The sequence below is a fragment of the Arachis hypogaea genome, chromosome 12 (genome assembly GCF_003086295.3).
Source record: "Arachis hypogaea cultivar Tifrunner chromosome 12, arahy.Tifrunner.gnm2.J5K5, whole genome shotgun sequence".
Taxonomy (NCBI): domain Eukaryota; kingdom Viridiplantae; phylum Streptophyta; class Magnoliopsida; order Fabales; family Fabaceae; genus Arachis; species Arachis hypogaea.
Window position 1 is genome coordinate 30,408,293 of NC_092047.1, and position 72,089 is coordinate 30,480,381.

The following is a 72,089-nucleotide window of genomic DNA, read 5'->3' on the forward strand; positions in this document are numbered from 1 at the left end:
ATGTAAAAACAATGCCAAAAAACGTATAAATTATCCGCTCATCACAATACCAAACTTAAATTGTTGCTTGTCCCCAAGCAACTGAAAATCAAATAGGATAAAAAGAAGAGAATATACTATAAATTTCAAAATATCAATGAAACTTAGCTCCAATCAGATGAGCAGGACTTGTAGCTTTTTGCCTCTTGAATAGTTTTGGCATCTCGCTTTATCCATTGAGGTTCAGAATGATTGGCATCTATAGGAACTCAAAATTCAGATAGTGTTATTGATTCTCCTAGTTCAGTATGTTGATTTTTGAACACAGCTACTTTATGAGTCTTGGCCGTGGCCCTAAGCACTTTGTTTTCCAGTATTACCACCGGATACATAAATGCCACAGACACATAATTGGGTGAACCTTTTCAGATTGTGACTCAGCTTTGCTAAAGTCCCCAATTAGAGGTGTCCAGGGTTCTTAAGCACACTCTTTTTTTTTTTGCTTTGGACCTTGACTTTAACCGCTCAGTCTCAAGTTTTCACTTGACACCTTCACGCTACAAGCACATGGTTAGAGACAGCTTGGTTTAGCCGCTTAGGCCAGAATTTTATTCCTTTAGGCCCTCCTATCCACTGATGCTCAAAGCCTTGGATCCTTTTTATTACCCTTGCCTTTTGGTTTTAAGGGCTACTGGCTTTTTGCTCTTGCCTTTTGGTTTAAAGAGCTTTTGGCTTTTTCTGTTTGCTTTTCTTTTTTTTCTTTTCTCTTTTTTTTCGCTATTTTTCTTTCTCTCTTTTTTTTTCTGCAAGCTTTTGTGTTCACTCCTTTTTCTTGCTTCAAGAATCATTTTTATGATTTTTCAGATTATCAAATAACATGTCTCCTTTTTCCTTATTCTTCAAGAGCCAACATTTTTAACATTCATAAACATCAACTTAAAAAGACATATGCACTGTTCAAGCATTCATTCAGAAAATAAAAAGTGTTGCCACCACATCAAAATAATTAAACTAGTTTCAAGGATGAATTCGAAACCATGTACTTCTTGTTCTTTTGTAATTAAAATATTTTTCATTTAAGAGAGGTGATGGATTCATATTCATAACTTTAAGGCATAGACACTTAAATACTAATGATCATGTACTAAAGACACAAACATAAATAAAACATAAAGCTCAGAAATCAAAAAATAGGAAAATAAATAAACAAGGAGATTAAGGAGTGAGTCCACCTTAGTGAGGGTGGCGTCTTCCTCTTCTTGAAGAACCAATGGTGCTCTTGAGCTCCTCTATGTCTCTTCCTTGTCTTTCTTGCTCCTCCCTCATAGCTCTTTGATCTTCTCTAATTTCATGGAGGATGATGGAGTGCTCTTAGTGCTCCATCCTTAGTTGTCCCATGTTGGAACTTAATTCTCCTAGGGAAGTGTTGATTTGCTCCCAATAATTCTGTGGAGGAAAGTGCATCCCCTGAGGCATCTCAAGGATTTCATGGTGAGGAATCTCCTCATGCTCATGTTGAGGTCCATGATCTCTTGTTTGCTCCATATTTTTCTTAGTGGTGGGCTTATCCTCTTCAATGAGGATATCTCCCTCTATGTCAATTCCAGCTGAATTGTAGAGGTGGTAAATGAGGTGAGGAAAGGCTAACCTTGCCAAATTAGAGGACTTGTCAGCCACCTTATAGAGTTCTTGAGGTATGATCTCATTAACTTCCACCTCCTCCCCAATCATGATACTATGGATCATGATGGCCCGGTCTACAGTAACTTCAGACCGGTTACTAGTAGGAATGATTGAGCGTTGAATGAACTCCAACCATCCTCTAGCTACTGGTTTGAGGTCAAGCCTTCTTAATTGAACCGGCTTGCCTTTTGAGTCAATTTTCCATTGAGCTCCTTCCACACATATGTCCATGAGGACTTGGTCCAACCTTTGATCAAAGTTGACTCTTCTAGTGTAGGGGCATGCGTTTTCTTCCATTATTGATAAGTTAAACGCCAACCTTACATTTTTCGGACTGAAATCTAAGTAATTCCCCCGAACCATGGTGACCCAATTCTTTGGATTCGGGTTCACACTTTGATCATGGTTCCTTGTGATCCATGCATTTGCATAGAACTCTTGAACCATTAAGATCCCGACTTGTTGAATGGGGTTGGTGAGAACTTCCCAACCTCTTCTTTGAATCTTAAGTCGGATCTCTGGATACTCATTCTTTTTGAGTTTGAAAGGAACCTCAGGGATCACTTTCTTCTTGGCCACAACTTCATAGAAGTGGTCTTGATGGACTTTAGAGATGAATCTCTCCATCTCCCATGACTCAGAGGTGGAAGCAATTGCCTTCCCTTTCCTCTTTCTAGAGGTTTCTCTGGCCTTAGGTGCCATGAATGGTTATGGAAAAACAAAAATCTATGCTTTTACCACACCAAACTTAAAATGTTTGCTCGTCCCCGAGCAAAAGAAGAAAGAAAGAAGTAGAAGAAGAAGAGAATGGAGGAGATGGAGGGAGAAGTGGTTTCGGCCAAGGGGTGAAGAGAGGGTTGTGTTGTGTGAAAATGAAGAAGGAATGAGGGGTTTATATAGGAGTGGGGAGGGGTTTAGGGTTCGGCCATTTAGGGTTGGGTTTGGGAGGAAAATTATTTTGAATTTAAAGGTAGGTGGGGTTTTTGGGGAAGAGAGGATGGATGTGATTGGTGAAGAGGTGATGGGGAAGGGTGATTGAGTTGATTGGTGAGGGGTATTTGAGAAAGAGAGTTATGAAAAGTGTGAAGAAGAGAGAAGAAGTAGGTGGGGATCCTGTGGGGTCCACAGATCCTGAGGAAATCCTGTGGGGTCCACAGATCCAGTGGGGCCAAGGACTCAACATCTCTGCTCCAATTTAGGCATGTAAAATGCCCTTTGTAGGCAATCCTGGCGTTTAACGCCAGATTGCAATATGTTTCTGGCGTTAAACGCCACTTCCATGCTTGTTTTGGGCGTTCAACGCCAGTCTGCAGCATGTTTCTGGCGTTGAACGCCAGTATGGTGCATGTTTCTGGCATTAAACGCCAGTCTGATACTTGTTTCTGGCGTTTAACGCCAGTTTCATGCTCTGTTCTGGCGTTAAACGCCAGCCAGATGCTCCTTACTGGCGTTTAAACGCCAGTAAGCCCTTCCTCCAGGGTGTTCTATTTTCAATGCTGTTTTTCATTCTGTTTTCAATTTTTCAGTAGTTTTTGTGACTCCACATGATCATCAACCTAATAAAACATGAAATAACAAAGAGAAAATAAAATAGATATGATTAAATAACATTGGGTTGCCTCCCAACAAGCGCTTCTTTAATGTCAATAGCTTGACAATGGGCTCTCATGGAGCCTCACAGATAATCATAGCAAGGTTGGGACCTCCCAACACCAAACTTAGAGTTTGGTTGTGAGGGTTCAACACCAAACTTAGAGTTTGGTTGTGGCCTCCCAACACCAAACTTAGAGTTTGACTGTGGGGGCTTTGGTTCACTCTGCAGTGAGAGAAGCTTTTCATGCTTCCTCTCCATGGTTACAGAAGGAGATCCTTGAGTTTTAAACACAAGGTAGTCCTCATTCAGTTAAAGGACCAACTCTCCTCTGTCCACATCAATCACAGCTCTTGCTGTGGCTAGGAAGGGTCTTCCAAGGATGATGGATTCATCCTCATCCTTCCCAGTGTCTAGGATTATGAAATCAGCAGGGATGTAAAGGCCTTCAACCTTTACTAACACGTCCTCTACTAGTCCATAAGCCTGTTTTCTTGAGTTGTCTACCATCTCTAATGAGATTCTGGCAGCTTACACCTCAAAGATTCCCAGTTTCTCCATTACAGAGAGGGGCATGAGGTTTATCCCTGACCCAAGGTCACATAGAGCCTTCTCAAAGGTCATGGTGCCTATGGTACAAGGTATTAAGAACTTTCCAGGATCCTGTTTCTTCTGAGGCAATCTCAGTTGATCCAGATCATTCAGTTCATTGATGAGCAAGGGAGGTTCATCTTCCCAAGTCTCATTACCAAATAATTTGGCATTCAGCTTCATGATTGCACCAAGGTACTTGGCAACTTACTCTTCAGTAACATCTTCATTCTCTTCAGAAGAAGAATACTCATCAGAGCTCATGAATGGCATAAGGAGGTTCAATGGAATCTCTATGGTCTCTAGATGAATCTCAGATTCCTTTGGTTCCTCAGAGGGAAATGCCTTGTTGATCACTGGACGTCCCAGGAGGTCTTCCTCACTGGGATTCACGTCCTCTCCCTCCCTTGTAGGTTTGGCCATGATGGTCAATTCAATGGCCTTGCACTCTCTTTTTGGGTTTTCTTCTGTATTGCTTGGGAGAGTACTAGGAGGAGTTTCAGTGACCCTTTTACTCAGCTGGCCCACTTGTGCTTCCAAATTTCTAATGGAGGACCTTGTTTCATTCATGAAACTTAAAGTGGCCTTAGATAGATCAGAGACTATATTTGCTAAGTTAGATGGATTCTGCTCAGGGTTCTCTGTCTGTTGTTGAGTGGATGATGGAAAAGGCTTGCTATTGCTAAACCTGTTTCTTCCACCATTATTAAAGCCTTGTTGAGGCTTTTGTTGATCTTTCCATGAGACATTTGGGTGATTTCTCCATGAGGGATTATAGGTGTTTCCATAGGGTTCACCCATGTAATTTACCTCTGCTATTGCAGGGTTCTCAGGATCATAATCTTCTTCCTCAGAAAATGCCTCTTGAGTACTGTTGGATGCAGCTTGCATTCCATTCAGACTCTGAGAAATCATATTGACTTGCTGAGTCAATATTTTGTTCTGAGCCAATATGGCATTCAGAGTATCAATTTCAAGAACTCCATTCTTCTGAGGTGTCCCATTACTCACAGGATTCCTCTCAGAAGTGTACATGAACTGGTTATTAGCAACCATGTCAATGAGTTCTTGAGCTTCTGTAAGCGTTTTCTTTAGGTGAATGGATCCACCTGCAGAAGTATCCAACGACATCTTAGCTAATTCAGACAGACCATCATAGAATATATCCAGGATGGTCCATTCTGAAAGCATGTCAGAAGGACACTTTTTGGTCAGTTGCTTATATCTCTCCCGAGCTTCATAGAGGGATTCACCTTCCTTCTGTCTGAAGGTTTGGACATCCACTCTAAGCTTACTAAGCTTTTGAGGAGGAAAGAACTTGGCTAAGAAAGCCTTGACCAGCTTATCCCAAGAGTTCAGGCTATCCTTAGGTTGAGAGTCTAACCATATTCTAGCTCTGTCTCTTACAGCAAACGGGAAAAGCATAAGCCTGTAGACCTCGGGATCAACCCCATTGGTCTTAACAGTATCACAGATCTGCAAGAATTCAGTTAAGAACTGAAAAGGATCTTCAGATGGAAGTCCATGAAACTTGTAGTTCTGTTGCATCAGAGAAACTAATTAAGGTTTAAGCTCAAAATTTTTTGCCCCAATGGCAGGGATTGAGATGCTTCTTCCATGTAAATTGGAATTAGGTGCAGTGAAGTCACCAAGCATCCTTCTTGCATTGTTATTATTTTCGGCTGCCATCTCCTCTTCCTTTTCGAAATTTTCTGTAAGGTTGTCTCTGGATTGTTGTATTTTAGCTTCTCTTAGTTTCCTCTTCAGAGTCCTTTCAGGTTCTGGATCAGCTTCAACAAGAATGTTCTTGTCCTTGCTCCTGCTCATATGAAAAAGAAGGGAACAGAAAATAATAATAGGGATCCTTTTTACCACAGTATAGAGGTTTCCTTGTGTGAGTAGAAGAAAAGAAGAAAAAGAATGAAGAATTCGAACTCAGAGGAGAAGAAGGGGTTCAAATTTTTGGGTAAGGAGAAGTGTTAGTATATGAATAAATAAATAGAAGGAGATGAGAGATAAGAAAGGAATTCAAAAATTAAACAAAATAAAATAAAAATATTTTAAAATTAAATTTAAAATTTGAAAATTAATAATTAAATTAAATTAAAATTAAAACAATTAGTTAATTAAAATGAAATTTTGAAAAAGAGGGAAAGAAATTTTTGAAAATTGAATGTAGAGAGTTAGTTAGGCAGTTTTGAAAAAGATATGATTGAAACAAAAAGATATGATTGATTAAAAGAGATTTGAAATTTGTTTTTGAAAAAGATATGATTGAAACAAAAAGATAAGATTGATTGAAAAAGATTTGAAAATCAAATTTGAAAAGATAAGTTAGAAAAGATTTTGAAATTGATTTTGAAAAAGATGTGATTGAAATTTATTTTGAAAAAGATTTGAAAAAGAAATTTAAAAAGATTTGATTTTTGAAATCAAAGTTGATTACTTGACTAATAAGAAACTAAAAGATATGATTTTAAATTCTAAAGATTGAACCTTTCTTAATAGGCAAGTAACAACTTAAAAATTTTTTGAATCAATCACATTAATTGTTAGTAAAGATTTGAAATTATGAAACAAAATAAGAAAAAAATTTTTGAAAATCATTTTAGAATTTTCGAAAATTATGAGAGAAAAATTAAAAGATTTGATTTTTGAAAAAGATTTGAAAAAGATAAGATTTTTAAATTTAAAATTTGATTTGACTCATAAAAACAACTAGATTTTAAAAATTTTTGAAAAAGTCAACTCAAATTTTCGAATTTGATGAGAAGAAAAAGAGAAAGATATTTTTTTTTCATTTTTGAATTTTTAATGATGAAAGAGAAAAAAAAAGGAAAAAAAATATCTTTTTGATGTTTTTCTCTTTTTCTATTAAACAACAAAAATGAAACAACACATAAAAATTTGAGATCAAAATAAAAATGCATGCAAGAATACTTTGAAGGTAAAGATGAACACCAAGAACACTTTGAATGTCAAGATGAACACCAAGAACTTATTTTTGAAAAATTTTCAAGAAAAGAAAACATGCAAGACACCAAACTTAGAAATTTTTAATATTTAGACACTAACAAATTGAAAATGCATATGAAAAACAAGAAAAAACATAAAACAAGAAAATATGAAGATCAAACAAGAAGACTTACCAAGAACAACTTGAAGATCATGAAGAATGCAATGCATGAATTTTCGAAAATGCAAGGAAAATAACATCATGCAATTTGACACCAAACTTAAAAATTGACACTAAACTCAAACAAGAAACAAAAATTTTTGGTTTTTATGATTTTGTTAATTTTTTTTTTGGTTTTTTTCGAAAATTAATTGGAAAAAGAAAATAAGGATTTCTAAATTTTTAATAGGAATTCTAGGAATCTTGCATTGTTAGTCTAAAGCTCCAGTCCAGGAATTAGACATGGCTTACTAGCCAGCCAAGCTTTCAGTGAAAGCTTCGGTCCAAAACACTAGACATGGCCAATGGCCAGCCAAGCTTCAGTAGTATATTACATGCATTGAAGTGATTAGTTGAATCCTCAGTCCAGAAGAATTTAGACATGGTTTTACAGCCAGCCAGGATTCAACAAATCATCATGAAACACTAGAATTCACTCTTAAAAATTCTGAAGAAAAATATATTATTATTTTTTTTTTGGAAATTTTTTTCGAAAATTAAAAGAATAAAAATAAAAACTTAAAATTAAAATAAAGTTACCTAATCTGAGCAACAAGATGAACCGGTCAGTTGTCCAAACTCGAACAATCTCCGGCAACGGCGCCAAAAACTTCGTGTGCAAAATCGTGATCATTCCTTCCTTGGTAACGGCGCTAAAAACTCAATACGCACGTTCATGTTCTTAATTCTGTTTCACAACTTCGTACAACTAACCAGAAAGTGCACTGGGTCGTCCAAGTAATAAACCTTACGTGAGTAAGGGTCGATCCCACAGAGATTGTCGGCTTGAAGCAAGCTATGGTCACCTTGTAAATCTCAGTCAGGCGGATTAAATTAATTTTATGAATTGATGAGTAAAAGATAAATAAAATATAAAATAGGATAGTGGTACTTATGTAATTCATTGGTGAGAATTTCAGATAAGCGTATAGAGATGCTTTCGTCCCTCTGAACCTCTGCTTTCCTGCTGTCTTCATCCAATCTTTCCTACTCCTTTCCATGGCAAGCTGTATGTTGGGCATCACCGTTGTCAATGGCTACATCCTATCCTCTCAGTGAAAAAGGTCCAAATGCTCTGTCACGGCATGACTAATCATCTGTCGGTTCTCGATCATACTGGAATAGGATCCATTGATCCTTTTGCGTCTGTCACTACGCCCAGCACTCGCGAGTTTTAAGCTCGTCACAGCCATCCCTTCCCAGATCCTATTCGGAATACCACAGACAAGGTTTAGACTTTCTGGATCTCAGGAATGGCCATCCATGGGTTCTAACTTATACCACGAAGACTCTAATATCTCGGACTCGGTCCCCTGTATTAGATATCCAAGAGATATCCATTCAATCTAAGGTAGAACGGAGGTGGTTGTCAGGCACGCATTCATGAGTGAGAATGATGATGACTGTCACGATCATCACATCCATCATATTGAAGTGCGAATGAATATCTTAGAAGCGGAATAAGTTGAATTGAATAGAAAAACAGTAGTACTTTGCATTAATCTTTGAGGAACAGCAGAGCTCCACACCTTAATCTATGGTGTGTAGAAACTCTACCGTTGAAAGTACATAAGTGATGAAGGTTCAGGCATGGGTGAATGGCCAACCCCCATAAAGGTCTAAGATAGCATAAAACTGATCAAAGAGTCTCTAAATACAATAGTAAAAAGTCCTATTTATACTAAACTAGTTACTAGGGTTTGCAGAAATCCACTTCTGGAGCCCACTTGGTGTGTGCTTGGGTTGAGCATTGAGCTTTACACGTGTAGAGGTCTTTCTTGGAGTTGAACGCCAGTTTGTAACCTGTTTCTGGCATTTAACTCCACTTTGCAACCTGTTTCTGGCATTTGACTCCAGAATGCAGCATGGAACTGAGGTTTAACGCCAGTTTACGTCATCTATCCTTAATCAAAGTATGGACTATTATATATTTTTGGAAATCCCTGGATGTCTACTTTCCAAAGCAATTAAGAGCGCGCCATTTGGAGTTCTGTAACTCCAGAAAATCCACTTTGAGTGTAGGGAGGTCAGAATCCAACAGCATCTGCAGTCCTTCTTCAACCTCTGAATCTGATTTTTGCACAAATCCCTCAATTTCAGCCAGAAATTATCTGAAATCACAGAAAAACACACAAACTCATAGTAAAGTCCAGAAATGTGAATTTTAATTAAAAACTAATAAAAATATACTAAAAACTAACTAAATCATACTGAAAACTATGTAAAAACAATGCCGAAAAGCGTATAAATTATCTGCTCATCAGTGCTTGTTTTCCATACTTTGTGCATTTCTTTTAATTGAGCCAACAACCGTCATACCACTAATCTTTGAACCCGTTTTCTAACTTCTAACTTGATTAACCAACTAACTTCTCTTTTTTCTTTCGAACTAACCATTTAACCATTCTTTTGGGTATGGTGTTCCTTGGCTTTAACAAACAAGCATTGTGTAAATATGGTTTGAATTCTTGGTTTGTGACTTTGTTTGACTTCTGAATTATGTTTCTTGCATTCCAAGAATTCTTCTCTCTTAACTCACTTCATGATCACATGTCAATCCTCTTATTTTCTAAATATGTCATTCCTTGCTTTCTATTCCTCTACTTGGTTTAAGTGTTTATATCCTGTCATATCTATTTTTCAGGATGGCCGACAGAGGGAAAGCCAAGGTTACTTCAAGAAAGAAAAAGAAACCTCAATCCTCCACTCTTTCTCCCTACCACGACTATGCCAAAAAACCTCTTAATGAGAAGGACAAAGAGGCTCAGTAGCCCTCGAGGAGCCACAGCCTGAGGTCTAGCCAGATGCGACAATTGACCCTTACCCTGAGCCTGAGCAGTAGCATCGAGGATGATGCATCATTCTAAGTGTGGGGAGGTCACCGTCGTCACCGTCGGTGGATTGCTATTTTGGGTGATGAGTTCGGACATTTATCTTTTATTTTGTGTTATTTCTAGTATTTTGCACTTTGCTTTACCGCACTTCTTGGATTATTGTATATACTAGTATTTTGGATACTTTTATTTTAGTTTATTGCATTTTACACCATAGTTTAGATATACTATTTATTTTAGATTTTTAGTTGAATTTGCATTTGTAGTTGATAGCATATATATATATATATATATATATATATATATATATATATATATATATATATGTAGTTGCATTTGTGATTTGATAGTATATCTATAGGGCACCCCAATTGATTGAAAAAAAATTTTAGAACTTGCTTGAGCTACATATTGTGGAACATGATTTTTGAGCTAAGAACACAAGCATGTGAGTTTTGAGCCTTAATTGTGTGGTTACATCATATATAACCACTTATTTTCATTCTTGTGTGCATTATTCTCTTTCTATGATTGTAATCCTTGATTTGTTTGATTCTTTATATCCATTATTTTGTGTATACATGCATTTATATGATTGAGGCCATTGTTTCAATTAGCTCACTTACCCAAATAGCCTACCTTTTATCTTCCATTGTTAGCCAATTTTGAGCCTATGCTTAACCCATTTGTTCTTAATTGTAGCACATCACAAACCTAAGTGAAAAATAATAAATGTCCCTTATTTGGATCTTTGATTTGCTTAGGTTAGTGAGAGTATTCATTATTTGATTTTGGGAGAGTTGGGAACATTGGGTAGAGATAAAAGTATATTTTTGTATCTTTGTTGAAAATCATGGGAATTGGGTACATACTCACGTGTTAATCAAATGTAAAACCATATGCATTGGTACTTTTGTATATACTTTATTGCGAGAAAAAAAATAATATATACAAAATAAAAAAAGGGGGGGGGGGACAAAATGCCCCAAAGTTCAAAGTTCAATAAGAATCAACGCATATGTGTGGTGATAAAAAAAGAAAATGCATGAGCGTGTGAAAAAGAGAATCATGGGTAGCTAGGTTGTGTATTAGAATTGTATAGGTTGTTATATGTGTTAGGTGAGAGTTTAGGCTAATCAAAGATGCAAATTTTAAGCTCACTTAGCCATATATGCATCCCTACCTTTACCCTAGCCCCATTACAACCTATGAACAAGCTCTCATGATGAATGTATGCATGCATTGAATAATTGTTGATTGTTTGATGAAAAAAAATCTTGGAAAGCATGATTAGGGGAGAATTGAGTGAATCAACCCTATACACTTGAGTGCCTAGAGCGGATACACATCAAGTGAGGGTTCGATTGCTCGATTACATGTTTCCACCCATGATCATCTTTTCTTGCAAGTTTGTAAAATCTTTCAATGATTCAATTCAATTGTGGGTTGATTTGATTGTTAATGCTTTAGCCCTTGTACTTATATGTATTCTTGAAAATTGATTGTTTTGACCAAGTAGATGCATTCATGTAGATAGATTGCATTTAGATAGATTGCATATAGATAGGTTATATATAGTTAGTTTGCATTGAATAAATGTTGATACCCTTTGCTTCTTTCTTGATTTTAGCATGAGGACATGCCTAGTTTAAGTGTGGGGAGGTTTGATAAACCCCAATTTTGTGGTTTATTTTGTGCTTATCTTAGGGAATTTTATCACCTTTTTCAACATTTATTCAATGAAATAGCATGGTTTTGTAATTCTCCCTTAATTTGTGCTTAAGTGTAAAAATATGCTTTTTAGGCCCTTAAATTGATGATTTTAATTCACTTTAATTCCATTCGATGCCATGATGTGTTTGTTGAGTGATTTCGGGTTCATAAGGCAAGTATTGGATGAAAGAAATGAAGAGAAAAGCATGCAAGGAGGAGAATACATGAAGAAATGAGCATTTGAAGAATTGAGGGCCACGCGCACGTGTCAAGCACGCGTACGCGTGCATTGGAGATTTGCAAGTGACGCGCACGCGCCTTGCACGCTTACGCGTGGATAGGAGTTTCTGCCATCGACGCGCACGCATCACCCACGCGTACGCGTGACGCTCGGCACGTGACCCACTTAAAGTGAAATCGCTGGGGGCGATTTCTGAGCTGCCCAGGCCCAAATCCAACTCGTTTCTGAGGGTATTTGATGCAGAATTGAAGATTGAGCAAAGGGGGAGCACTTAGTTAGTCATGATGAGCCTTTAGTTAGTTCTCTAGAGAGAGAAGCTCCCTCTTCTCTCTAGAATTAGGTTAGGATTAGGTTAATTTCTTTTAGGTCTAGAATTGATTACTTGATTTCATCTTGTTTCCTTTACAATTTCTTATTTCTACATCTTGGTTCTCTTAGTTTGTAGTGTTAATTTCCCTTTTCATGCTCTCTTTTATGTTGATGAACCATTGTTGGATCTTGATTTCTTCTAATGCAATTTTATGCTTCCATGTCTTCTTTTACGTTTATCTTCATTGCTATTGTTGATTTCTTGCTCATGATGGTTATGGATCTTGTTAATTCTCGTATTTTGTGATGTTTACTTTTATTGCACACTAGGTATTTGATAGAATGTTTCCTCTAGTTTTTGAGTAGTTTTCTTACTCTTGGCCTAGGCTAAGGAAATTGAGTGACCTTGAGTCATTGGGTCTCATTGAATTGGTGATTTGAGAAGCTTTAGTGGTCAATTTGATAACCATTGACTCTAGCCTACTACTAAGTTAATTAGTAGCTAGGTTAGGACTTATGGATTGATGTTGATCAAGCCATTTGACGTACTTCAAGCCTAGGAGTAGATATTACGTACTTAAGGCTTTAGTAAGTAGACTTAATGAGCTTGGTTCCTCATAATTGTCAATACATAGTTTGTAGACAAGGATGGTGATCTTAATTACCTATGTCTAGCCAAGAGTTATTTACCTTGCCTTTATTAATTATTGATTTACTTTTCTTGTCATTTATTTCCTTGCCCTTTTATAAACCAAACCCCTTGTTCCTTCATAGCCAATAATTGACCACTTCATTGCAATTCCTTTTGAGACGACCCGAGGTGTAAATACTTCGGTTAATTCTTATTGGGGTTTGTACTTTTGACAACCAATATTTTTATGTGAGAATTGTTTGTTGGTTTGGAGCTATGCTTTCAACGAAGTTCTTTTTTCTATGAAAGAAATTCTAGACCGACACGACAAATTTCATTATCAAAATGACATTTTGATAATGAGAACTTATCGTGTCAGTCTAGAATTTCTCTTTTAGAAATAAGAACTTCGTTGTAAGCATAGCTCCAAACCAACAAACAATTCTCACATCAAAAATTTTGGTTGTCACATATACAAACCCCAATAAGAATTCGGAGAGTAGTCATGTTGGGGTGGCGCTTGAACGGCTTGGATGGAATACAATGCCTTTTGGTCCTTACGCATCTCCGTGAGGAGAGTAGTCATGTTCCCAAGCACTCTTGTCAAACTTGATTCGGAAGGAGGTTGTTGCCAACAAGGTTGTTCATAATCTTGAGGCTCCTCCCTCCTTTGATTTCCAAATCCTTGATGCATATCCTCATTAAAGCTTCCAATTCCTACAACATAGTTTGAACCAAACTCATAGCCAAAGGGGTGAGAATTCATACTGAAAGAGAAAATAAAAACGAAAGCTAACAAGAAATAAAGAAGATAAAGTCCAACAACTAGCAAAAACCAACAAACAAACCAAAAATCAAGCTATTCATAATATATACAATAGCCAATAACACAGCACCATTGCAATTTCCCGGTAATGATGCCATTTTGATAACGAGAACTTATCGTGTCGGTCTAGAATTTCTCTTATAGAAATAAGAACTTCGTTGTAAGCATAGCTCCAACCCAACAAACAATTCTCACATAAAAAATTTTGGTTGTCACATGTACAAACCCCAATAAGAATTAACCGAAGTATTGAAACTCCGGGTCGTCTCACAAGGAATTGCAATGAAGTGGTCAATTATTGGCTATGAAGAACAAGGTGTTTGATTGATAAAAGGGCAAGAAATTAAATGGACAAGAAAAGTAAATCAAGAATTAATAAAGACAAGGTAAAGAACTCTTGGCTAGACATAGGTAATTGAGATCACCATCCTTGTCTACAAACCATGTATTGAAAATTATGAGGAACCAAGCTCAATAAGTCTACTTACTAAAGCCTTAAGTACGTAATATCTACTCCTAGGCTTGAAGTACGTCAAATGGCTTGATCAACATCAATCCATAAGTCCTAACCTAGCTATTAATTAACTTAGTAGTAGGCTAGAGTCAATAGTTATCAAATTGACCACTAAGGGTTCTCAAATCACTAATTTAATGAGACCCAATGACTCAAGGTCACTCAATTCCCTTAGCCTAGGCCAAGAGTAAAGGAAACTACTCAGAAAATAGAGGAAACATTCTATCAAACACCTAGTGTACAATAAAAGTAAACATCATAAAATGCAAGAATTAACAAGATCCATAGCCATCATGAGCAAGAAATCAACAATAGCAATGAAGATAAATGTAAAAGAAGACATGGAAGCATAAAATTGCATTAGAAGAAATCAAGATCCAACAATGGTTCATCAACATAAAAGAGAGCATGAAAAGGGAGATTAACACTACAAACTAAGAGAACCAAGATGTAGAAACAAGAAATTGTAAAGGAAACAAGATGAAATCAAGTAATCAATTCTAGACCTAAAAGAAATTAACCTAATCCTAACCTAATTCTAGAGAGAAGAGGGAGCTTCTCTCTCTAGAAAACTAACTAAAGGCTCATCATGACTAACTAAGTGCTCCCCCTTTGCTCAATCTTCAATTCTGCATCAAATACCCTCAGAAACGAGTTGGATTTGGGCCTGGGCAGCTCAGAAATCGCCCCCAGCAATTTCACTTTAAGTGGATCACGTGCCGAGCGTCGATGGCAGAAACTCCTATCCACGCGTAAGCGTGCAGGGCCCTCAATTCTCCAAATGCTCATTTCTTCATGTATTCTCCTCCTTGCATGTTTTTCTCTTCATTTCTTCTATCCAATACTTGCCTTATGAACCTGAAATCACTCAACAAACACGTCAAGGCATCGAATGGGATTAAAGTGAATTAAAATCACCAATTTAAGGGCATAAAAAGTATATTTTTACACTTAATCACAATTTAAGGGAGAATTACAAAATCATGCTATTTCATTTAATAAATGTGGGAAAAGGTATAAAATCCCCTAAAATAAGCACAAGATAAACCACAAAATTGGGGTTTATCACAAGCATATAACAACAATAACAATAAGGATTTTAGTTAGGAACTCACTACAATTATGGAAAAACAGAACGATGGAGCGGCAACTGCATCAGTACCGGCGCAACTAGAAGTAGAAGCAGAACAGAAGACAACGGTGATCCGGGACAGGGACGAATTGCATCAGAACCAGAATAGCAACTCCAGTGTCCTTCTCAAGCATCAAGGATGACAGTTTGGCTTACCATCATCAACAGCAGCGAGCTATGATCCAGATTGACGACGGCGACGGTATTACTAAATAGGAACATACACTATTTTATCCAAAATAAAAATATAGAGAAATAAAATCAGGAAGCAAAGCACGAGCAAGAGTGTTACAGTTTCAAGAATGGAATTGGGAACGCAAGGGAAGCTGCTGTCGGGTGATATCAGTGGCGCTTCCCATCAAGCTCGATGGTGATTGAACTGTGACCGCGAGTTCCCTTCTCTCTCCTCGAAGCTTGACGGTGGCCGCAATCTGAGGCGACAGCGACAGCACACGGCGACGCAGCTCCGTGCAGTGGGTCGCGCTCCTCGCGTCACTAGCCGCGTCCTCCTCCCTTAGAGTCGCGCGGTCTCTCTCTCTCTCCTCTGGGCTTCCTCCTCCGCGACGGTTATGGCGGCGACGACGATGAGTTCTGGTCGGCGATGGCGACAGCTTGCGATGACAAGGATGTTCCTCTGCGATGACGCTGGCGCGGACTCCACGAACGGCGGCTGAACAGGTCCCGGTCCCCCCTTCCTCGCAGATCTCTCTCCTCTGCTTCACCCATGGACGAATGACGACGGTGGTGCGACGAGCGGCGGTGACTCCCGCCGGCGCACTCTCCCCTCTTCTCCTCTCTTCTGATTCGCACCCTCTCCTCTCTTTTCTTTGTTTCTGCTGATTTCTTCTTTTTTTTTTTTCTGTTGCTATGTGCTGTGTCTGTATTTGATTTTGGAAGAAAGGGAAAGTTGAAAGGGGTGTGGCGGCTGAAGGGAATGGTGAAATTACAGTTAGAGTTTTAGGAAGTATTTAGCAAATTAGGGTTTCATTTTAAGGACAATTAATAATATAATTAGGGTATAAAATAATATTAAAAACTAAGTTTAATCCAATAAAGTTATCTTCAAAGAATGTACCATTTGTTCATCAATATATAAATTATTTTCTAATAAATATTCTAATTAAAAAAAAATTAGACATAATATGATTAATTTTTTTTGTTTATAAATATTAAGGTATTAAATTCCGAAATCTCAATGATTTAAACCAAAACATATAAAATTCTAATTATTTTACATTTATTAAACTTTATAATTTAAATATAAAGAATAATTCAATAGTTATAAAATCAGATAAAATCTTAAGTTATTTTAAACTTAATTAATCAAAATTTACTTTAATTATCTTTAATAAAATAATTTCTAAGATTAAAGTACTTAATGAATAAATAAATTAAAATTAGCTTTTAATAAGATTTTTCTTTTAAAATTTTTGGATCTTACACACAAAATTGTCAAAATTAAGTTTTAGAGTCAAACACAACTCATAAATAGTGTCTTTCTCTATTAACAAAGTTTTAGACACAAAATTATCAAAATCATGTATTAGAATCAAACACAACTCACAAATAATATATTGTCAAGGGACAGATCCAGAAATTTTAACATGGAGGGGCCGAATTTTAGATAATTTTTTTCATTCTATAAAAATGATTAACATAAAATTATCAGAGTTAATTTTTTAAAAAATTTATCATATATATATATATATAATTATAAATTTTTTCATAATTTTATTTTAATATTATTATAAAATTATAAAATACCAATAAATTATAGCGTGTTTAGTTAAAAATTATCACATATCTTATTAATTAAAATTAATTCTTTCAAAAATTTTAAAAAATTAAAAATATATTATAAATTATTAATTGTTTAAAAGACACAGTATTTTTATAGAATATAAAATATAAGATATTTTTATATAATTTTTTCTTTTAACAATGTAAATTTAGAAGAAAAATGAGTATTTTTTATAAAAAAAAGAATATCTAAAGTACATAATGTGATTAGTAAAATATAACTATATAAGTCATTATTAATATAATAATATAAATATTAAATATGTTAATATAAAAAAATAAATGATTTTTTTTAAATAAATATAGAGATTATTATATAAAAACTAATTTAAAAAGTACAAAGACCTGAGGGTATAATATTAAATTAGTTAAATAAAAAATATTAGTGAATTAAACAATTAAGACATAAATCCATTACATAATAAAAAATAATACATATAAAATTATTAAATTACATAATATTTTTTTTATTTTTTAAACACATATCTCATATATAAGTATAGTTTTTTAAAATTTTAGAGGGATCAAGGCCACTACTCGCCTCCCTCTAGGTCCGTCCCTGTTGTCAAGCATGTCCAACTGAGAGTTATCCAACCTACACTTCATTACCAACTCATCAATTATTGTCAAGTGATATATTATTATTATTATTATTATTATTATTATTATTATTATTATAAAGTTAGTTATTAGTATAAATACATATTAAAATATAAATATATATTAAAATAAATAAAATTACACATTAATAGTTAATTTTAATGACTAATTTTAATATATAAATAATATTTTTGAATTAGTATATAGCAAGGTCAACATGAATAACTCAATTTTCTAAATTACAATTATGAGCAAGTTGCATTATTTAAAATCCTGAAATAGGAGCACGCTTCTATAAATTGGATTTCAATATATGGAAATTCCAGTACAGATCCAGACATGGCACATAACATGTTTATCTCTTTCGTGGTTATGCTGTTGCTGAGTCCCCCTTTTCTCTCTGGTATCCCTATATATATATATATATATACTGTTTATTTTACTTATATATTTCTGGGTAATATGGTGGTTGTTAATTATTTTTATATATATATTGCAGTAGCAGCATCTTCTGGAAACGAATTTAATGAATTAGCGTCACTGCTGGGAAGAAAACTGCTTCAGTGTGCGTGTCCGCTGACATTTTGCATTTGTGGCTCTAATTCCAGTCCATAAGATAGGTTCATCACTTCATTGTGACGTCCATATGAAATAAATACAACTAATTAAAGTTGTTGTGGCTTCGTTAATTAGTTTTATTAAACAATGAAGGGTGCTAGTATATATTTATATGAATATATAAGCAAGTAGTTATCATGTTTCATTTTATCTACAGCACTATTTATTTCTTAAATAAATAAAATTTGTACTTTATGATTGCTTCTATAAAATTCAAGTTATTCTACTTATAAATTTTTATGGAAAAGTCTAGGGGCAACAACTTTGTTAAATTCTAGCCAGTATGTAACCAACAAAGAAAAGTGAGCCATTTGATGAAATCTCATACCATAAAAATCATTATTGATGGTTATTTAATAACTACAAATCATAAAAGTTGCTGACCCTAGCATTCCTCAATTTTTATTATTTGCCATGTGAGATTGATTAATAAAGTTCTCAAAATTCTCACTCTTATTAGTAGTGGTAAAGTGGCAAACAATGTAGAATTATCACACAAAGTAAGAGATAGAAAAATCGTACAAGTCCTCGAAGTCTTTGTTATTCTTAAGGACCACATATGTTTGAATACACTTTATTAAGAACTTTAAAATGAGATATTGTGCTTGATTTAGACACAAGAAACATTATTATTAAATAAGGAGGATATGGACAATTTATGCACCACCAAATGATAAAGATATATAACCCCCTTCTAAGTGATTTTTGTAGAAAATAATCACTGTTTAGTTCTGAGAACGGAATAAAAAGAATACTAAAAATAAGATATAAAAAAATATAAAAATTATTATTTTTATATTTTATTTAGTGATAAATTAAATATAAAAATTCGAGTTAATTTTATTTTTTTTATATACGTGGTTGTATATTTTTTAAGGTTTAATTATTCTACAAGTTCTTATAATTTTACTGAATTTTCAATTAGGTCTTTATACTTTTTTTTCTTTTCAATTTGGTTTCTATACATTTTTTTTTTCAATTTAGTCCTTGTTAACGTTAAACGTTAAGAAAATGTTAGGAAATTATGAAATTACTTGTATACCCTTAGGGACCTAATTGAAAAGAAAAAAAGTATAAGGACCTAATTGAAAATTCAGAGAAATTATAAATATTCAATGAAAGATATTCCTATAATTCCTATTTAATGATTCTACGACATAAAAAATATTCCTATAATCCTTTTATTTTATCACTATCATTTTTTTCTTATTTATATACAAATTGTACCAAAAATACCGTCTCTTTATTTTTTTGACTTTCAAAATACCTTCTCTTAAGAATATACAAAAAAATAATAATAGATAAAATGAAACAGAAATAGTAGTAATAAGTATAATATAAAATTTAATTTCCATCACTCAAGTATTTATTATGACCAACATAATGAAAGAACTTGCATATGGCATATGGTAACAAGAATCATTGATAGAATAATAACTAAAATTGTTTACAAAAACTAAGTTCTATATAGTTCCTCAAACAAGAGAACTAATTTGGCCGACAAAAACTCAAAAGCAAGTATATTGAAGAAATGAATTTTTCTTGTGGTAACAAGAACCATCAGAAAGAAATCCCTAAAGGCTGCTTGCTCTAGCATAAATAGATATTCCATCTCCCTTGAATATTATCTTTGCCATTGCAACTGATGCCAAGTGATGCACAGGCTGTCGAGCACTAAAAGTGAGCAGGGAATACAATGCATTCTCACACCATCTTTGCCACGACAAAATATTTTCCTAAAAGATATGATAAATTGTAACATCAGAAAACACACTAAGATTTTTAATGAAAATCCAAATCAACAACAACAAATAATATCAAATGAATAGCACCAAACCTTAATTAAAAGCCAATTCTCAAAAGGTATGTTTTTCATTCCAATTTTAAGAGTGGTTGGTCCATTGAATGGACATAAAATCCACATTGCAATGTCTGTGAAAGTTTCACCTAAGTGCCGGCTTCACATGAACATAAAGCCTTGCACTTTGCAAGTCTCCACGTTTGAGAAAGCCCTTTCTAGGAACAAAACCCTTGTACAAAATTCTTGGTCCATTCAATCTGCAACAACTTAGTTTCAACTTGTATATACAAAATGATCTGGATGCACATAGTTAACGATGTTCACAACAAAACTAAATCATATATCAATTCCCTAATTAACAAAATTCTTATACATAAATATTCATATTGTAAACCCTAAACCATTATATAAAAAAAATTTCAAAAATCAATTCAAGAAATAGGTATTCAACCAATGCCATATTTTAAAAAAAAAAATTGACATGCATAACCATGTTACATCAAATTTTAAAAACTGAAGATCAAATCATGTCCTTTTAAATCTTTTTTTTTTCTTTTCGATAATGTCAGCATCAAAACATATCTCTATAAGGATAAGTATCATCTAAAATTAGCTAGGCAGATAGTAATATTTCATTAGTAATACCATATGATACATCACATGTAAGCAAATATAGTAAAAACAATATGCTGACCTTGCAGGGAACAGAACCAAATATCGAATTATAACTCCAAAGTACCACAGAGGAAATAAATAAACATTCCAGTTCCAAGGTTCTGATCGAATTAACTTAAAGCACCTTAAGAATGAATCTTACTCAACATAAAACTCAATATGTGAGCAGATGACCAGAATCTATCCATGGCGCCAAATAGGAGATGGCATATATTGCAATATCAATATGAAATGACATTATGTCTAATGGCTTTCGGCTTCCGTTAGACCTTAAAAAACTTCTAATTTATAGCAAAACCCTAAATCATCCATGAGAATTGAATAGAAAAATCAAGAGGTATTGAAGCCTGCAGAAGCAGGACACCATTTATTGTTGGAAAAAGCAAAATTTGCCCTACTTGACAGTAAAAATTCTCCTCTTTTAATAAAATTCCTATATATAAATACCTATATTGTAAACCCTAAATAAACCATTATATCAAAACAATTCAGAAATCAATACAACAAATAGATAATCAACCAATGCCATATTTAAAAAAAAAAATTAGCATAAACATCAAGTGTTAAAACTGAAAAAAGAGGCTTTTTTTGTCACCTGTTTGCAGACAGTTCGAGTACAGGGAGATGGAGCAGAGGCACAACGCGGGGACAAAAGGCCAGGCGCTACGAGGCTCGGCACGGTGCGGCGCGGCGATGTCAGGCAAGGGGCTTCACCGCGAGGGACGGCGATGGCTTGGACAAACAAACAACAGAGAAGACCTCCGAACAGAATAAAGCAGAGCAGACCAGCGCAGAGGGAAGGAGGCGACGAACAGCACACCACCAAGCGTCTGTTGCAGATGACGCCAAAGACGGACGCTGACAACGGACCGACGCAGGAGACGCAGGAGACGAGAGAACTTAGGGTTTTTTTTTCTTTTGGGATGAAATGCAAGGGGTGCTTTTGGTATTTTGGAAAAATACATGTTTGTTCAACTAGCCACTCCAATCAAATGACAAGAATATTCATTTTTTACCAAGAATATTCTATTATCTTAAACGTTATACTGACGGCAGGGACTTAATTAAAAAAAAAACTAATATATAGGGACCCAATTGAAAAGAAAAACGTATAGGGACCTAATTGAAAATTCAGTGAAACTATAGGGACCTGTAGAGTAATTAAACCATTTTTTAATGAAAAAATTTAGGGGACCACCACTTTTATTTAAATTTGGCCAGCATGTAACTAGCAAAAAAAAAGTGGATAACTTCACACCATTAGATATAATATCACACCATTAAAAATACTAATAATAACTGATTGATGGCTACAAATCACAAAATTTGCTAGCTCCTAGCACTCCTCTTTTTCAACTATGTGAAACGAATATATTCACAAATTAAAAGGTCAGGGAATAAGGAATAATATGTCATTTTTTGGCCACCTAACACAACCGCCTAATAGAAAGAAAAAATAATTAATAAATTAACTATTAATTTCACAAAAGTAACAGCTAAAATTTTCTACTCACGGACTCCCAAACCCAAAAGCCTTTCAAAGTACACCTAGTTTCCTGCACCGACTCACCCGAGTTCATCCTCCTCACTCGGTCCCTGACTCAGTCCTCACTCGTCGGGCTCGATGCCGAGTGGAAGCCCGTCAGAACACACCAGTCTTCATTCCCCGATGTGTCGCTGCTCCAAATTGCGTGCCCACTCTGTGGCAACTCAGAACTTGACTCGGCAGTGTTCCTCCTTGACCTTCTTTCCATCCCTTTCTCCTTGCTATGGAAGCCACTCAGAAATATGCTGGAATCCCTCGAGACCTTGAAACTTGGTTTCATATTCAAGCAAGATTTGATATATCTGTCTTCTACTTTCCGTTCCCATGGTTTCGATAAGGTTAGAGGATCACAATCGCGTTGTTTCTTTAATTTGGTTGAATTTATATTTTTTCAATCTAGTTCTGGAGATTCTGAAATGAACTGTTTAGATTCTCATTTTGTAAAACATTATTTGAGTTTACTTTCAATTCGTATAATATTTTATCAGTTAGGTTATTAGAATTTAATTTTGATTGAATTATTGCGTAAACATGGATCAAAATTAAACTTAATGCACTAGCCATATGTATTCGTTTTATAATTGAATAAATTGAATTATATTGTATAATTAATATTCAAATTGGTCCTTGAACTCACAGACACCTCAATTAATGTGAGTAAAAAATACCAAGGTGGGGGACCAATTGAGTAAATCAAAATTTTGGGGACCAAATTGAGGAGTAAGTGTAACTTCAGGAGTCAGGACCAATATGAGTATTAATTCTCACTTAGAAGACTTACTTGAATAATAGTTTACAACTTCAGGTAGTAAAATAACCAAAATGGGGCTTCACTTGAGTAAAAAATTATGTTAATTTTTTATTATGATAGGTTGTGTTAAACTATGGATAGGTGGAGCCATATTTGGATATCACGAATCTGTATAATCTTCTGTATCATAAGAAGCATGGACGGAATATATCGATGTAGACTAAAAGTTTGTCAAATATATGCATGGAAGTCCTGTGTTTTCCTCTCTCAAAGGTTTGTTTGAATATGCTATTCAAGTTTTATTGCATATAAATGTGTCAATTTAGAAGATTACCACTTATCGGTGGGGTTTTACCATTTGTTTGTGTGAACAGGATACTTAAAATAAAAGACATGAATCGTAGTGTGAAGTTCTTCATTGCATTGTATTTTCTACATGTATTTGGAAAGTCATATTTACGTTACTATTATAGTAGCTAACTCTTAGATTGTTGCTGTTATATCTTTCCCAATCTTCTTCTAGAAAGAAAGAGGAAGAAAAAGTAACATAAAAGAAAAAAAAATACAAAGTTGCATTGCCAAAAATTTTTACTATTCTGTCTGATTTTTATGTGTTGATTTGAAGAGAGAATAACATTATGAGGGCTCGTTCTTTGTCATTTTGTAAGATGTATATTTAAGTTTTTTTTTTAAGAATCTTCATCCTAAAAGGTTTTTGGATTGCATGAATAGCCGCTCAAAAAATGTAAGACTCCGAATTTTCGAAAATTAAATAATAAATTATTTAAGGATTTATTTCATTTATTCAAGAATATTTTTTCAGAAATTTTATATTAATTGAGTACTTTCTTATTATCGATTTAAAAGTTTTAATAATCGAAAAAAAATAATGAGGATGTTATATGCTTTAATTGGAATAATTATATTTTTAACTTTATCTTATGATTTTAACGAAAATTAATTTGGTTATTTCTAGTTATTCAATTAGAGTATTTATTTGAAAATAAGTTGTAAATTGATAATTAAATTTTATTTTTATAAATATTATTATTTGATTAAATTTGGTTTCAAATTATTACTCCACTTCCCCTAATTTTATTGAAATTACCAAATTACCCAAAACCCAACTACGCAAAACCCTAACCTAACCTAGCTACCGCCTCACCACTACTCACCTCTCTTACCCCCCACACCCTACATATAGAAACACACACTTTTGACACAAAACACATACACTGCGGAGAAGAGAAAGAAAAAGGGAAAGGGAAAGAGAGAATTGGGAGATCGGACAGAAGGGGAGAGCCGAGAAGAGAAGAGTGGAAGGAGAGGCGGCACCGGCGAGGAGGAATGCTGCTGTAACCGTCGAACTATCACTGAGGGAGAGATACGCACATGAGAGAGACGAGCTCGCGAAGAGAGAAAGAGCGACCGACGGAAGAAGGCGCGCCAGAGAAGAAGTTGCGTCCTGCGCTGTCGTGCCTCGTTGCCGAAGATCCGCCGCAGAACTGTCACCGTCATCGAGCCTGAGACGGAGAGGAAAGAGCGCTCGATGAGTGAGAAGGGATGAAGGCTGGGTTTTGTCATTCTTCTACTCCATTGCTACATCTGTCGTGCCTTGTCGAAGCTTCTGGAGCCGCTGCCGTCATTGCTGGAGCTGGCTGGAGCTCGTCCCGGAAAAAAAGAGACTAGTGCCAGCACTATTTTTCCTGGTAAAAACTCGCAACTGCTACTGCTCTTGCTCTGTGCTGCTCTCTTTTGCCCTCTGTTTTGTGGCAATTTCTGGTGCTTTTCTGTCTTCCAAAGCTGCTGTCATTGAAGTCTGAGCCAACCTCTCCCTGCTTGCAATCCGTTCTACCTAACATCCATGGCCACTGTTTTCACTTTGTCATTGAGTCCAATTCCTACTAATTACGTCAAAAGTAAGGTAATGAATTTATTTTAAAAAATTACAGTTTCTAATATATGAATGTTTGAAAATTGCATATGAATTGGTTGTGCCTGAGGTTTTGCAGCGTTATTTGACATAGGGTCGAGTATCGATGCTTGTATGTCGTGTTTGAGGCCACTGTTGTTGCCTCAGAAATGGTCCGAAGCTGTGGTTGTGGCGAGCCGCGAGGAAAAAGGGGCTTTGACACGTTTGGTTATAGGTTTGACTATTCGAGGTAGGGGAGTTTTTTTTAATTCATTTTACTTTCAAGAGTTGTTACAAGTCGATACTAATGCGAAAAGTATATTTTGATGATTGAAAAAAAATCTCATGCCCTAAATTGTTCAAGCTGTGATGTTGATAGTTTGATGAACCAGAAGGGATTAAGAGAGAGAAAAAAATAAGTTCTTCTCATTTTGAAAAAAATGAAAAATTTCTTAAAAAATATTTGTTGAGTTATTACACCTTATATACTATGTACTCCCACAAAAAAAAAACACAAGAAGTAAGCCTACATCTACTATTGATTAAAAAATAATCTAGGTAATACCCTCACACAAGCTAGAATTGTATAAATCTAACAATCCTAGCTTGGAAACATTAGTAAGAAAAGGGCCCGGTGGCAGAGCTTTAGTAAGAAAATCAGTAAGTTGATCTTCAGGCTGTATGTCTTTTTTAAGTCTACTCAAGTCCAAACCATTGGGACCTCTTAGAGGTTCTAACCAGGGAGCACGTAGATCCCAAAAATGCATAGTTTCTCCCGGAATGAACTGACATAAGATGAATGAGACTAGACAAATACTTTTCACGAGTAATGTGGCAATCCATTTCAATGTGTTTGGTTCTTTCATGAAAGATGGGATTATTGACAATGTGAATGGCTGACTAGTTGTCACAGAATAGACTGATAGACTTTTGAAGCCACAAACTAATAAAATTCATTAAGAAAGATAACTAACTAGCTTCATAAGTGGCAACAACAAAAGACCTATGTTCAGCTTCTACAAAGGACTTGGAAACAGTGGTTTTCTTCTTACTCTTCCAGCTAATGAGAGAGTTCCCAAGCATGAAGCAATAATCGAAAATGGAACGACGAGTATCGGCACAGGTAGCCCAATCATTGTCGACAAATCCCGTGAGATACAGATTAGAAGTAGAGGAGAAGAATATATCAGTTGCAGGCCTTCCTTTTAAATATCGGAGTACACAGAAAGCAGCCTGTAGGTGAGAAGTGGTTGCACAGTCTTAAAACTGGCTCAAACGTCCCACAACATAAGAGATATCGGGTCTAGTGTTTGTGAGGTAAAGGAGTCAGCCAATGAGCTGTCTATAAGTAATGTCCATTAAAATAGTACCTGATTCTTTCGAGAGTTTCTGACAATAATCAAATGGGGTGCAGAGAGACTTGCAATCTAGATAACTAAAATTCTTGAGAAGGTCCATGGCGTACTTCCGCTGATAAATGTGAATTTCAGAGTTAGAGCGTTCTACTTCCATTCCCAAGAAGTACTTGAGATCACCAAGATCCTTTATTTTGAATTTGTCATCCAAAAATTGCTTGATGGAATTGATTTTGCCAATGTCATTCCTGGTTAAAACCAAGTCATCAATATATATTAGAATGATAGTGAAGCTTTCGGATTGTTTCTTGATGAAGAGGGAATGATCATAAAAAAATTGCTTATAACCAGCATCAACAAGAGTCTGAGTGAGCTTTATGTTCTATTGTTTGCTTGCTTGCTTAAGCCCATATAGAGACTTTTGCAATTTACAAACCAAATCTGGTTGTGACACAGCCAAATTGGGTAGTATCTTCATATAAACTTCTTTGTCCAAATCTCCATGAAGGAAGGCAGTATTGACATCCAGCTGTTTGAAAATGTCATTTCTTTGCAGCTGCTGTTACTCATTATAAATCAATTTACATCATTAGAATCTTCATGAAGAGTGTTGAAGTCAAAATGGTCAAAGAGTTAAAGAAGCAAAGTTTGAGTTGAATACAATAATCATCAATTTGCTAGATTTTGCTAAAAGCTAATATATTGGAAGTTTGAAGATTTTTCAAGAATATTCAAGAGAGTAGTACAACTACAACATGCTAACATTGAAGAAATTCAAAATAAAATTGAATTGAAATTAGAAACCAAGCAATCTAAATTAGAAGATTATGGAAACTACATGAATGCAAGTTGTGTTTCTAACACAAGTTGAAGGAAGATTCATGAAGTCAACTCATGAAATGGTGGTCATTACAAAATTGATTTGTGGTTCATAAATTATTATTTTAGTAGGAAGCATTGCCTATATAAAGACATATATGCCTTGTGTATTGTGTGTATTCCATAAATGAAATGAATATGTTTCTTTGAAATATTAGAAATTCTCCCCTTATTATTATGAGTGTTGGTGAGTTTGATAGATTGAAAATATGATAGTGTTACTTATGAGAATGAGTGATCTTGGGGCCAATTAAGTGTGGGTATTATACTTATATTTGGTATCAGAGCTGGTTAATCCAGTGCCTGGTGTTTAAGAATTTGTGAGGTGTGGAAGAGTTCTCACATAGCTGTTGATTCATAGAGTCGGTATGGCAAACACTTTTAATATTGTGTGGTCTGGTCCTAAGTTAGATGGGAAATTGATTATAGTTATTGGGACACTTTGACATCTACCCATTTGAAGGCTCAGAACCTGTGGAATTTCATTGAACTGGGTTTGCAAGAAGGAGCAGATGCTGCCCAACAGAGGAGAGATCAATTGGCGCTATCTCAAATTCATCAAGGTGTAGATTATACTGTGTTTGGCAAAATAGCAAATGCCAAAAGTGCAAAAGAAGCATGGAACATGTTGAAGCTGTCATAGAAAGGCATAGATAAAGCTTAGAAAGCAAAGTTACAGTCTTTGAGAAGAGAATACGAAAGGTACGAGATGTCTAGCTCAGAAACTGTTGAGAAATATTTTACTCGTGTTATAGATCTTGTCAATAAGATGAGAGTCTGTGGAGAAGATATGCCCGATAGGAAAGTGGTAGAGAAAATTCTTCACACCATGTCGATGAAGTATGACCATGTGGTGACTACGATACTAGAGTCCCACGATATGGACACCATGAAGATTGCAGAGTTGCAGGAAACCATGGAAAGCCACATCAGCAGAATACTAGAGAAGTCAGAAAAATCAACCGAGGAAGCCCTGAAAAGTCGAGTGAATTTAAACAATGTTGTAGAATCAAGCCGTAAACAAGAAGGACGAGGTCGTGGTTTTAATTTTCAAAGTAGAGGCAGAGGAAGTTTCAGAGGAAGAGGTCGTGGCAATTACAACTAAGAAAGTTGCAATAATTTTACACCACCTAATCAAGGAAGAGGTGGAACGAATTTCAGGCCTGTCAACCGAGGAAGAGATCGAGGCAATTTTTATCAAGAAACAACCAATTTCAAATTCTTTCATTATGGAAAGTATGGACACAAAGCAGTAGATTGCATATTCAAAATGGTGAATAACAATCAAGCACACGTTGCAGAAAATTAGCATCAAAATACTAATGATAATTCGGGTACTAAGACTTTATTTTTTACAAGTAATTCATGTGCTGAAGATGAAAATATATGGTACTTGGATAATGCTTGCAGTAATCATATGTCTAGTAGAAATGAGCTATTTTCTTCATTAGATGATTCAGTCAAACTATTATTGAAGTTTGGTAATATTACAAAGATCCCTATTAAAGAAAAATGGCACATACCAATTAGATTGAAGGATGGTTCTCTGAGTTATATTTCTAATGTTTTCTATGCTCCTCAACTTGATTACAATTTATTAAGTATAAGGCAATTATCTGAGAAGGGATATAAGATGATAACTTATCGTGGATATTGCACTGTATTTGACAACAATGGAAGGTTCATAGATAAATCAAAGATGACTTCAAACAGAATGTTTCCGTTAAAAATTCAACATGTTAATCCCTCTTGCATGAGTTCTGTGATACTTGATGAAAACTGGCTGTGACATATGCGGTTTGAACATTTTCATTTTTCTGGCCTGAACTACCTGTCAAGAAAAGGACTTGTTTCTGGTCTACCATGGGTTCATATTCCCAATTGTGTTTGTGAGATTTGTCAAATGGAAAAGAAGCACAGAGATCCATTCCCTACAAGAAATTCATGGAGAGCTAGAAGATTACTTGAAATTGTGTATTCAGATCTCTGTTCTGTAGAAGTTTCAAGCAACGGTGGTAGTATGTACTTTATCACTTTTATTAATGATTTTAGTAGATATATATGGGTATACTTTCTGAAGAAAAAATCAGAAGCATGTGACGTCTTTAAGACATTCAAGGCGTTTGTCGAAAAATAAAGTGGTTGTAAAATCAAAATTCTCAAAACAGACAGAGGAACGGAATATCTTGCTTGTTTAAATTACTTTAAGCAACACACAATTCAGCACCAACTAACAACTAAATATACTCCTCAACAAAATGGAGTTGCAGAAAGAAAGAATAGAACCATCATGGATATGCCAGATGCATGCTCACGTCAAAACAAATGCCTAAAGAATTTTGGGCAGAAGCAATCGCAATAGCAGTTCATATTTAAACAGGTGTCCAACAAAGAGTGTTCAAGATAAAACTCCAAAGGAAGCTTGGAATGGAAAGCATCCTTCCATCCATCATTTCAGAGTCTTTGGGTGTATAGCTTATGCCCACATACCAGATCAATAAAGGAAAAAGTTAAATGACAAAGGCGAGAAGTGTATCTTTATCGGATATGGCACAGACTCAAAAGCATATAAGCTATATAATCCAAAAACAAAGAAAGTAATCATCAGCAGAGACGTGACGTTTGACGAGAAAGGCATGTGGGACTGGGATACAAAGACAGAAAAGCAGCCAATTGTAATTTCAAATACATGTGATGAAGAAGAAGAAAGACAACTGGACACAACTGAACAACCAGAATCATCCAGAAGACCTCAAAGATAGTGGAGACTACCTTATAGATTAGCAGATTATGAAGTTAGCAATGACAACGATCCGTCCGATGAATAAATCATAAATTTTGCTCTATTTTCAAATTGTGAGCCATTGAACTTTGAAGAAGCCTCTAAAGACAACAATTAGAAGAAAGCAATGAATGAGGAGATTCATGCCATTGAGAAGAATGACACATGGGAGCTGACAGATTTGCTAACAAATTTGGTGAAGTTGATCGTTTCAAAGCAAAATTAGTTGCTAAGGGATACAAACAAAAGCCAAGCATCGATTATTTTGAAGTATTTGCTTCTGTTGCTAGATTAGATAGTATTCGTATGATTATTTCACTCTCGGCTCAAAATAAGTGGAAGATACATCAAATGGATGTTAAGTTTGCATTTCTAAATGGCACTTTAGAAGAAGAAGTGTATGTTGAGAAACCTGCAGGATATGAAGTTCTTGGAGAAGAAGATAAAGTTTACAAGTTGAAGAAAGCTTTGTACGGGTTAAAGCAAGTACCAAGAGCATGGTACAAGAAGATTGATTCTTATTTCACACAGAATGTTTCAAAAGATGTCCATTTGAGCATACGCTTTATATCAAGCTCGTTGAACCTGGAGATATCTTGATCGTGTGTGTTTATGTTGATGATTTAATCTTTACTGGAAACAATTTGAAGATAATTGCAGAATTTAGGGAGGCTATGATAAAGCACTTTGAAATGACGGATATGGACTTGATGTCTTATTTTCTTGGCATCGAAGTTCTTCAAAAAGATGATGGAATTTTCATTTCTCAAAGAAAATATGAAAATGATATTTTGAAGAAATTTCAGATGGAACATTCAAAGCCAGTTCCTACTCCAGTCAAAGAGAAGTTCAAGTTGTTGAGAAAAGATAAAGGAAGAACAGTAAATTCTACATATTACAAAAGCTTGATTGGAAGTCTGAGGTACTTAACTGCAACCAGACAAGATATTGTGTTTAGAGTTGGTTTGCTTAGCAAATTCATAGAGGAACCTTGTACCAACCATTTGCAAGTAGCAAAACGGATTCTTCGATATATCAAAGGTACTTTAAATGATGGTATTTATTATAAAAATACTAATGAAGTGAATCTTGTTGGTTACACTAACAGTGATTGGGCTGGAGATATAGAAACAAGAAAAAGTACTTCGAAATTTGCATTTCATCTTGGTTCTAGTACAATTTCATGGTCATCAAAGAAACAACCAGTAGTAGCATTTTCTACAGCAAAAGCAGAATATAATACAGCAGTAAGTTGTGCAACAAAAGCAGTTTGACTAAGAAGAATTCTTGAGGAATTGAATGAGAAACAAAGTACTCCATCAACAATATTTTGCGATAACAAGTCTGCTATTGCATTTTGCAAAAATCCAGTATTCCATGGAAGATCAAAGCATATTGATATTCAGGTTCATAAAATCAGAGAGTTGGTAAATGAGAAAAAAGTTGACATCGACTATTGTCCTACAGAGGACCAAGTTGCAGATATCTTTACAAAACTGTTGAAGACAGAGTTATTTTACAAGTTAAAAAAGATGCTTGGAATAATTAATTCTGCAAGCTTGATTTAAGAGAGACAATGTTATTCATTATAAATCAATTTGCATCATTAGAATCTTCATGAAGAGTGTTGAAGTCAAAATGATCAAAGAGTTAAAAAAGCAAAGTTTGAGTTGAATACAATAATCATCAATTTGCTAGATTTTGCTAGAAGCTAACATATTGAAAAGTTTGAAGATTTTTCAAGAATATTCAAGAGAGTAGTACAACTACAACATGCTACAACATTGAAGAAATTCAAAATCAAATTGAATTGAAATTGAAAACCAAGCAACCTAAATTAGAAGATTATGGAAACTACATGAATGCAAGTTGTGTTTCTAGCACAAGATGAAGGAAGATTCATGAAGCCAACTCAAGAAATGGTGGTCATTACAAAATTGATTTGTGGTTCATAAATTATTATTTTAGTAGGAAGCGTTGCCTATATAAAGGCACATATGCCTTGTGTATTGTGTATGGTCTATAAATGAAATGAATAAGTTTCTTTGAAATATTAGAAATTCACTCCTTATTATTATGAGTGTTGGTGAGTTTGAGAGATTGAAAATATGATAGTATTACTTAGGGATAAGTATTGTTTTGGTCCCTCACGTTGAGGGTCGGAATCGAATCCGTCCCCGATCTAATTTTCGATTTAGAATCGTCCTTAACGTTTTTTTTTCGTATTAAAATTGTCCTTTTTAATTTTTATTCCTAAACTACCCTTCATTTTAATAAAATTAAAAAAATTAAAAAAATAAAACACAGTCTCCCCTTCCCCACCCTTCGGTCTCCCTCTCCCCCACCCCTCCGGTCTCCCCTTCCCCCCACCATCCACCCCCACCCCCCACCCCCCGTCTCCCCTTCCCCCCTCCCCCACCCTCCGGTTTCCCCTTTCCCCTTTCCCCTTCCCCCTCCCCCACCCCTCCGGTCTCCCCTTCCCCTCACCATCCACCCCTACCCCACCCCCACCCCACCCCACCCCGGTCTCCCCCTCCCCGTCTCCCCTTCCCGCCACCCCCACCCCCGGTCTCCCCTTCCCCCCTCCCCAACCCTCCAGTCTCCCCTTTCCCCTTTCCCCTTCCCCTCCCCCTCCCCTTCCCCCCACCCCCACCCCCACCCTCCCCTTCCCCCACCCAGCGTCCCCACCCGCCCCCTCCCCGTCTGCCCTTCCCCCCACCTCCACCTCCACACAGAGAAGCAAAAACAGAAAATCAACAAATCATAAACAGAAAGTAACAATTCAGAAATCAACAGCAACAATTCTTCCATCAACAGCAAATAATTCAGAAATCAAGAAATTCAGAAATCAAGAAAATCAACAACTCAAAACCAACAATGATTCAACAAATCAAGAAGCAGAAAAAGCAGAAGACGAAGCAGCGAAGCAAGAAGCAGAGGCGGCGAGCAGCAGCGGCGAGCAGCAGCGGCGAGGCGGCGACCAGCAGCGGAGCGGAAGCCAACGACGACGAGGAGGTCACGGCGGCGACCTCCCTGTTTCTCCCCCCTTCTTTCTCTCTTCACCCCCGGTAGCGTGGTGAGGACGACGGCGGCAGCGCGGCGAGGACGCGGTGGTGATGAAGACGCGGCGGCTCCAAGCCCGTGACCCCCTCACTCGCAATCCAGCAGCGAGCTGCTCCCTCCCCGGCTCCATCCCCCTCCCCCCTTCCCTTCCCTTCCCCTCCCCTCCCCTCCCCTGCACCTTCGTATACCCCCCCACCCACGCGTTTTCTTCCCCCTCCCCTCCCCAAACACGCGTTTTGTTTTTTTTTTTAATTTAATATATTTTATTATTAAAATAGGAATAGGGGTAGTTTAGGAATTAAATTAAAAATTTTAACAAAAAGGACGATTTTAATACCAAAAAAATACGTTAAGGATGATTTTAAATCCAAAATTAGAAGAGGGACGATTTCGATTCCGACCCTTAACGTAAGGGACCAAAACAATACTTATCCCTATTACTTATGAGAATGAGTGATCTTGGAGCCAATTAAGTGTGGATATTATACTTACAGCTGCTAATGCTAACATTACTCATAGAGTAGTCATTTTGACAACTGGACTAAAAGTATCACCGTAATCCACTCCTTGTACTTGAGTGAATCCTTTTGCAACTAGCCTTGCTTTGTGCCTTTCTATGGTGCCATCGAGATTGAATTTTACCCAAAAAATCCATTTACAACCCATAGCCTTCTTGCCTTTTGGAAGTTCAGTGAGACACCAAGTTCTGTTCTGATCTAGAGCTATCATTTCAGCTTGTATTGCTTTTCTTCCACCACTTCCTCATAAGTACTAGGTTCTATATTTAAGATGATGGCTAGAGAAAGGGACTTATATTTTGGGGTTAGTTTATCACATGACAAATGTTATGAGATAGGATATAAAGAGTTAGAGTTGACAAAGTTGCTAGAGTGAGCTGCATGGGTTATCATACAATGGTAGTCCTTCAAATAAGCAGGTGATTTTTTAACTCTTTCATATTTTCTAGTGATGCAGTCATGTGTGATGTCATAGTTTTGTGATGCAGGTGCATTTTTAATGTATGGTGTGGTAATTGGTACAATGGTGTGTGAAAAATTTGGTGAGTACATTGAACTTGAGAAATGTTCATTTAAATCTGTGAGTTTGGTATGTGTAGTTGATTGCAAATGATATGTGGATGGTATATCATATTGAAAAAGATCAATGCATTGTGGAGTACGAGTGGGTACCACAAGAATATTAGTGCTAGTGGAATGTGAAAATGGAACATGAGTTTCATAGAAAGTTACATTTCTAGATATGAAAATTTCTTTTGATTTTAAATCAATAAGTCGAAAAACCCTTTGCTCCTAATTTAAAACCAAGAAAAGTTATTTTCCTGGTTCTTGGGTCTAATTTTGTTCTTGAATTTGTTAATGTGGAGGCATATGCAAGAAAACCAAATACTCTTAAATATGAAAGGTCAGGTAAGTTAGCATACAAAAGCTTATAAGGACTAGCATTATCCAGTTTAGTGCTGGGCATCCTATTAATTTGGTGAATAGCGTGAGTAACTGCGTATTACTAAAAATAATGTGGCATTCCTTATTGAAATAACAGTGCTCTAGCAACACCTAAAATGTGCTAGTATTTTCGCTCTACAATTCCATTTTGCTCTGGTGTTTCTACACAAGGAGTTTGGTGTAAAATGTCAGTTGATGCAAAAAAAAGATTTTAGAGTGAATTCTGGCCCATTGTCAATCCTTATACACTTAACTTGTTTTTCAAATTATACTCTGATAAAATTCACAAAATTAATAACCAATTTGTGATGCCTCAGATTTGGTTTTCATAAATAAAAAATTTAAGTGAATCTGCTCTTGCCATCCACCACAGTCAAAAGATAATTTCTTTTATTTTGCAAAATGGCATGAGTCACAAGGAAGTTTTGAGGCAATATAATCTATGAAAAGATAATATTTCTTCAGTAAACTCAATTTATGCATGGGTATGTGTCCTAATCTAAGATGCCAAATGTTGTTGTGCTCGGTGTGTGAAGGTGTTATGGGATAAGTAGTAGTCGTAGTTGCCGCCAATGAAGCTTGCTTTGTTGGAGGAGGGGGAAAGTGAGAGAATTTTGGTTCTCTACTGATGAGTGGATATTTTATACACTTTTTGGCATCATTTTCATATTGTTTTAGTTGTTGTGTTTTTTGAAGATTTCAGGTAATTTCTGGCTGAAATTGAGGAGCTTTGGCAAAGTCTAATTCAGAGGCAAGAAAAGCGTAGCAGATGCTGTCAGATTCTGACCTTCATGCACTCAAATGAACATTTTTGGAGCTACCCCCTGCCTGGCGTTCAACGCTCTAAGGAGACAAGCCAGCATTGAACGCCCAAGAACCACCCCCTTTGGGGCATTCAACGCCGACCAAGAAAAAAAGGCAGCACCAATCACCCCCTAATGGGCGTTCAATGCCCATTCCTCAAAGTTGGATGCCAAACTCAATCCAAGAACTCAACCAAAGTGGGCCCAAGGATGGATTTTCGCACCTCTATTCTAGTCATACTTTTTGTACTTCTTAGTTATTAGATTAGTATTTAAAGGGAAAGATCACCCATGTTTAGGATGGATTTTCATACCTCTAGTCTAGTCATACTTCATGATTTACATAACTTCTGTAAAGCATGAGCAACTAAACCTCCTAAGTTAGGGTTAGGAGCTCTGCTGATTCTCATGGATTAATAATATTGCTGTTTCTATTTTAATGCATGTTTGATTCCATTCTCTTGTGCATTTTCGTTCTTCATCTCGTGAATTGAGGATGACCCATGACAATCATCCTTGTTTTACATGGGTTCCATGTGAGTCCTGACCCGGATAGCATTGAACCACAGTGAGAGAGTGCACTGCGGATTCCAAGAGCGTGCTTGGGCGACTTTGGATACGTGACATATAATCCTGTTGACCATGGGTTACTGAGGTTTCTGTGGTGTTAAGGCTAGAGTCTGAGAAGCAGCGTTCCCTGATCCAAAAGATCTGACATTGTCTGTGGTATTTTGAGTAGGATCGTGACGAGAGAACTTTTGCGTGGTCTAGAAAATTGCGGATAAATCCTCGTTGCAAGTATAGTTTCTAAACCTTCAAAAGTCCCTTCATACAAACGTTTTGGGTGTCACAAGTAACAAACCCCTTTAGAAATTGTTAACTGAGTATTCAAACCTCGGGTCGTCTTCTCAAGGAACTGCGAGGAAGTATGTTCTTATTATTGGTTATAAAGGTTGTAATCGGGGTTTAGAAGGTGAGAAGCAAGTAATTTAAATGACGAGTGAATTAAATGGCAATTAAAAATAAATAATAACTGTAAAACAACTTTTGGCAAGATAAGAGAAATTAGAGGTCCAACTTAGTTATCTCTCTCAACAATAATGAAAGTTGAATCTAAACTCCACTTGGTCAACCTTTACCAGGGCAAGGGAAAGTCAAGGGACTAATTAAATTGACCTTTGAATCCTATTTATCTCCTAAGAAAAGGTTGGGATTACTCAAGTTCAGCTCAATTAGCAAGATCACGATTATCAATTGTGTTGAGTTTAATAACTGTTGAGTTACTAAATTCTTAACCAGAACCAAAAGGGGAAAAAGTAAAATTGTTGGAATAATAAAGAGGTCCTTAGATGGGAAGCAATGGTAACTTAAATCAAAGAAAACAATCATAAACTGAAAATACCTCAATTATCATTAATTCAAATAATAGTCTGTAACATGGGAGAATTCATAAATCAAATTATAATAATCAATTCAAATGTTGGAATAAATAAATAGAAGTAATACTAAAAGAACATTAAACTTGGGATCCAGAGTTACTCTTAAAACAAGAAGAAATCCTAAATCCTAAAAGAGAGAGAGAAGATCTCCCTCTCAACTAAATCTAAATCATTGAAAGGTAAAAATATGCGAGCTCTGCTTTGAATGGAAGCATTCCCACACTTTATAACCTCTGGTCTATGCTATCTGTACTTGGATTTGAGCCAAAAAGGGCTTCAGAATTTGCTGGGGGCGTATTCTGTAATTTCTAGTGCGTGGCCTCTGTCATGCATCCGCGTGGGTCACGCGGTTGCGTCATTCGGAGCTTTTCCTTGCCACGCAGTCGCGTCAGTCATGCGGCCGCGTCGCTGCTGATTCGTGCTTGGCACGCGATCGCGTCATCCATGCGATCGCGTGGATACCAGTTCCTTTAAAGCTCGTTTTGCTTTCTCCTCCATTGTTGTATGTTTCCTTTTCCATCCTTTAAGTCATTCTGCCTTAGAAAATCTGAAACTATTCAACACACTAATCACGGCATCGAATGAAAATAAAGGTAATTAAATTAATTAATTTTAAAGCTTAGGAAACATGTTTTTAACAATATGACATAATAAGGAAGGGAAAGTAAAACCATGCAATTAATGTGAATAAGTAGGTGAAGAGTTGAATAAATCACTCTAATTAAGCACAAAAGAACTCATGAAATATGGGTTTATCAACCTCCCCACACTTAAACACTAGCATGTCCTCATGCTAAATCCAAGGTAAATAATTAAGGTTAAAGTGATGAAATGTTATGAAATGCAACCTATGCTAAATGCATCTACCTAATGGGTCATGCAATTCTAGTTCATCTACTCATATATAAAGCTTACATGTAGCTAAGTTAATTCACATTCTCAAGGATATATATATATATATATATATATATATATATATATATATATATATATATATATATAGCTAACCCTTAAATAATAAAGCATTTTAGCAAATGAGATGGGAAAGAAAACTTTGTACAAACTTGCAAAACAATTAGTAATTTAAGTACATATATATGTTGATGAGTTATTGAACCCTCACTGGATTTTGTGTTTACTCTCTAGTCACTCAGTGTTTATTGGGTTTATTCACTCTATTTTTTTCTTTTTATTCTTACTTTCTATAACTTTGTTCTTCATCTAACCAATCAACAATTATAGAATATAGTCATACCAAAACTCATGAGGTCTTTAATTAAGGTTGTAATGGGGTCAAGGCAAAGGGTAAGGATATATGTATAAGGCTAAGTGAGCTAATAAGTGAATCCTTAATTAGACTAAGATCTCACCTAACATACATATTTAGTAAAATAAAATTTCTTTACCTATTTTCCCATATTTCCCACTTATTGTTACATGCTCATGTTTCACTTTTTAATTTATTTTTTTATTCCATGTGCATTATTTTCATTGGGGAATTTCCTTTTTGTATTCCCTCTTATTTAGATGCTGAAAAATAACTTTTTTTTAATGCACATGATAATTAAATTACTTAGATTTTCTCATGAGCATGCTTCCCAAATTTTATTTTATTCCTTTTTACTTTTTCTACCTTTTTGGTTCTATCATCCATGTTCCCAAAAGGTTTCCCACATTTAACTCTATTCATGATTTTCTATCTTAAGCTAGCCAAGGATTCACTTGGGATTTTCTTTTGTTTTTCTGCTTAAGGCTAGTAATTTGGCTAAATAGAATAAAGGGGTTTTAATAGGCTCAAGGGGGCTAACAAAAGTGATGTAAAAGGCAGGCTAATTTGGGGGTGAGTGAGCTAAAATCAACTGATGGCCTCAATCATTCTCTTGGTATGTATCTATTCTATATTCTATAATTGGACATATAGATTAAAGCAAAGGAAAGAACATCAGAATAAAAAGAAATATAACACACAGAAATGAAATTATGGTTTGAATGCAACCATACAATTTAAGCTCAAGACTCACAGGCTGTGTGTTCTCTAACTCAAGCATCATATATCATTTATATATTGTATGCAGGTTTAGTTAAAAATTCCCATTATTCTCTTGAAAAAAATTATTTAGGGTAGCTTTTAAAGTTTTAATGTTCCTCCTTGATGAAATGTTGTCAACTAACATGTAATGCTATATATACAAGGTGTGGGTTGTTTTGATTCTGTTAAAGTTTCTAGTTTACTTCCTTTTTATATTTTTCTATTTAAACTATATTATCTTTATGCTAAAAAAAGGGTAAACTATACTAATTAATCCACTAATAAATCAGAATTGCAAACTAAACTAAATGACTAAAATGAGCTAAATAACTAAAATATGAACAAAAAAAATGCAAAATGCAAAAAATAGAGTAAAATACACAAGTAGCAATGTATAAGTACTCGGAAAATAACAATAAAAGAAAAAGAGAAAAATACAGAAAAATATCCAAAATAAAAGAAAAAGTATGTAGTAGTTCACCAAAATAAACGCCAGAGATGGCGACCTCCCCACACTTAAAATGAAGCATCGTCCTCGATGCTCAATCAAGCCGGGTGTGAAGGAGTGTCATCACTGGTAGGGATGGTAGCTGGGGTCTCTGTGGCGGTGGTGGGCTGAGAGTCTGGCTGCTGTAGAGGGGAGACTGACTGGATCGGGATCTCCGGATCTGCAGCCTCAAACTGGGGCATAACCTCCTGATGCGGGGCAGTCTGCTCTGTGGCTGCCTGCTGATGAGTCTCCGCCTGGGAATGAGTCTCCTCCTCGTGCTCATCCTCCTCCTCCTCTGATGGCTCTGAAGGGGTGTCGGGCTCGGAGGGGATGTCGGCGCCCTGTCTGATCATCAGCTTCAGATGGGAATAGCGTCGCCTGCTGCGGCGCTCCAATCTCTCATACCGGCGCCTGTTACGGTGCTCCATCTGATCAAGCTGGCGGAAAAGATGGTGCACGAGGCGATAAACTGGCTCAGAGGCGGGTGGAGGTGCAGTAGTGGCAGCAGGGGCAGCTGGGGCAGCTGTGGATGAAGAAGGTCCAGCAGACGGAGGGGCTGTCTCATCAGGAGCAGTGACAGGTGGTGGTCTGTAGCCCAAAGCAAGTTTCTACTATGAGGAATGATCCTCCTGCAGTCCGCTGCTGGTGGTCACTCATCGGCATCCTCCCACATCAGCCTGACGGCATAGCCGTGTAACCAGATAAGAAAAGGGGAGGGTGCCTCGGACGTGGGCCCTGGCCATATAATGCCGGATAAAACGAGGCAAGTACAGGTCCTTACCCTCCAGAACACACCAGAGGAGGGTGATCATGGCAACCGGGATCTCAGTCTCATGAGTACTCGGCATCACATAATTGCTCAAGATCTGATGCCATAGTCGAGCCTCATCATTCAAGTACACTCTCTTGATCCCTCGAGGCATAGTGGTGTTCTGACCCATCTCCCAAGGAACAGCAGGGTCGAGAGCAATCCGTGCCTTCACAGCATCCCAATCAAACTGCATCTGGCCCATGTCCTCCTCAGCCTGTGCATAACCATCTGGCTGATCGGATTTGGCTGGGAGCTGGAGAATGGTCTCTATGGCCTCCTCAGTGACCAGAATTTGCTTTCCCCTCAGGTTCACTGCATCAAGGGTAGTAAGGTAGTAGTTGCAATAGAATTCCCTGACCCAAGATGCATTGACCTCTGTCAGTTGTCTCTCCAGAAAGAACTAGCCCCTTTGCTTAATTTGCTCAGTAGTGTATTGCTGGAGGGCTTCTGGAATCTTCAAGGTACGTTCCAGGTATAGATTTCTGGAGTTTGCAAAAGTCGGGTACTTCAGCTCACAGTACCGGTTTGCAAATTTTATAAGATCAGTCGAAGGGAGCAGCTGGTCAGCTTTTTCTTGCTGTGTGAAGTTCTTCTCCCGCCATGATGAATCGTGCATTAGAGAAATGATGGACTGGGAGGAATCTCCTCTCTTGCGCTTGCCAGTGGCCTTGCCTTTGCCTTTCCTTTGTGAGGCAGACATCCTGAAAAACAGAAAACCAGGAATGGATAAAAAAAATAGGAAAGCAAATAGGCAATTAAACAAAGGAAACTCAAAGCGGTAAGGGAGAAATAAAATAAGGAAAATGAGTAATTGGAATGGGATTGAATTAATGTTAAATGGAAAGAAAATAAGCAATATGCCATGGTTAGAAAGTTAGAGGAAAGTGAAAATAATTAGAAAAGGGATCAAAAGGGTTAGAATGGTTAAGAGTTGAAAAAGAAATTAGTAAATTAAAATCAGTGAGTTAGGAAAGTAAGTGGCATAGAAAATTCCATATAACAAGGATTCACAAGTAAGAATAGAAGTACTCATAATCGAATAAAGAAAACAGGGTGATGCTGATTCGAATAGAAATAAAGAAATCAGAAATTGGAATCAGTGAATCACAAATGCATGTTATGAACCAGGAAATCAAAAGAGGATAAGAAAGTGGCCCTAGCATTCATGAAATGGTTTGGGGAAAGCAGAATAAAATAGAGTTGCCAAACCAAAACAAGAATGAAAACAATTTTTTTTTTAAATTTGGGCAGCATTCCGGCTAAAAATGGATTATCCCGGAAAATAAACAACAATCAGATCAGGTCATATGAATTAAAAGAAAGCAAGCTGCATGTACATAGATATAAAATAAACATAAAAACTCAATGTAAACAGTAGCAACATACAAGAAGGCAGCATATGAATCATGATTATAGCAGCAACAGATTTGCACATAGGATAAAACAGAAGTAAGAACAGTGCAAGTAAACAGACCTAGATCCACTAACCACAGCCTAAGCTACCTAACAACCTAAAAATCCACTACAACATGCAAGTCTAGCTATCCTAATCATGAACATAAATGGAATAAAAAAAAAGTGACGAACGGATAAAAAGGGTTGCGTGTTGCGGAACCTGGTAAGCGGAAGGAGTGGAACAGGGAAGAAAGTGGATGCGGCGGCGTCCGGCGTGGTGGTGGTGCACGGCGACGCGGTGGCGGCTGACGGGGCAGTGGCAGCGAGGGTTTTGGATTGGTGATAGAAGAAGGGGGTGCGGTTGGGTGGCGGAGAGAGAGGGGGCGCGGCTGGGTGGCGGGGGTGCGGGGCGGTGGTCGCGGAGGCAGTGGCGGAGAGGGAAGGGGAGAAGAGGAAGGGAGAAGAAGGGAGGGGAGGGGAGGGGGTTAGGGCGGCGGCGTATGGGGTGGCGGCGGCGTCTGGGTGGCCGGCGGTAGCGGCTGGGTGGTGCTGGGTGGTGTTGGAGGGAGAGGGAGCAGAGAGGGAGAAGAGGGTTGGGGGTGGGGGGGCTCGCGACTGATAGGGTTCGCGGGTTGGGGGGGTTATATTTTCGAATCCACGCGGCTGCGTGGGGCACGCGGTCACGTGGTTGGGACGAAAATGGGAGTGACGCGATCGCGTGGGGTGCGCGATCGCATGAGAGGGGGGTAAGAAGGGTGACGCGATCGCGTGGGCCGCGCGATCGCGTCGCTGGAAGTTGTGCTAAATGCACGACTCCAGCGCCGTCTTAGCGCAACTCTCTGTCCCCTTTTTGGGGTGATGTGCAATCCATGCGACGCGATCGCGTCGCTCACGCGGTCGCATGGGATTGGTATTGGGTAAGTGACGCGATCGCATGGGGTATGCGATCGCGTGGGCTAATTTGTGCGAAACGCACAAGGGCCGCACGATTCCAGCCTAACTTTCTGTTCGTTGGATCCTTACGCCGATATATATATCACGCGGCCGCGTGGTTCACGCGGTCGCATGGGTGGTGTTTTGCGTGATACGACGCGATCGCATGGGGCATGCGGTCGCGTCGTGCAACCCTTTTTTTTATATGCATGAAAAATGCAGAATGCAATGACTGTCATGAATGCTTATGCATGATTCCAGGTTTAATAAATTAAAATGAAAAAGGAAAAATGAAAGCAATTAACAAGAAATAAGTTGAAAAAGAAGCAACCATACCATGGTGGGTTGTCTTCCACCTAGCACTTTTAGTTAAAGTCCTTAAGTTGGACATTGGAAGAGTATCCTGTTATGGTGGTTTGTGTTTAAATTCGTCCAAAAATTTCCACCAGTGCTTGGAATGCCAATAGCCTCCGGGGTCCCAAACTAGGCATGTAAAGCTTCTGAGCAGCTTCAAATAAATTTTTAGGCTCCTGGGGTAACAAATGTCAGAATAAACCTCAGGATTCCAAGCCTTGCGTTTAAATCCGCCTCCATCTTGGTCTACATGTCTCCATCCGGGCGGTTTAAAAAGTAGAATCTCACCGTGGTGACCAAACGTTCTCTGTGATCCGTGCAATTGAGCATGATACCAATCCGTGTACTTCGAGGTGAAGCGTGGAACCTTATTGAACCTGGTGCACCAGCTCTGAATACGAGCCAATTCCCTCTTACTCTTAAAGCCGTAGAGAGCTCTAAGTTGGCCATCTGTTTCAAGCAAACCATATTCAAGTGAATAAGTAAAATTATAAGTTAAGGATTGTACCCACTTGAAGCTTGTATTGGGTGGTAATGGCCTTGGGATAGGTGTTTTTGGTGGTTCTGCAAGTTCCGTTTCCTTGTGTTCTTCTGTGAATTCTTCCACTTCCTTGCAAAGATCTTCAATTGTATCTGTATCCTGGTCAAAGTCTTCTATGTCTTCCTCATCACTCGAGTCATAGATTGGAGGTTGAGAGAAATCTACCTCCGCATCATCTTCATATTCACTTGGGGGAGATTCTTCGATCTCAGAGAATTCACTTGCGGACGCAAGTTCATCACTAGGAGAACTAGACTTGTGACTATCATCATCAAGGAAATTTGCTTCTTGGATTATTCCGTCTGATTCTTCGTAAACGACTTGCCTTGGAGATTGTACGGTATCCTCCTTAGCATTAACTTTGGCATCTTGGACGGAGTTTTCCTCAATTCTGGATTCCCAAGGAAGTTCAGCATCGCCTAGATCTTCAACCAATTCTTCTTCTTGAACAATGACAGCTTCTTCCACTTGTTCTAGTACGAATTCATTTTCTGTCTTGTTCACTGGAGTCTCTAGTATTTCTTTCATGCTACGCTCTTCATTGGGTTGTCCACATGGAGCTGTGGTTGATCCTTGTATATTTGAGCGCCTGGTGGCCCATTGAATTAGTGCTTGCTCCAGTTGTTGAACGGTTGTTTGAAATTTAATTACTGTTTCTTTTAGGCGATCCTTTGCTTCGCGGTTTTCCAGACTTGGACATGATACAAACGAAAGTGGTGATGATTGGGAACGATTGGATTGGTATTGGGGTAAGGAAGGATCATATGATGGCGAATGGTGAAGAAAAGCTTGTGAGTGTGGTGGTTCGAGGTTATGTTGAAAAGATGGTTCATATGCACGGGGTGGGACTTGTTGGTAGTTACAAGGTTGTCCACCATGCCTTTCAGCTGGGTATGCACGGTGGAATGGTCTTTGTCCATGATATCTCGGAGGGTGTTGCTGCCAAAAGGGTTGATTAGATCCTCTTGGTTCCATCCATCCTTGATTGGTCTGACCTTGATGCACATTCCTGCTGTAACTTCTATTTCCTTTAATAATATTAGAACCAAACTCAAAGCGAGAGGGGTGAGAGTTCATAATAGCAAATAAAGATAAAAAAGAAAAAACAAAAGTAAATAAACAAGCAAAAGAAAAATATTTACAATAACCAATAATAAGGCACACGTTAGCAGTTCCCCGGCAACGGCGCCATTTTGACGAGAGAACTTTTGCATGATCTAAAAAATTGCGGATAAATCCTCGTTGCAAGTATAGTTTCTAAACCTTCAAAAGTCCCTTCATACAAACGTTTTGGGTGTCACAAGTAACAAACCCCTTTAGAAATTGTTAACCGAGTATTCAAACCTCGGGTCGTCTTCTCAAGGAACTGCGAGGAAGTATGTTCTTATTATTGGTTATAAAAGTTGTAATCGGGGTTTAGAAGGTGAGAAACAAGTAATTTAAATGACGAGTGAATTAAACGGTAATTAAAAATAAATAATAACTGTAAAACAACTTTTGGCAAGATAAGAGAAATTAGAGGTCCAACTTATTTATCTCTCTCAACAATAATGAAAGTTGAATCTAAACTCCACTTGGTCAACCTTTACCAGGGCAAGGGAAAGTCAAGGGACTAATTAAATTGACCTTTGAATCCTATTTATCTCCTAAGAAAAGGTTGGGATTACTCAAGTTCAGCTCAATTAGCAAGATCACGATTATCAATTGTGTTGAGTTTAATAACTGTTGAGTTACTAAATTCTTAACCAGAACCAAAAGGGGAAAAAGTAAAATTGCTGGAATAATAAAGAGGTCCTTAGATGGGAAGCAATGGTAACTTAAATCAAAGAAAACAATCATAAACTGAAAATACCTCAATTATCATTAATTCAAATAATAGTCTGTAACATGGGAGAATTCATAAATCAAATTATAATAATCAATTCAAATGTTGGAATAAATAAATAGAAGTAATACTAAAAGAACATTAAACCTGGGATCCAGAGTTACTCTTAAAACAAGAAGAAATCCTAAATCCTAAAAGAGAGAGAGAGAAGATCTCCCTCTCAACTAAATCTAAATCATTGAAAGGTAAAAATATGCGAGCTCTGCTTTGAATGGAAGCATTCCCACACTTTATAACCTCTGGTCTATGCTGTCTGTACTTGGATTTGGGCCAAAAAAGGCTTCAGAATTCGCTGGGGGCGTATTCTGTAATTTCTGGTGCGTGGCCTCTGTCACGCGTCCGCGTGGGTCACGCGGTCGCGTCATTCGGAGCTTTTCCTTGCCACGCGGTCGCGTCAGTCATGCGGCCGCATCGCTGCTGATTCGTGCTTGGCACGCGATCACGTCATCCATGCGATCGCGTGGATACCAGTTCCTTTAAAGCTCGTTTTGCTTTCTCCTTCCATTGTTGTATGTTTCCTTTTCCATCCTTTAAGTCATTCTGCCTTAGAAAATCTGAAACTACTCAACACACTAATCACGGCATCGATTGGAAATAAAGGTAATTAAATTAATTAATTTTAAAGCTTAGGAAACATGTTTTTCACAATATGACATAATAAGGAAGGGAAAGTAAAACCATGCAATTAATGTGACTAAGTAGGTGAAGAGTTGAATAAATCACTCTAATTAAGCACAAAAGAACTCATGAAATATGGGTTTATCAGATCGCGAAGGAGAGTGGTTTGCTTAGGTCTTCACCTTCGACTATAGTGGGAAGCCATGAGTTAACTTGATAAGGATGCTACATGAGTTGCTCGGATATGGTGAACTGCTATGGTTTAGAAGAGACTAACTTGATGAGGATGCTACATGAGTTAGTCAATTACGGCTGCCGTTGAATGAATCATTCGTTATCGAAGTAGATAGTAAGAAAAGTTAATTCGGAAAGAATACTCATCTCCAAAGCCTTAACTGAATATCTATCATTACTTTTACACTAATTCGGTATCTCGTTTCCTTTACTATTTTGTTTATGCTTCTTAAACAAATAACCATCTTTTCTAATCGCCTGACTAAGATTGACAATATAGCCATTGTTTGCTCAATTCGACAATCTCCGTGGGATTCGACCCTCACTCAGCTGAGGTATTACTTGGACGACCCGGTGCATTTGCCAGTTCAGTTGTGCGGGTTCAATTTTGCGCACCAAGTTTTTGGCACTGTTGTCGGAGATTGTTCGAGTTTGACAAACTACCAGACTATCTTGTTGCTTAGATTAGGTATTCTTCAAGTTTTAGTTACTCTTTTAATTGTGTCTTTTGTTTTCTTTTGCAAAAATTTTTCAAAACTCTTTTCCTTTCTTTAGTAATTTTTGTCTTTTATTTGAGTATTGTGTCAGTTTTTAAGTTTGGTGTCCCCCTTGTATTCATAAAAATTTCGAAAATTGTTCCTGAGTGTTTTTCATTGTGTTCGAATTGTTCTTGGTTATTTTTCTTGTTTGATTTTAAAAATTTTAAGTTTGGTGTCTTTTTGTGTTTTCTTTTAAATTTTCGAAAATTGGTGTCCTTGGATCTTAAATTTTTAAGTTTGGTATCTCTTAGTTGTTTTTCTTTTTCCTTAAAACTTGAAAATCCAATTTTTTTTTCTTTTATCTTTGTTTAAATTTTCGAAAATCTTGTTATCTTTTTTTATCTTAATTTAAAATTTTAAAGTTTGGTTTTTTCTTATTAGTAAAGTTTAAATTTTAAATTTTATTTTTTCAAATCTTTATCTTATTTTTTTATCTTTCTTTAAATTTCAAAAATCCTATCTTATCTTACTTTAATTTCAAATCTTAAAATTCAATTTCAAAATTCAAAATTTAAAATTTAAATTTCAAATATCAAAATCAAATCTTTTTCCAAAATCAAATTTCAAATCTTATCTTTTCAATTCTTTTTCAATTCTTTATCACATCTTCTTACTTTAAGTCCTTCCTATCTTATCTTCTTTCTAAATTTAAAACTTTTAAATTCCAAGTCTTTACTTTCTTTTAAAATTAAATTTCAAAAATCAAATCTTTTAATTTGTTTTTAATTCTTGTTTATTAGTTAGTTACTTGTTTTACCTTATTCTCTTTTTATTTCCTTTTTCTTTCTTCTTTTTTTTTTGAAAACTTTCTAACTACTTTCTCTCTCACCTATTTTTGAAAACCACAATTAATTTTCAAATCATGGATACTAATAAAAAATTGGTAGGGACTTGGTATTTGGTGCGGATTTTGAGAATATCCACAACTAAACCGGCAAGTGCACCGGATCGTCCAAGTAATACTTCAGGTAAGTGATGGTCGATCCGATGAGGAATGAGGAACTGAGCAACAATGGTCAACTGATTAGCTTAGTCAGGTGAATGGAAAAAATTAGTTTTGTGGGTTTTAAAAGCATTAAACAATAAAACAAGAGTAAAGAAAGCAAATAATGAGTTTGGTGTAGAAATCAATGAGAGAAACAGTTAAGGTATTGGAGATATTTACTTTTTTGGATTAAGGTCTCTTACCAACTATTTTAATCATGCAAGATTCATTTCATGGCAAACTGTAATTGACTAAACCCTAATCTCTTAGTGATTTAGTCTCCTCTAACCTTCATCAACCGCCAATCCCTTAGTCACTTGATTCCGATTATAGGATTAAGTTCAAATCTAGTTTATGGCCACAAAAACCCTAATTACCCAAGACAAAATGGATTATATGTCACATATCCAGATTAGTTCAAGTAATTAGCAATTTAGGAGGAATTTACTTTCAAGCTGTGCTCAAGTGAAAAACCTCTCCCAAGGGTCACAAGAATGCATCTAGAGTAAGGGTCATACTCCCATTCTACCCAGATTCATAAAATTAAGAACGAAAGTAATCCTTGAAACTGAATCAGTACATTAATTAAAATATAAAAGTAATAGTTTTAATCCATAAAAATAAACAGAGCTCCTAACCTTAACTAAGGAGGTTTAGTGGCTCATGACTTACAGAGAAAACAAGGATTCTGAAAGGTGTCAAAGTGCAGGAGTGAGAAGATCTCACTAAAGGGTGAATCTCCTCCCTTTTATATCTAACCTAATTTGATTTGAAAATAAAATAAAATAATAAATTCTAAAACTAAAAGATATTATTTGTAAATAAAAATTACAAAAATAAAAGATAAGATAACTAATAAAAGCTAAATTTACTGGAAAATGCTTCCTTGATGGGCTTCACTTTAGACTTCCTATAGCGCCCAAAGAGGGTAGGAGTGTTGCTGCTTTGTAAGGCTTGCTGGCGCTAAACGACAGCTTGGTGTTTAGCGCCCAATGGGGTAGCTCCAAATCTTCTCATTTTCGCTCTAAACTTTGTCAAATTGTTTCGAATTTCATCTGAAATCATAAAAAGCACTAAAATAACTCAAAATAGCATCTAAAGAAGATTTTTGCACTAAAATAATATAAAACGTAGTAAATTCTAACTGAAAACAACTAGAAAATAAGTGGAAAAAGGGTATAAGATACTCACGCATCAGTATTATAAGGTGCCCAAAGTCCCACATTATATATTATGGGATGCTTGATGTTGTATTAAAAAAAAGTGATTTTTTTCGCTTAACAGCTGACTTTTAAGATGTGAGTTCTCACTTTCCTTAAGTACTTAACAGAAATCAAATTAATATTCTAATTTGGCAACATATATTTTGCTCAAATATGGACCGTTCATATGACTGTTTCTTACATCCATCCACTTTATATGTATAGAAACTTTTTTCATTATATTGCTATGGATACATTCATTTATAATCTTATTCTAGAAATATGAACTGTTCTCCATCCATGAGGCTTATACATATAATTTTTTTATCACGTTTTTTAAATTGTCACTGCAGGAGATTTTCTTCTCAAGACAACCACATTGTCTAATTCAAATGAAAATGTTGGGCTAAAAGAGCTTTTTGCAAAGCATGATTTGAATGATAATGTCCTGGGAATGTAATTTTGAGAAGCCTTATCAATTGTTCGAGCTACTACTGGTTCTGATGCTGGTCAGGTGATACCTTCAACTGAAAAAACAATTCAAAAGTCACCATGTTCGGTTATTGTACCTTCAGATGAATTTTTGAAGATTGTGAAAAAATATGGTGATAGAATTTTGTTAAAGGAGTCTGACAGAAGACCCAAAACCTCAAAAAAGAAAGCAAAAAAGTGGTCATCAACTAATGGCATTAGCAATGTAAAGCATTTGAAAAATTTTGATGACTGGAAAGGTATCCCACCTTGGGATCCATCAGTAGGAGGGGATGGATATCCAAAGTTCCTTTGTGATGTTATGGCAAGCATTTTAACTTTAAATATTTGATGCCTCCTTCAATATGGATATAATAAAATTCCAATTGCTTGTGGAATAAAGAACATATGATGAGGTTTATCTCTTGTCTTGTATTATTTGTCTTTTGGTGTTTTATTGTAATCTTTTACCCGGAAAAAAATGGGTTGCTGTTGTAATTTTAGAATTAATTATTAGTATTTATAAATTGAATATAATTCTGGGAAGGAAAACTACTCAAGTTGAAGGCTTGGCTAAACATTTACGATGTGTTGGGATGGATGATGCAATTCCTTATTCAAAGAAGCATGAACAAAGGTTGTAAATACAGTACGCTTTACCCTCTCTATTCTTTAGTTGTTGATTTTACCTTAGGAGTTCTGACAGTTGGTCTGATCCTATATCATTTTTACTGATGAAACTTCAATTATATTCAGGGAGTTAATAGAGCAAGCGCGCAGAGAGGAGAGTACTTTTAACACGAGATGCCAAGTTGCTAAGATATGAATATCTAATAAATAACCAAATATATAAAGTGACGAGTCTTCTAAAAAATGAACAGCTACTTGAGGTATGTGTACTTTAAATACGAAGTCTTAAAGATTTTGATATTATACATATTTTAACGTAGAATAAACTATATTAATTATTAATTTTAGTACGTGAACTTTTAGCGTTATGATATGCAAGAATGCTCATTTTAGGAACGAGGTTATACCACATATTTTGAAGTTGTATCTTTAGCTCAACATTATTGCTTATAATAAGATAGAAATTTTCCCTATATATTCCTGGAGAAAATGATTGTATGCTGTGGAGCACGCTAAAATCGAAGTTTGTTTCAGGTCATTGAAGCCTTTCAGCTAAAAATTAGTGAGGATTAGCTGATGCCAAGGTGTACAAATTGCAATGGGAGATTCATACAAAAGAGGGTATTGAAGCTGCAAAGGGTTCTCAAAAAATTCCAAATTACTTATTTAACAAGAATGTAGAGTTCTGGCAGTGCATGGACTGTCACCAACTTCTTATTATTATGCCATTAGAATAGAACAATGTGGCACCGGCTAATTATTTATTTATTTTTTATTTTAATTTTCATACATCAATAATGGAAAATAGTTTTACACAAACATTTAATCGTTGTCACATCATCAAAAGTAATTAGTTCTCAAAATCACTACTTAAAAAGTCATCTAAATATATAAATTTGATTTGATGATCATGTAAAATTAAACTCTATTTTTAAATTTCTGAGTTTTTAAATTAAACTCTATTCGAAAATACACATATCTATAAGGTTAATGTGTACTTAGCATGTTTCTTCTAGATATGTGTATTTATATGATGATATAGTGAGCCACCTTCCTAAGTTGAATAGTATGTGCTTTGTCCTTTATACAGGGAACTCAATACCACAATGCAATACAGAAGTTCATTGATGTCTACAAGCTGAGTGATTAATTTATTTGCACTCTACTGTGGATGTGCATTTGAACGATAGTGATATCGATTCTGAGAGCTATTATCCATGATAATGAAAATGTCTTTTTCGCCCTTGAACATGTATTGTTCTAATGCAATGTATACATGTAATGTATCTCATAATCTATACATCAAGTTTGCTACGATGCATTCTCTCTTCTTGTAGTTGTTTATTCTGTTCGGTCAGACTTCGATTTTAATATAGATGTTAGAGATATAACTATTCATGTTATATTTTTTATCAATTTAAATTTTTGAAATAAGTGATATTACGACGAATATAATAACTATCTCAGATAAAATAATAAAAATTGTAAAGAAAATTAAACTTCCTAAATTTTACTCAATTAATTTTCTGATGAGAGATACATTTGTTGAGTTGTAATATAGAACAAATACTAGTATATTATTGTAACTTTATCGTTCGTGTGTATATATATATATATCATCATTTTTAGCAAATTTATGTTGAGTATTTAATATTTATTGTCTTGCATGATAATTTATTATGGTATTTGAATAGTAACTTTGTAATTCACTAAACAACTAAATTAGTCATTAAATTAGAGAAATCATCTATAGAATATAAGAAGAATTTTGATAAGATATTTTAGATTTTTCAAATAACATAAATGAAAATTATCTGAGAAGTGCTAGGTAAGAGTTTTTTAATTTACCAACTTTGATAAAAATAAAAAGAGTATAATAATCGCGTAGCAAGATGTCTTTAAATTTTGGATTTAGAAATAAAAAGAAAAACGATTGTAGACTTGTATTATTTTTTTATAAGATTTCAATTAATTTTTAAGTATTAAAAACATTATGTGTAATAAACTTATAATATCATTTAAATATAAACTTAAAAGTCAAATAAAAAAAAATCAAATATAAAATACCAACATCAAAATTTGCCATCAATCATCAAAATTCTCAAATACATAATCTAAGATCAAATAGCAACCCAATGACAAGAAGTCAAGAAGAATGAATTAGTCAAAAATAATGAATTCAATTGATTGATAGTAGGGGTGTTCAGATCCAAATCGGTCCAAAAAACTGCAAAACTGCACCGATCCAAACCGAAAATTGAAACAAGCCGCCCAATTTTGTATAATTTTTAGATTTTGGATCGGTTTTATTGAGATTCGGTTTGATTTGCAATTTTACTTTGTACAACTGAACCGAACCGCATATATTACATATTATTGATCGAAAATAGTGAATTTCGAGAAATATTATATTCGAAATCTAATGAGTTTGTATTTCAAAGAATAAAGCTTGTATGGAGAAGGGCTTTTGTCAAGGAACAAGAAATAAGAACCAATCGACGCACTTAGTCGACGAGATGGTCGAGGTGCTCAGTCGAAGAATGAAATTCTTTGGAGTGTACTTTAGCAGTTACACAGGTTATACAAAAAGAGCGGGAACAATTATTCAAGAATTGACGCACGTGGAAATTACATTTGAATCTAATTGGACAAAAATTTCTATAAATAAAGGAAAGATCAAAGGAACAAAGGTTCACTACAAGAAAGTATCAGAATAGTGACCGATTTTAGCGACCGAAAAGATCGGTTGCTAATAGCGACCGATATAAAATTTCCAGGACCAAATCAATATTAGTCGCTAAATCACATTCAGCGACCGATTTTAGCAACCAATAAATTCGGTCGCTAATAGCAACCGAATTAGCAACCGATAAGTTTTAAATATAACCAAAATGAAATCGGTCACTAAAATCGGTCGCTATTTTTTTATTTAGCGACCGATTTAGCAACCAAAACGGAAATAATGTCTTTGGAATTGTTGGTCACAAAAGCGGTCGCTATTTTTGTTTTAGCGACCGATTTTGCAACTGATAGTGAAATAGGGCGAACAACTGTTTGGTCACTAATTCAGTCGCTAAATTACTGGTCGCTAAATCGATTACTAAGTGTTAATTTAGCGACTGATTTTAGTGACTAACATAATCAGTCACTAATAGCCACTGAATTAGCAACCGACTAGTTTTATACAACTAGAATATATGGTCGCTAAAGTCGGTCGCTATTTTTTAATTTAGCGACCGAATTAGCAACCAAAACAAAGGAAGGAATGTCTTTGTGACTCTTGGTCACAAAATCGGTCGCTAATTTTTAATTTAGCGACCGATTTTGCAACCGATATATAAGTAAATAGAATAACGTGATTGGTTGCTAATTCGGTCGCTAAAGTTGTGGTCACTAAATCGGTTGCTAATTTTTAAAGTAGCGACCGATTTTATAAATTAATCCGTCACAAAAGAGGTCGTTAAGTTGAAAAAAAAAAGATAGTATCTAATTACCCAGCCTAACCCTAAGCCACCCCACTCCCCACCATTCTCATCTCCAATCTTCTACTCGTCGTCTTCTTCCTCCCACGGAAACCGCCGCCTCATCTCCTGCTTCCTCCACCCGCTCCGGCCAGGTTTGCCAGCTCACGGAGGAAGAAGCAAATCAGATTTGTTTTCAGGTTTTTTTTTTGTTCTCTGTTTTTGATTCTTCGTTCTTTGATCTGATCTTACAACCCTTCCAAGAGAGAGAAATCGAGTACTCCACACACACCCTGTTCTATCATATGAACCTCTCTCTCTAATACCATCGTAAAAGTCTTCCGATTAGGTTTTCGGACACAAATTGTGGAACCTTCTTGCATTTCACAAATCGTCGAAACCGAGTCGCTTCAGGATCCACCTCCCCCCGCCGACGACTACTCCGCCCTTGACAATTCCGGCAGTGACCTCGAAGAAGACGATAACCCACTCGCTTTCTATCTTTGAATTTTCTTCTGATTTTTTAGCTCTGATGTGCTTTAATTAATTGGCTTTCTTCTCTAATAAATTATGAAATTATAATTAGTTTAGCTAGTTCTTGTAATTGATAGTTTTGTTCCAATAATATCCAGGGCATTTATATTAGTCTAAATTTCTTTTAGCAAGGTGCATGTAGTTTAATTTTCACTTAGGAAAGAAGAGGAGAGATGGTAGGAGTGCTCTTCCTCAACCTTTGACTGTGATTCAACGCGTTCATATCAGCCAGCTAGTTGATAAATATGGAGATGATTACAAGGTTTGATATTGCTTTATATTTTCAGAACTAATTCAAACAAAGTAAGTTGGGTTAATAGTTTCTCTAAAAATAATTGTATATGCAAGGATTTCTTTAAATATCTAGAAACTAGACAATATAAAAAGAAATGAGGAAAGTTGCCTTTAGCGTGCGGAATGTGATAATGGCATATTCTTCAATTCCCCTGTGTCTGGGTTGGCCGGATCACACAAGTTGAAGAGCGAAAAGCAGCTTGTCTTGCAGCTAAGATAATGCCATTATAGAATCTTTTTATTTTATTTTTATTTTTTATGTTGGTTTAAAGTGGATTAATATATTAAGCTACTAATATTTTCAGGATTTTCTTACAAGACAGAAACGACCAAAATCTACAAGGATAATCAGGGTCATTTAAAGTTATGAACCACATTCATTTAAGTCTAATTTTGACTCTTGGCTATCAGGATCCTCTAATACTGGTGCTGAGGATGGAAGAGAAAAAGTTGCAGGTGGACATTGTTTCTTTTGAAGTAACAAGGAATCGGTGTCAAAGGAATGACAAAAAGTGCCCCAGTAAATGAGGAAATTTCACCTTTGCTTGGAGGAAGTGGAAAGTTGGAGGTGAATTAATAGATGGTTTTTAATTGGTATCTTGGCTTAATTTAATTAATATCAGAAAATAATATAAGTTGGCATAATTTAATCAATATCAAAAAACATTGTTGTGTAATTTCAGGTTTGGCAAATCAATATAATTTTTAAGCATTTAGCATTTAAAAAATATATATAAATGATTTAAGCATTTAGCAATAGCATTGTTCACCAAAATTCTACTAACTTGCAAATTAAAAACTACAACTAAGTCTTGATTAGAAAAATGTTTGTTTATGAAATATAATATAATTAAACTTGGATGGTTAGCTTGCTATTATTATAGCTACTTCATTGTTTAGTTTTGGAACCAACCCAAGATACAATTTTCTGTTTTTACTTCTTAGCTTCTTCTCTATCTTTTTTAGGAAAGAAGAAGAAAAAAGTGTTGACAAAGAGAACTAGTTGAAGTGAAATTAGATATATATGGTGTAGCAACGTCAAGCTTCCAAAGTCAGAAGATCAATGTAGATTTACAGGCTTAGTGTTGTAAGATATGAGTAATAAATGTACCATGAACCATGAATTTGGATTGTGGATTGTAAGCCATCAATGTATATTTGGATTGTGGATTATAAAATTTGATGTATTTATGAATTTTGTCTCTTTTAATTTCTATATTTCAATATAGATATTGTGGATATTTATGAATTTTGTCTCTTTTAATTTCTATATTTCGATATAGATATTGTGAATAACTAGTAAAAATCTATAATTAAAAAATTAGTAACAGTGACCGATTTAGTGACCGATTTTAGATTTTCATGTCAGACATCAGCGACCGATTTAGCGACCGATATTATTTGGTTAGGGGGTTGGTGACCTTGTTAACAAATTGGTCACTAAAATCGGTCGCTAACGTTTAGCGACCGAAGTTGGTCACTATTTTCTGATTACCGACCATGGTTTTAGCGACCACCCAAATCGGTCGCTAAATTGGTCGCTAATCCGGTAATTTCTTGTAGTGTTAGAGTTGCTAATGCTTCGTCATATATTTTTATTTCTCATAATCATTATGTTACTAATGTCTTATTAGTAGCTTATATATATTTATCCCCATCTATATTATTACTTATATTTTAATACATCTAGCTTTTGGTAATTATCCGTTTAAGATATTTATAACTTGAATCGTTGACTCAACAATCTTAATGTCTGACACCTAACCCCACCCTTGACACATAATCATCATTTAACACTTATAATCGTTCTATCCTCATGCATGACTGAACCATTTGGAAAAGAAAAGAGAGAGAGACCGTGAGTGAGGGAAGAAAGAACCCCATGGAACCGTGACCTTCAAGCTCCGATTTCATGAGTTTTGTAACTCTAATAAAAAATTTAATCCAATTAAAGTGTTCATTTTTTCTTCCTCTTCTCAATGACGCCACTTTTCATGGGAGGAAAACAAAAGTGAAGCCGCTAATCTTTCATGCAAGGTCTGACCAAGTGGAATTTGGTAGAGTAGTCGATTTTCGACATTTTCTTCTTCAATTTCTCATTTAGAAGCCTTCTCTGGAGTTTCGGTTGTCGTAGTTTTCGTACAGAAGTAGGGTTTGGTAATTCTATAATAATTAAATGTGTTCTGGATTGGTGATTGTTGGTTTGATGATTATTGATTGAAATTGAATGAGTTTATGCTTGATTTTTGTTAAAATTTTGATGATTAATGAGCTTTATGGTTCGGTCACAAAGAAAAGCCCACGACTGAGTTATTATTGATGAATTTGGGGCTGATATCAAGTACGATTTAATGAAAATTTTGATAATATTTGGTGGTTGGAAGGTTAAAGTAAACTCTGTAAATAATCGGTAATTAAAAAGTTCGAAAACGGATTAAAAATCAAGTATACATTTTAAAAGATCACAAGAAAGGGTTTTGGTTTTGAAAAGGAGTATTTTTTACCAATATAAAATTATTTTTGAGTATGAAAATGTAACTTGATAAAAGATCGAGATTAAAAATAGTAATTATATATATTTTGGAGTATTTTGGATAATAAGTAAAAATTCTAGGATAAACAGGATATTTTATAAAATTTTGAGGCTATTTTTGTAAATATTAAATTATGTAAAGTTAATTTAGTAATTTTATAAAAATTTTGGGTTAAAAATAAAAATAATTAAAAGCTTGCCGTTAAAACATCATTTCTGAAAGTTTAAAGATAACTCTTTAATAAACTAGTTTTTTATATCAAAATAAAAATATTAATATTAATACTCTTTTATTATTATTATTATACTCATACTAATTTAATTATTATTTATTTTATTAAAGATATTATTTTATTAAATAAGAAAAGAGAGGTAAAATAATTATAATCCCTAACAGCTTTAAAAAGACAAAGTTAAGTTAAGAATCTTATGATTCTCCTTTCATAAGACATTTAGGGAAAGACGAGAGAAGGGTGTGAAAATAATTTGAGATATTGAAAGCAAGAAAGTAAAAGAATGAAAAAAGAAAAGCAAATGATTACGGAGATCTCTGCCACAGAAGAGCAGAGATCAAAGACTAAAAGAATCTAACGAACCTCTGCCACAGGAGAGTTGAGAATAGAAAAGAAAAGAATGTATTAACTAAAGGGATATTTTCCACACAAGAGCAAATCTCTGCCACAAGAGAGTAGAAGAAAAAGATAAAAAGACTTTAAAAAATTGTATGTTACTTGCGAGTATATGCAACCCTGTTTGGGTCTTAGTGCCAAACGTAACGCAAGAACACCCATAGGTTACATTGCTTTTCCAGACATACATGAGTACCGCGAGGGTTGCGCCTGTGAGTCGAAGTTTACTTACAGAGATTTATGACGGACTTACATGAGAACAAGAAGTACTGCACCTGTAAGACAAGAGTTTCTTACAGAGGTTATTCATAACGTGCTTAGTCTGGGACTAAGCTCTGGAAAAGCCATATCTGACCAAGGTGTTGGATTACGTCGGGGGTAGGTAGAAACTCATAGATGAGCTCATCACCTGCACTGGGAAAGACATGCATCATAGTTGGTTGCGTATAGTTCTCTATGAGTTGTATCTCTGTGATTGTGTGTGTGCTGTGTGTTTGACTTCTGTGTTTATTAAAATTGAATTGTATTCTGTTGGTTAATGTTGTTGGCTGGTGATATAATAACAGGAACCTAACTAACTATCCTGACCCTATTAAGGACTCCCCAATTTTTACCCTTTCCTTTTTCCCTTCAGATGGAAACGGGAGTGATCTTCTATGAGTTAGACCATCCTTATATATATCCGAGTACCCAGAGGGAGATGTGAAGGTGATAGAAATCTCGTCTTCTAATAGTGATGATTGACTACGGACAGTTATGAGCATGTTTTGGATAGCGTCTTCAACTTAGCATAGACTTTTGGGATTCAATTATTTATGATTTGTTGTGAAAAGATCTTAATATTTCTGGAAAATAAACATCTCTGAAACTCCTTAACATTGCCTATTCCTAAATTCTTTCCTAATTCTAAGAGCCCTTTTTCAATTACTTCTGCAATCCTGAATCTCTCATCTTATCTGTTCTTCTTATCTTCAAGATCCACAATTCTCTTGTCAAAGTTTGATTGATCTAATTTGAGATTCAATTGGACGTTGCTTGCCTCAATCCGTTAATCCTCGTGAGAACGATATTCACTCACTGTGGTATTACTTGATGCGATCTGGTGCACTTGCCGGTATCCGTGAGCAAATTTAATTTTGCTCATCACATCTGAGTTGATTAATAGAGGGCAGTGGTCTAATCCTGGGTCTTCTAAATGTGTCACCGTGCCCCTTGGGTACTCTGACCTGAATGCAACTGAAAATAAGACCTGATCCAACTTTTTTCTATCAATACTCCTCCAAATTTTCTATTACTCTATGTGAAATTCTTTTCTTCAAAACCAAGGTCCATCATTCTACCTTCATTGATAAAATTGTTGAAACTTTTAATTGCGGATGATGTTTTAAACCTGCCCCATGTCCCCTCTTTCTCATGATAAGTCGAAATAGCATTAAAATTCCCTACCACCATTACGAGCTCTTCACAATCACCAATAATTTGGAGAATATTGAAAAATTGAAGGTCTCGGATACCTTCACTAGTGTGTAAATGGACTACAATTACCTTATACTTTTTCATCAATTGCTGATCTTTCCACGAGAAGTAGATGAAATAGTCTCCTTGATCAATTAGAAATAGTCTCCTTGATCAATTACTCGCACCTTTGTTTCCTCCTTTGAAGGTTGTAGAAGGCTTAGAGAAGGGGGGTTGAATTTATGGCCTTCTTTTAACTTTAATATATTAACCCCTTAAAACAAACTTTCAATCTGAATCTGTTTGAACTCAGCAGCAAAAAATTTATGAGACAATTTTTATTTTGTCTCATGAATACCAGAAAATAGAACAGAGCAGGGAAGAGAGAAGATGACACCATCATGTATCCTGGTTCGGTTTCCTTGTGCAATGCAACCTACATCCAGTCTCCACCACAACAGTGGTGGAATTTCAACTATTATTAAAGTATTACATACACCAATTTCACATGATTGACACAATCCTTTCACACTCAAGTTCTAACCTAACTTGACTTGGTTATGCTAATACCTAACTCTTCACTCTTAGTGCTAACCCAACTAAGAAAGGGATACCTCACTGGTACAAGATACAAGACATAGAATCAACCTAAAGAAATCTGAAATCACTCTAGACTTTTCACTCAAGTATATCACTCTGCCTCTTTCCACTCTTAGGCTTTTACCTGAGCTCTCTCATTCTACCTTTTACCTCAAGAAATTACAGAAAGATAAACATTAAAAAGAAAATTACAATCTGTAAAACATGAAGGAGATTAATGCTTCAACAGCCTCTTTGCTATGTGATGAACTAGATTTGCTTGCCTCTAATTTATTTCCTCATTCTGGTGGAATGCTCCTTTGACTAGGAAGCACTGTCCAAGTTGATGAACTTCTTTAGAAAACTCTTCTCAGAACATGAACCTCAAAACACTAGTTATCTCTCCTTAGCTTCAGAATGATGAAAAGTCTTCTTTTGTATCTCTTTGCATGTTGCTGAGTTTCTCTCTCCTAGGTCAACTCCTTGAGCTGTGTGCTACCAACTTACCATATCACTTTTTCCAGCTAATCCCCAAATTGGAAGTTTTCATCTGCCTTTCTCTTGCTTGACCGAAAGCCTCAGGGAAGCAAAGATAAACAGTCTTCCAATGGTAAAACAGATCTGAACCATTGAGATACTACTTGGTCCCCAAGACACACATTTGACCATAGATTCACAGCAGTATTGATCAGAGGTCATCTTTCCCATGTATCCCAATTTAAACTGGTAGAGAGTTGGGAAAGAGGAGAAGAAATCACGATGCATGCAAGAGGAAATAAGTTACCTTTAACTTCTGCCTTAGCTTGATTTGGTTTGATTTGGGTGATTAGACCTCTGCCTTTCTTGCTTAATCTTTCTCTTTCTTTCTTCTTTGGTGAACAGCTTAGAGGCTAAGCTTTCTCTCTCTTTCTCTGAGTTCTGACCGAAGAGGAAAAAGTGAATGTTGCTTTATTGGAAGCAGATTGGAGGGATTGGCTTGAGAGATAAATTCGGGCTTAGGTCGGTTATGATTCTTTTAGCCTGTTTGATTTCTTTAGCCCATCTGATTTCATTTCTTTGATTCCTTTGGGCCGTTATTGTTTTGTAGCCCACCAGCTTTGGTTTTCTTATCTATCTTACTGGGCTACTGCAACAAGAAATTTCGGCCTGCAACATTTAATTAGACATAATCAACACTAATTGGTTAATTTGTCCAATAAAATAATGTTTGTCATCATTAATTAATTTAGTTAATTTCTTAACTCAACAATCTCCTCCTTGATGACAAACATAATTAAAACATTAACTAAAGGAATTAAATTTGAATAGAGTTAAGAAACTTTCATTTGATTTATGTTACTTGCTTTAGTGTTGCTCCCCCTTTCTTTTTCAAGGGTTTCTCCCCCTATATTTATGCTCTTCTTTTCGTTCCTATTTACATTATACTTATAGAGAGCACAATAAAGAGCTACACATAATTCAACTTGACTAAGGGAGTTTATACAACCAGCAACACAAATCCAACCCAATATTAAACATATCATGTCAGCTCTTTTAACACAAATCCATTTCAGAAACTGATCATGCTTTAACCGAAACAGAGCATCAAGACTGACATGGCATGACAAAATAGGTAAAGTCAAATTAGCCTGATTACAGCATTATCAAGCTTTCAAAGAAGCAAGTATCAGAATTAATCCCAAAAAATGACCACAACAGCAGCAACTAAATGCACAATTAAATTTAGCAGCAGTCATCAAATTTACCCTAAAAATTCACATACATGCTACTCATGCTATTACTCCCCTTTTGTCATCAAGGGTGAAAAATAGGCAAGATCAAGTAAAAACCACACCTTAAAACCTGCAAGAAAGTGTTAATGCACAGTCTAAACACCAAATTAATTGAAAGTAAGTGCAGTAGTAGTTAAAGTATTATAGTCATCTGAAATGACAAAAAGAAGTTCAGAAGTAACAAGAGAAATAGTTTTCATGAGACAAAAGTGAGCAGACAGTAATAGCTTCATGAGACAAATCTAGGCATCTGAAACATTTTCCTCAGAATCAGCTTTCTCTTCAGCATCAGTGGCAGCATCCTCATCTTGTTGGAGATTGTCAATGAATTTCATGAAGACAGCCACTTGATCTCTTGATTTTCGGAGGAAATTCTCATGCTTGCTTGCTAGCTTCCTTTGTTCCTTACTCATGGAAATCATATGATTGGATTGGGAGACAAATTCTTAAACTACATCTCTAACAACATTAAACAGAGCAGATTTTTGTCCAGTGGAGATGGAAGTTCCCTCAGTGGAAAGAGGAGGAGAATCCTCAGGAATGAACTCATCATCTTCATCATTTAGAACCACCCTTTCAGAGCGAGTAGGTCCTTTTTACTGTTTCACTGAACCACCTCCCTTTAGATAGGAATGTCTATTTTCATAATTTTCATTGGACAAGTCAACACCAAAATTCTCAAAACTACAAGTTAGAAACATGCTATAAGGAAGGGCTTTGTCTTTCTCACTTCTAACAGAGTCAAACATGTATCTTACCATCAAATAAGCAAAAGAAATTTCTGTTTTAGTGAGCAGGGCATATAAAACAAGAGTTTCAGTATAAGATACCCCTTTGATATGAACCACTCTGAGGAAGTATGATGTGATTTACAATACGGTGCAAATGAGCACGTTTATAACCCATGGCTTTATGAGTAGGGGTGATGCCATCAATCAGAGAAACATATTCACAAATATGAGCCAAAGCATCATTGAAAGAGATACCAACTCCTTTATCCCACTTAAGAGGGGTATATGAACAAGCCCCAACATCAGTGTATTTCAATGAATCACTGATTGTTTCATTGTTTAGCAAAATGTCTCGGCCCTTGACATAAGAATGAACACTGCCCTCATGATATGTTATGTTAGCATAAAACTCTTTGACTAAAAGAGGGTACACTGGTTTTTTTATGTTAAAAAGGTGATTCCAATCTAGAAATTCTAAATTTTCAACAAAAGAAAAATCTTTCTTTTTCAGATTTGGTAAATCAACAAGACAAGAGGGACACAGGGTACTGATGAGTGGATATTTTATACGCTTGTTGACATCACTTTCATATAGTTTTTAATAGTTTTTATTAAGTTTTTATAGGTTTTAATGTTAAAATCACATTTTTTGGATTCTACTATGAGTTTTTGTATTTTTGTACAATTTCAGGTATTTTATGGCTGAAATTGGGGAACTGGAGCAGAAGTCTGATTCAGAGACAGGGAAAGCACTGCAGATGCTGTCCAAATCTGACCTGCCTGCATTTGGATGAGCTTTTCTGGAGCTACAAAAGTCCAAATGGAGCGATCTCAATGGCTATAGAAAGCTGACTTTCAGAGCTTTCCAGAAATATATAATAGTCTATACTTTGCTTCAGATTAGAAGGCCCAAAATTGGCATCTAGCGCCAGCTTCCTGTCCCTTTTCAGGCGTCCAGTGCCCAAAGAGTAGAGCCCAACATCCAAAGGTCCAGAGAGGAACCCTTAGCTGGCATTCCATGCCCAATGAGTCTCATAGCACGTGGATCTCATCAAAGCTCACCAAGTGGGCCCAAAAAGTGGATTTTAGTACTAAATAGACTGTTTCACCCTTACTAGTCATCTGTTTAGTATTTAAGGGATTAAATCTATGTAACCTACATCACTTTTTCTCAATATACACGTTTATTATTGTCTTCTACCTCAGTATGAGTTTCTAAACCTCCTAAGTTGAGGGAAGGAGCCATGCTGAGTCCTATGAATTAATAAAGGTACTATTGTTTCTTCTTCGATCCGTTTCTGATCTATCTCTAAGATGTATATCCGATCTTCATCGTGATGAACAGGATGATCTGAAAAATTAGCTCTGTTCATCACATTAAGACGAACGTGCCTGATAAACACCCGCGTCTACTTGGGTTCGTGTGAATACTCGGAAGGAAAAGCACGAGCCAATAACTATGTTTATACATCTCTTAGACGGTTAATCCATGACTTCGTTGGGGACTTCTCAAGACACCAGTTCAGCTGATTTTCGAGGAGATTAGGGTCTCCGTGGTACAGGATAGAATCCAAAGAAGCAGCGTTCTCTGATCCGGAAGATTCGACTTTGTCTGTGGCATTTTGAGTAGGATCATTAAGGAGAATAGCCTGCAGGAATTTCACCCTCAAGTAGAGATGGATCCACACTAAACATGGGGTTCAGATCTGGAGGAATATTGGCAGCCGCTCAAACCAGTGTCAATTACATACAGCCTGCCATAGAAGAAGATCATTCACAAGCAAAGAAGACAGTAGTACCAGAGTTAGTTTAGAAAGACAAAGTAACTCTAACTCTCAACTCTATTCCTATCCTTATTTCAATTTAACATCCAAATATTTGATATAACAAGTACTTATACAAAGTTTCACCCAATGAACTTCTGATTCCGCCTGACAAAGACCCGCAAGACAACCATAAGCTTGCTTCAAGCCACAATCCTCGTGGGATCGACCCTGACTCGCTCAGATATTATTTGGACGACCCAGTGCACTTGCTGGTACTGCTGCTGTTGTACGAAATAGTGTGGATTTTGCGTACACGCGCACCAGGTACGGTACTTAATAACTCCTTCATAAAAATTATTATTCACGGCAGACTTAAATCTGTAAGGGTTATAGTTGGAGTGTAATGTCATGAAGTGGGATTTGCGTACAAAGGGATCAATGTCTGGTTCTCTAATAGATTTAAGAGGGAGTCGAGGTTTACCTCTCTGAGAACGCAAGGGAACAGACGTTGTATTAGGTTGAGTGGGCTTAGATGTAGGTTCGGTAGCAGCTGGGCGTTTCCCTTTCGAAGAGCTTGGCTTCGACAAACCAGGTTTAGAAGGAGGTTCCTTTGGTGGTGGAGTCTGCTTGGCTGAGGGTCGAAACCTTGAGGGGTTCTTAGTGCGAGCCATGGGATCCGAGCGAGGAGGTGAGGTAGGAGGAGAAGGAGAAGGAGTAAAAGTTCGGTCTTGAGAGCGAGTGGAAAGTTTTTGTTTTGCAGGAAGCTTGAAGATCTTTTCACAAGGAGGCTTTTGTGAAACAATTTTCTTCCTCATTTGGTTAGTTTTTGGTTTCAAACAAAAAGAAGCAATAAAGGTAGTGGGAGAAACCGAAGAGTTTAAGGAGTGGTTATGAAGGGAGAAGAAGAAGTGTTCGTAACCGTACCAAAAAATTTTCTTAAAAGATGCAACTGCATCACCTCTGATTTGACTTTGAAAGGACTTGACATCACAAAAAGAAAGATTTGATTTTATTAAAGAAAATGGAAAGTAATTTTAAATTTGAAACCTTTTAACTGAAGGACAAAAAAGAATTAAATAAAACTAAAATAAACTAAGATAAAACAAATAAATGGATTATGTAACAATCATATTGGGCCCAGAGGTGGTTTGGTTTAAGGAAACACATTGGACTACCCAGGTTCTGATTTTTGAGGTTGGACCAGATGATTCTGCACGTGCAACAAGGCCAGAGAATGCTGTTTAGAGAGAAGGTTCTTCATTTGCCCAGATTGTCTCATACCTGTTTATGAGACAAAAACTCCAACAAACACATCAACAACTTTCAAATAATAAATCATAGCTTAAAATTCCTAAACTAGTCCTAAGCATGCAAAATTTGTCTTCAGCTAGTGGTTTAGTGAAAATATCAGCTAATTGCTCCTCTGATTTAACAAATTGAATGCTAATATCCCTCTTTTGAATATGTTCTCTTATTGAGTGAAATCTCACTTCAATATGTTTAGTCATAGAGTGCAAAACTGGATTTTGAGAAATATTAATGCCACTCATATTATCACACAACAAGGGAATATTTTCAGCATTTAATTTGTAATCAGCAAGCTATGTTTTTAACCACATAAGCTGAGAGCAACAAGAAGAAGCAACTATATACTCAGTCTCTGTGGATAAAGCCACTGTTGACTGCTTCTTACTTGACCAAACATTCAAAGACTTTCCAAGGAAGCAACATAAGCCTGATGTGCTCCTTCTATCAACTCTATCACCAGCAAAATCTGTATCACAATAACCCACTGCAGAAAAATCATCAATCTTAGGATACCAAAGACAAAAATTGGACGTGCCATAAACATATCTAATGATCCTCTTAACTGTAGAAAGATGAGACTCTTTTGGTTTAGATTGGAATCTTGAACACATTCCAACACTTTGCAAAATATCATGTCTAGAGAAAGTTAAGTACATAAGAGAGCCAATCATTCCTCTATACCTAGTCTCATCTACATATTTCTCAGTTATCCCTTGTCTAATTTTGAATTGGGGTGCATGAGAGTTCCCATGGGTTTGGTATTTTCTATACCAAATTTCTTAACTAGTTCCTTGGCATACTTCTCTTGATGAATGAAAATACCATTTTCAGTTTGTTTAATTTGTAGCCCACGAAAAAAATTAAGTTCACCCATCATACTCATGTCAAATTCACTTGTCATGAGTTTTTCAAATTCAGTACAAAAGAATTTATTGGCTGATCCAAAAATAATGTCATCAACATAAACTTAAACTAGAATGAAAGAATCATTAGAGTTCTTGATAAATAGAGTTGTGTCTGTGGTGTCTCTTTAAAATCATTTTTCAAAAGAAAAGAGCTAAGTCTCTCATACCAAGCTCTAGGAGCTTGTCTCAAACCATAGAGAGCTTTTGATAATTTGAAAATATGGTTGGAAAATTCTTTATTTTCAAAACCTGGTGGTTGCTCTACATACACTTCTCTATCTATCACACCATTTAAGAATGCACATTTAACATCCATTTGATATAATTTAAAACCACAAAAAGCAGCATAAGCTAAGAGAAGTCTTATGGCTTCCATTCGGGCAATAGGGGCAAAGGATTCATCAAAGTCTATCCCTTCTTCTTGGTCATATCCTTGTGCCACTAGCCTTGCTTTGTTTCTTGCAATGCTACCATTCTCTCCTAGCTTGTTCCGAAATATCCACTTGGTGTCGGTCACTTTCTTTCCATTCGGCCTTGGAACCAATGTCCAAACTTGGTTCTTCTCAAACTCATGAAGTTCATCCTCCATTGCTTTTACCCAAGAAGGGTCATCAATGGCTTCCTTGACATTCTGAGGCTCCATTTGAGAGAGAAGAGCAATGTTTGATTCTTCATTTGCCTTTCTAGTTGAAGACCGAGTCTTAACACCATGAGAGACGTTCCCAATGACAAATTCCTCAGGATAATTCTTCAAGAATCTCCATTCACGAGGTCTGGTGGACTTGGAGGCAGATTCAGTCACCAAGGGATTCAGGGAACCGTTGCTTTCAGGATTTCCTTCAGATTCATGAGACAAAACAGAATTGTCTCTTCTTGGATTTTCAGCAGCTGCAGTTTCTGGTTAAGTTTGTCCAGAATTTTCAATTTCATGATTTTGTGCTATTCCATCTTCCTTTTGAACTTGATTTTCTGCATCACATTTTTCTAAAATACTTTGAACCAAGTTAGTATCACAAAATGTAACATGTATGGACTCCTCAATTATCCTAGCATCTTGATGATAAACTCTATATGCTTTACTAGTTGTGGAATATCCTACAAATAAACATTCATACGCCTTTGGATCAAATTTTTCAAATTATCTTTGTTATTAAGAACAAAACATTTGCATCCAAAGATGTGTAAGTAGTCCAAGTTTGGAAGGTGACCTTTCCAAAGTTCATAAGGGGTTTTCTTCAAAAATTCCTTATGATAATTCTATTCAAAATGTGGCAAGCTGTGTTAACCGCTTCATCCCAAAGGAATTTTGGAACATTGCTCTCACAAAGCATAGCTCTTGTAATTTCTTGAATGCTTCTATTTCTTCTTTCCACAACACCATTTTGTTGTGGTGTTCTTGGACAAGAGAAGTTGTGAGATATTCTAAATTCCTCATAAAAGGATTCAAATAATTGGTTTTCAAATTCAGTTCCATGATCATTTCTTATAGAAGAGATCTTTAAATCCTTTTCATTTTGAATTTTCTTGCTAAAAGCTTCAAAGGCCGAAAATGCTTCACTTTTGTGTGCAAGAAATAAAATCCAACCAAACCTAGAATAGTCATCCACAATCACTAAACAATAATGTTTACCACCTAAGCTTTGAGTTCTTGTTGGACCAAATAAGTCAATATGTAGCAATTCAAGTGGTCTTTTAGTAGAGATGTCTTCCTTTGATTTAAATGAACTTTTTGTTTGTTTTTCCAATTGGCAAGCATCATAAGTGATGTCTCTGTCAAACCTTATCAAAGGAAGACCTCTTACTAAACCTTTCTTGACAAGTTTGTTTATTTGAAACATACTTGCATGACCCAATCTCTTGTGCCATAGCCACTTTTCAGATTCTTTAGAATGAAAACAAGCTACATTTTGATCCTTTAGTTCATCAAAAGTAAGTCCATACACATTATTACAATGCTTAGTGATGACTGCGCATCATGTTATATTTTTCTATGCTTTTTCATACTATAATTTAATTAATGATGCTTAATTATTGAGTGTTTTTGTGCTTAAATCATAGATTACTTTCATCCCTTTGATTTTGATTTATTTTGTAGAAAATGGTGGAAAAAGAAGTAAAAAGCACAAAACAAGCATGAAAGAAGAAAGGAGCATAAAAGCTGAAGCAGAGAAGAATCAGGGGAGAGCGCCTTTGGCGCTACACTTTCTTCAAAAGTCACAGCACCAAGCAACAGCGCCTTTGGCGCAACGTTTGTTCCAAGAGCGCCTGCGAAGTTGGGAAAATTTAGCTAGCGACGTGTACGCATGGGTGACGCGTACGCGTGAGAGTGAAAATTTAGCTGTTGACGCGTGTGCGTGGGTGACGCGTATGCGTGAAAGTACTATTTTTGATAGACCACGCGGGCGCATGGACGAAGTGTACGCGTGGAAGAGCGCCTTTGACACTAACGCTACGCCTGTGGTACCAACGCTGAAGACCACACGTACACGTGGATGACGCGTACGCGTGACAAGGGCCAAAAACATGGATGACGCGCACGCGTGGGGGACACGTACGCATGGGTGCATGAGCGCTACGCTTTCTTGAAAAGTGCTACGCCAGCTTGGAAGCCTCGCTTTTGCTCAATCAAATTCATTCCAAGTCCACTCTAAATTCAAGCAAGCAAGCCCATAATTGTAAACCAATCAAGGCCACAATAATCATCTAGAATAGTTAATTTTCATTTGATTGTAATTTGTTTTCAATTTCATTTTAATTTGTAATTTAAGCTAGCTTATAAATAAGCTTTAGTTTCATAGAGCGAGGAGAAAATTCAGCTAGGGGGAGTCTTCGGACCCTTCCTTCCCACCATTCTCTTCTCCTCTTCCACTTTCTTACTTGTAAATATTGTAGTTATGAATTACTAATTCTTTCCATTAGGAAAGAGAGCTCTATTGCAATCTGCTCGATTGATTGTTTTATTCTTCTTCTTTTATTCATCTCTCTTTGATTTACTAGAAAGATTTCGTTCTTCATTATAGCATTCAATTATCTTGGAAAAGAGATTGAATGTAATTGGGTTTTATGTGAACCTTGGAAGAGGAATCATAAAACCATGCTTGAAATCTTTTCTCACACTTGAGTAGATTTGGATTTTGGGTTGGATATTGTGACATTTAATCTACCCATTAATTGGATCTAGGAAAGTGTGTGGTATAATCAAGGACCAAGCTATATCTCTCTTCATGAACAACTAGACCAAGGAATTGGCTATTGATCAAGAATTGAGAGATTGAATCACCAAGGAATTGGGGTTCAATCACTCATGATTACCAAGAGGTCAATGAGTTGCATGATTGAGGAAGAGATGAGAATATGATTGATCTGGAGAATGCAATACCTCTTGATCCCAATGCCCCTTTTCCTTTTTAGTTCTAACTATTTACTTTCTTGCACTTTATTTTTCTTGCCATTTACTTTCTTGTACTTTATTGCTTTCCTTTACTTTCATGTCATTTACATTTCCTTGTTACTTATCATCAAATTGTGCTTGTCTAACTAGGCTAATTAATCAACTATTGCTTGCTTAATCCGTTAATCTCTGTGGGATTCGACCTCACTCTTGTGAGTTATTACTTGACGACAATTCGGTATACTTGCCGAAGGAGATTTTGTAGAGATGCAAGATTCTCATGATCACTTAGCAATAAAAAGCACTTCTTTGGTCTTTTCATTTACAACACAGCATTCAAGTCTTTCGAAAGTCACTAAATATCCTAAGTCACACAATTGACTTATACTCAAAAGATTGTGCCTCAAGCCATTTACCAAAAAGACATCATCAATGAAAGTAGAGTGATTATTACCTACTTTTCTAACAGCAACTTTTTTACCTTTTCCATCATCTCCAAATGTCACAAAACCTCCATCATACTTGTTTAATTTGATAAAAAAGTTGACCTTCCAGTCATGTGCCTTGAGCATCCACTATCCAAGTACCACATATCCCTTTTGTTCTTGGATGCTAGGCAAATCTGCATTAAAAACTTCAAGTAACCTTAGGTATCCAAATTAATTTGGATCCTTTGAAGTTAATCCATCTTGGTTGCCCAAGTGCATTGAAATCACAAACAACATTGTAAATTTGGTTTCCTACAATTCCTTATAGTTAAAACAATGATTTTCTGATGTATATTGCTGAAATTGAGGTGAGTTATTATGCTGGAAATGATTAAAGGACTGAAATTTTCTAGTTTTTGGAAGAGGTGTATTTCTTTTGACAAACTGATTTTTGTTATAATTTTTCCTCTTTGCAAAAGCATTCTCCCCATAATTTTTGAAAACTTTAGGACTCTTCGAATATGAGGTTTTGTTGTAAAATGGTGATTTTTTGAAAGCAACCTCATTATTCAAAATGTATCTGATAAACCACTATTTTATGGTTTATCTTGTACTCAATTGAGTGGTTTTTATCAACTCTTTACCCACTTATTCATACTATTTGCATGTTTTACGTTTTCCTTCCTGATTTTGTGCTATGATTGAAAACATGCTTCTTTGATCTTATATTTGCTTATTATTAATCCTCTCTTATTACCATTAGATGCCTTGATATGTGTGTTAAGTGATTTCAGAGATTACAGGGCAGGAATGATTTAGAGGATGAAAAGGAAGCATGCAAAAGTGGAAGGAATACAAGAAGCTGGAGAAATTGCTAAGCTGTCCAGCCTGACCTCTTCGCACTCAAATGGCTATAACTTTAGCTACAGAGGTCCAAACGACGCGGTTTTAGTTGCGTTAGAAAGCTAACGTCCAGGGCTTCGATTTGATATATAATATGCTATAGTTTCCCTGACGCCAGACGATGCGACCGCGTGCTCCATGCGGCCGCGTCGCATTGACAGAAATCCAACGTGATTGAATTCGAGACCAGCGAATTCTGGGCTGTTTTCGACCCAGTTTGCGGCCCAGAAAACACAGATTAGAGGCTATAAAGTGGGAGAATGCATCCATTCATAGGAAGCTTTTCACATTCACAGTTTTAGGAGTAGATGTAGTTTTTAGAGAGAGAGGTTCTCTCCTCTCTCTTAGGATTAGGATTTAGGACTTCTCTTAGTTTTAGGAGTGACTCTCAATCCAGGTTCAATGTTCTTTTTATTTATTTCTCCAATTTAATTTATGAATGTCTATGTCAGATTTAAGTTCTTTTGTGAATGCAATTCGAGGGATATTCAGATTTAATTTTGCTTTGCTTCATTTATAAATGCTTTTAATTTAATTTAGATATTTTTCCTTTTGGCTTTGGTTAATTAATTGGTGACGCTTGAGTTATCAAACTCATTGTTGATTGAAAATTGGAATTCTTCAAGAATTAATTCGAGTTCCACTAACTAACTTTTCCAAGGAAAGACTAGGACTTGAGGAATCAGAATTAATTCATCCACTTAACTTACCTTCATAGTTAGAGGTTAACAAAGTGGGAGAAAAATCCAATTCTCATTACAATTGATAAGGATAACGAGGATTGGACTTCCAGATCTTCATACCTTGCCAAGAGATTTTATTATTGTTAATTTATTTTACTTGTCATTTAAATATACCTGTGCCCATTGCCCAAACTCAACATTCCCCAGAAAACTCATAACCAATAATAAATACACCTCCCTGCAATTCCTTGAGAAGACGACCCGAGGTTTAAATACTCGGTTATCAATTTTAAAAAGGGGTTTGTTACTTGTGACAACCAAAACTTTGTACGAAGGGATTTCTGTCGGTTTAGAGACTATATCTACAACGCGACTGTTTTTATGAAATTCTTTACTGGCAAAAATCCCAACGTCAAAATGGCGACGTTGCCGGGAAATTGTAAACGTGTGCCTTATTATTGGTTATTGTAAATATTTGCTTTTTACTTGTTTATTTGTTTCTATTTTTGTTTTTATTATTGCTTTTTCATAAATTAAGAGGTTATTGGTTTTTATTTAGTTGTTAAAAAAAATTTCAAAAATTTGTTCTTAGTGTTCATCTTGATCTTCAAGTTGTTCTTCGCGTTCATCTTGACCTTCAAGCTGTTCTTAGTTGTTTTCTTCGTTTTGATCTAAAAATTTGAAATTTGGTGTCATTTTATTGTTTTTCTCTCTCCTCATTAAATTCAAAAATATTTTTTATTAATTTTTTTTCGAAAAAAAAATATATATATTTTCTGATTTTTATTTTTAAAATTTTTATCTTATCTTATCTTATTTCAAAAATCAAATTTCAAATTTCAAATTTCAAAAATTCAAATTTCAAAAATTTAAAATTCAAATTTCAAAATTTCA

At 35.9% G+C, this 72,089-nt stretch overlaps 1 protein-coding gene, 2 long non-coding RNA genes and 1 pseudogene across 4 annotated transcripts; all 4 read left to right on the plus strand.

The window, feature by feature from the left end:
- Positions 1-17,870: 17,870 nt before the first annotated feature.
- On the plus strand, positions 17,871-18,437 carry LOC112729214 (uncharacterized). The gene is made up of 2 exons (XR_003166412.2): positions 17,871-18,022; positions 18,119-18,437. It is a non-coding gene; the product is annotated as an uncharacterized lncRNA (long non-coding RNA).
- A 9,428-nt stretch (positions 18,438-27,865) lies between these two features.
- On the plus strand, positions 27,866-28,945 carry LOC140176690 (uncharacterized). The gene is made up of 2 exons (XM_072208234.1): positions 27,866-28,172; positions 28,608-28,945. The coding sequence occupies exons 1-2, from the start codon at positions 27,866-27,868 to the stop codon at positions 28,943-28,945; spliced, it is 645 nt and encodes a 214-aa protein (XP_072064335.1).
- Positions 28,946-32,815: 3,870 nt separating this feature from the next.
- On the plus strand, positions 32,816-50,973 carry LOC112729920 (uncharacterized; annotated as a pseudogene).
- A 2,264-nt stretch (positions 50,974-53,237) lies between these two features.
- Positions 53,238-55,307, plus strand: LOC112727259 (uncharacterized). 2 transcript variants are annotated; one of them, XR_011868450.1, is made up of 3 exons: positions 53,238-54,080; positions 54,418-54,680; positions 55,079-55,307. It is a non-coding gene; the product is annotated as an uncharacterized lncRNA (long non-coding RNA). The 2 variants fall into 2 exon arrangements; XR_011868449.1 differs by having other exon boundaries at positions 53,286-54,322.
- Positions 55,308-72,089: the final 16,782 nt, after the last annotated feature.

What these genes read in the sequence shown, in the direction of transcription:
- LOC140176690 (XM_072208234.1), top strand. Translation starts at nt 27,866, where the DNA reads ATGTCTAGCTCAGAAACTGTTGAGAAATATTTTACTCGTGTTATAGAT. An exon ending in CAATGTTGTAGAATCAAGCC is followed by an intron (nt 28,173 to 28,607) that starts GTAAACAAGAAG and finishes TTTCTTCATTAG; the next exon opens with ATGATTCAGTCAAACTATTA.